General features: G+C 52.2%; 1 protein-coding gene across 2 annotated transcripts; it reads left to right on the plus strand.

Moving 5' to 3' along the window:
* The first annotated feature begins 16,906 nt into the window (after positions 1–16,906).
* Positions 16,907–59,889, plus strand: KY (kyphoscoliosis peptidase). 2 transcript variants are annotated; one of them, XM_058549114.1, is made up of 11 exons: positions 16,907–17,042; positions 20,294–20,356; positions 24,164–24,226; positions 35,867–35,941; positions 37,743–37,805; positions 40,759–40,841; positions 43,408–43,516; positions 45,056–45,173; positions 53,301–53,489; positions 54,863–55,053; positions 58,994–59,889. In XM_058549114.1, exons 1-11 carry the CDS (start codon positions 16,907–16,909, stop codon positions 59,887–59,889), a joined length of 1,986 nt encoding a protein of 661 aa, XP_058405097.1. The 2 variants fall into 2 exon arrangements, with proteins under 2 accessions (XP_058405097.1, XP_058405107.1); XM_058549124.1 differs by lacking the exon at positions 24,164–24,226.
* Positions 59,890–60,948: the final 1,059 nt, after the last annotated feature.

Genomic DNA, 60,948 nt, shown 5'->3' on the forward strand with positions numbered 1-60,948 from the left:
CCAGTCAGATGAGCGGTCCATTTCCCCACCGCAGAGCATGGCGTTGCAGACTTCGCTACTCTCTCACATGGAAGGTGGAAGCTCACTGCTGTTCTCAGCAGCACCATCTCTATTCCATGGCTGACTCTTTAGGGAACTTCCTTACGATGATGAAACTCTGCCTCATTTTCCACATTGATCCTCACTCTGTTCTCTTCGCACTGTAGGCTCAAATTGTGGCCATCTAAGCTCCTCCCAAGCATCTCCCCAACTACTCCTGCCAAACCAGAAACCCCATGTTAGCAGCCGATTTTTACCCAAATTTAAATTTTGTATGCTGAGGGGCTGTGTGTGGTTTGGGGAGGAGTGTGTTCATATTGCAGGCAAACAACTTGCAAAACTATCTGTGAAAATAGCTCAGAGAGACTCAAAACTCATATTTGATTTGGATTATCTAGTTGGTAATAACCTTTCCTTATGCTCAGAAATTATTTGCCCGTCCCCAAATTCCATCTTTTTAACATGCACTGACTCTTAAGATCTTTGATCCAATTACCCAGGAATTTTAGTCCTCCAGACACTAGGGAACAATGACTAAAGAGCTTTATCATGACCGAAATCACCATCAGCCTCATCAATAAGTAACAGGAACTGGAGTCACAGTCGGCCTGGGGCAGCATTGGTGTTACGCAAAATATTTAAGGATCTGATCAATGAGATCAGATAGCAGCTGTCAACAGTCTGGTGCAGCCATACCGTGCAAACCAGCTCAAGAGCAAGCTGGGGCCCAGAGCCCCCGGTCATTACCATGCTACCAGACCCTTGCATTATGTGGGCCAGAGATCCCAGGCTGGAGGAGTGGGTAGAAGGGAAAGCCAGGACATCACCCCAACACAGTGTCTGAGCAGAACTCCAAGAACTGGCTCACAAAAGGGAGAGAAAGGGCTACTGCTTTGCATCCATGCTCTGTGCTCCTCTGATTGCACCAGTCTGCCTCCCTTTCATTACCTGCTACTTGGAAGATTGAGGGTCTGAAATGTAGGACAAAGTTTTTGGTGGTGAGGGTGAGAGTGAAGTTGGTGGAGGTGGTGGACATAGTGATGGTGGTGGATGGGGTGGTGGACATAGTGATGGTGCTGGATGGGGTGGTGGAGGTAGAGGGGGAGGTGGAGGTGGTGGAGGTAGAGGGGGAGAGGGAGGTGGAGGTGGGGGAGGTGGTGGACATAGTGATGGTGCTGGATGGGGTGGTGGAGGTAGAGGGGGAGGGGGAGGTGGGGGAGGTGGTGAAGGGAGTGGTGGTGAAGGTGGAGATGGTGATAGGAGTGAAAGTGCTGGAGGCGGTAGAGGTAGAGAAGTGGAGGTGGTGATGGTGGTGATGATGGTGGAGGTAGAAATGGAAGTGCAGATTTGGTCTCTTGACAGAAATGTGGCAATAGGATGTGCTTTATTAAGAAGGAACTAGTCCAGGGGAAAGTATAGAATGCATTCACCTGCGTGGAAATCTACAAGATGTGAGTGGCATCCTACCTGAAGAGCCATTGAGTTCAGGTAAAAGAAGAAACAGAAATTATTTTATCATGAGAGTGAACTGGACACCACTCAGACAGAAAGCAATTCAGCAGATGTGGAAAGCCCACGCTGTTAAAAGCAGCTCTGGGGTGTGTTCTTGGCTTGTTTTGATGGTCAAGAAGGCAATGAACTCGTAATGCCAGCTCCTAGTTCTGTTCCCTGCTCTGGGCCGGTCCAGCTCCTGGGGGCCAAGGGCTCCTCAGCAGCTCCCCTCCTGGCTGCCTCACACCTGGGCATCCTTTCTCAATCCTCGACTTCATCCTCATGCCGAGATGGACAGCTGGGCAGACAGGGAGGCCCTTGGTTGTGGGCTTCACGGCTTCCTCTCTCCCCTGACCTGGCCAGGGCGGCACAACAAGCAGCAGGTCCGAGTGCCCCAGGAGTTCACAAAGTGCAGACTGAGATTTACACGTCTTTACAGGCCCCAAACTCCTCCTTCTAGGGCAGCTTCACAGTGCGGCCCCGGGCCCACTGGAGCCCCACACTTCCGGGTCCTGGTACTTCCATCAGGAGGGTCTGGGCACAGGCCTGTGGTCCGAGGCGGGCGGCTCCCTGCAAGTTCCTCCTCAGCAGCTGGAGCGTGAAGCATGCCGGCCACCACATTTGGAGCCAGGGAGCCCCCTCCCAGGATGTGTCACTAGGCAGATATGTCTGTGAAGCAGACCCATGGGTGTTACACTGGGTTTCTCTTATTGTCAAGTTGTGAAATAATAAAATCTATAAATATATAAACGTATAATATTTATATATTTTATATAAACATATATATTTTATATAAAAATATATAAATAAAATATATATTAGTCTGTGCCCCCCAGTGCCTGCTAATATTTGGTCTTTGAGCGTGGTTCCCAACACAGAGCTCCTAAACCCTTGTAATTTCCTGGGTGATAGGAGGGTAGGTGTTCTAATGAGGTGACTCTTAGTGGGCTCCTGGATGGGGGTTGGTCACCAGAAAGACCGAGCCATGATTAGAAGCTTAGAACTTTCAGCCCCATCTAGCATCTGGCAGAATGGGGAGAGGAGCTGGAAAATGAATTAATAATCAATCACAGCTTTGTGATGAAGCCTCCGCAAAAATCTCACAAGCATGGGGTTTGGAGAGCTTCCCGGTTGGTGAAGACATCTAGGTGCCAGGAGGGTGGTGCACCCCAATTCCACAGAAATAGAAGCTCCAGTGCTCAGGACCCTTCAAGACCTCACCTTATGTTTCTCTTCATCTGGTCATTCATTTGTATCCTTTATCATATCCTTTGTAATAAATTGGCAATATGAAGTAACCTGTTTTCTGGGTTCTGTGAACCACTCTAACAAAGTATCAAACCCGAGGAGGTTCAGGGGAACCTCCAATTTGCAGCCAAGTTGGACATAAGTTGTGGGTGACCTGGGGATCTACTACTTCGGATTGGTGTCTGAAGTGGCGGCAGTCTTGTGAGACCGAGCCCTTAACCTGCAGGGTCTACTCTACCTCCAGGCAGTTGGTGTCAGAATTGCTTGGCGTGTCGGAAGTGTTGCAGGTGTGGGAGTAGTGAGAGTGAAGAAACACAGCGAGCTGTTCCTAGACACGAGTCTACCTATTTCTAAATACAATGTGAACTTGACCATACTGATGTGTATTTCATTGTCTAATTTACTCCATATCATCTTACCCACCAGGATGGAGTGCCCTCCTGCACAGAGCCAGTCTAGGAGTCTCAGCAGATCCACCTGGCTCTCTGTCAGAGAGAGCTCAGAGGACAGCCCAGTCCCCAGAGCCCTCGCTTCACCTCCTCACGCTGCCAGCCATTTCTGCCTTCCAGGGGGTGAGGGCCAGGCTTGACACAGCCTCCCTCACACCCACCTCCCTCAGCTGCAACACCCAGGCAGGGTGTCCACGACTGTCCAGGAGGAGCCAGGTAACAACCCAGAAGTGCAGGCAAATTGATGCCTCATGGGGTGAACTTTCACCAGCGAGGGTAAGAGACAAGAAGGAGCGGATGGGTGAATTCCTTGCCCTTTCAACCACACACACGTAACTGTTTCAAGGAAAGACGTTCCATGAATTTTTTCTAGAAACAAGCTCTGCTTCTTGAGACTGTGGCCAGCTCAGTAACACACCCTCTGGAATTCACCTTCCCCTCAGACTGCCTAACTCTTGCCGCCCTGGGATCGCACCCCTGCCCTTCCTCTCAGAATGTGTTCGCATGTGAATTTGCCTCAGGCTCTGTTTTCTAGAGTACCCAGAAAGATACCTAAAATCTTTTCCCTCACTTCCAGTGCTTTAGGAAAAACTTCAGTTAGAAGATTACTGCCTAGGTCTGGGCAGGAGATATGAAGGTTGAATTTGGGAGGAGACATTACAATAGAAAAAGAAGGTGGTGAATGAGAGGACTATTGTGGGGCTGGCACTGGCAGGCCTTGGACACTCATTAGATGGGGACTGGGGGCAAGGAACCAAGATAGCTGAGTTTGGGACCTCAGCCTGAGAGGCAATAGAGACATTAATAGAAATAGAGGAGAAGTTGGGAGTGAGCATGGGATTTAGGGAAGACAGACCTGGATTCTGGTCCAGGCTCTGCCATTTACTAGCCATGTGACCTGGGGCATGTTACTTGCCATCTCTGGGCCTCATTTGGAGTCAATGATGATCCCTACCCTGTTTAAAAGGATGAAGTGAAATAATATTCAGCAGAGCGTGGGCCATAGCAGGAGCTTGAGAAAGGAAGATGTGGTGTTGTCATCGTTGCCTTGGCCCAGCCACTGGGTCTCCTCAACTGCACAGAGTGGCCAGGACTGAATCATGACCTCTAAGGTGCCTCCTAGTCTGCCTGTCCAGGGGTAGACAGAGCGTCCCCAGCTCTTCCTGGGGATCACTGGCTGATGAAACAGAAGATATAGAAAGCCCGCAAGTCTATGGAGAAAGTGCCCTCAGAGCCCTCCCAGACCTGGCCCCTGCCCACCAGGCCCCCACACTGTGGGGAAAGGAGGGAGGGAGAGAGGGGAACAGACTCCTGGCTCCTCCTGGTGCAGCTTCTCTGACTGTGGTTAGCATAACCCCACAATAGAACCTCTCGGGGACCCTGCTGGAAATGTAGATTCCTGACCTCCCCTTGACCAACAAATCAGACTCTGAACTTGAATGTTTCCCCTAGTGATTCCACTGCCTACTAACATCTGAGAACCATGGTCAAGGCGCTGGACCCAGGGGACCAGGGTCAAGTGTGGCTTCTTCCCTCTGAATGTGCTGAGGCTGAAAACATCTTGGTTTATGAAGGTTCTCCTTCCACCAGGAGCCTGACCAGAAGTATCTTTGTCTGTCTACCCCTACTCCAACCCGCACTCCCTCTCTTTATCTCCCTCTACGAATCTCTTTGCCTCTCTCTGACTGCCTCTGTCTCTCCATCTGCATCTTCCCAGCTCACTGATTCTGTTTTTCTCTAGTGTCTCCCTGTCTCTATCCTCCCTCTCTCCTCGGTGTCTGTATGTCTGTGTGTCTCTGTCTCTCTCTCTGTCCCTTGATTTCTCTCTTTGTTTCTCCGTTCCTGTGGTTCTCTCTCTCTGTCTCTATCTGTCCTTCTCTTTCTCTCCTTATGTCTCTGTCTCTTTCTCTTTCTGTCTCTCTGTCCCTCTACTTCTTTCATTCTCTGTCTCTTTTTCTCTGACTGTCTTTCCTCTCTATAGATCTCTTTCTGCCTTTCTGTGGCTCTTTCTTCCTCTCTCTGTTCCTATGTCCCTGTGTCTCCCTCTGTCTCTGTCTCTGTCTCTCTCTGTCCCTATATCCTTCTGTCTCTCTGGTTCTCTGTCTCTTTCTGTCTCTTGTTTCTCTCTCTCTTTCTCTCCCTGTCTTCTCCCTCCCCGGAGGCCTCCAGGCTGGTGGCCCAGAACAGATGGTTGTCAGGCCTTGGCCAGAGGCCCATGTCATCACAGAGGCTCCTCCCTCAGTAGAGGCTTTTTAGTGACCACCTGGGGAGTGCAAACTGTTCTGCCACAAACAGGTCACTGTCACCACTGTGATCCAGGGCCTGGCCCAGCCCTGGGCCCAGCCTGTCTTAAGTAACCCTGTAAGAGGCCACACTCCCTGCTTTGCTTGCGCAATAGCCACTCTGGGGGCCAGAGGCCTGGCCTCAAGGGAACTTGGTGGGGGGAAGCCTGGCACCCAGGAGGCTTTACCCAGGTCCAAGGGCAGCCCGGCAGTACAGAGCCTCCATGGACACAGGCCAGCCCTCACCTCTCTCACTGAGAGGCACAGTCAAGGCCTCCACCCCGGCCCCTCCTCTACCAGAAGACAGAGGAGAAGAAACCAGGTTGGTGGGAGTGCCCTAACGCTCCTACCCCATTGCTCCCAGACCTGCAGGGGTGCAGAAGTGCCCTGTGCACTGACCTGAGGCCGGCCCTGCCCACCTCAGTCTGTAGAGAGCGTCAGCATCTGGTGAGAAGCCCAGGCACCCCACGCCCCTATTGCCTGTCCTGTGCCCCAGCCATTCCCCTGCCTCTTACCTGGAGCAGACCCCAAGGCAACCTGAGGACAACTCTGCACTGGAGGGGAAAGGGACGCTCACCTACCGTGGGCCATGCAGGGGCAGCTGCTGGATTCAGAACGGCCGCGTCAGGCAAGGATAGACACACCCACTGTTCAGATGAGGAAACCAAGGCCCAGAGAAGGGACGTGAGTCCTCCAAGGTCCCACAGCGCCAGTGGGCGCCCCAAAGTGGCCTCATTATACACACGCATGCATGTGCACACACACGCACATGCACACACACAGAATTGCCTTAAAGGAACACCTGTCATGTGCAGAAAGCAGGCTGCTCTAGGGAAACACGGCTGAATGGCACAGGCCCAGCAGCAGAGCTCGCACACAAACACACTGCAGTGCACACGCCACCGCCCTGATGTTCCTGCGATCCACAGTGAGGGGCGTGTACGGCTGTTTCTGTCCTCGTTCCTCCTGTCTAATGTACAGAGACACCCCTAGAATGAGGTAAGTAGCCGTGGTTACACGTCTGTGGTTGTGTCCCAGGTTCAGAGACAAGCCTGGCACTGCTCCTGAGCAGTCACTCGCATGTGCTGGCCATGTGCCGAGGCCACACTCTGTGTCACCGCATTTTGCCTTCTCCCCTGGATAGTGGGCGTGATTGCTGCTGGGTTACAGATGAGAAGACTTGTCTGGCAATGCTGGAACTTGAACTCCCTGGTTCCCAGGTGGGCTTTTAAAGTGAAAAGGGGCTCTGCCAGAACTGGGGAAGCGAAAGGGGAGACCAAGCCCAGGGGAGGCAGGAGAGGCTCTGCTAGACTGAACAGGCCAGTGGGTGTCCAGACGCCAGAGGAGACCAGAGCCGTCCCTGCTGTGGGTCCAGATCCTTCAGAGGGAAGGCATGAGTCCTGTGGTTTTGGAGCTTCCAGGAGGCCCCCTGCAGCGCAGCAGCCCAGAGGCAGCTGAGCCTGGGAGCTCTCCCGGCCCTGAGCCTCCCTGTCCCCAGCCCCCTCCCTCCCTCCCTCCTGGCAGGATGCAGGGAGAGAAGGCCCTGCTCATGTTTCCCCCCTCTCTTCCTGGCAGGGATTACATGGTGAGCAAGGAGGACAGCTGAGCTGGCAGGTGGGTGGCCTGGCCACGTGGAGGGAAAGCTGGGGAGGGAGGACGGCTGAGGTAACTCTCCTCACCGCTCTGGGGTCCTGTGTGCGGGGCTGGGCCACTGGACCCAGCACCAATACCAGAGCACCGGCACTCCCATGCCCCCAAACTCTGCTCTCCAGGGTAGGCAAAGCCAAGCCAAAGAGGCTTCTCAACAGACAGAGAGATAGACTTCAGAGAACAGAAGACCCATAAGTCTGTAGGAAGCAGCAAGTGAACGAGAGCTACGCAATTCTGGAATGTCTAATTAACACTGCCACCCTCACCCAGCCCCCACCATTCCCCCCACCCCACAGTTCTGCAGCTGTTAGAAAGCATCTGTCTGGGAAACTGCAGGGCTATTTCATCCCAACCAAGCCCTTCACCCCAAGTTGTCACTGGAGCCCTTGTTGCATGAGCCACCTACCTACCCATTTGGAAATACTCCAGCGTTGGGACAGTTTGCCAGTCAATGGTCCTCAGAGATTATCAGAACAGTCAGGGAATAGTTTGGTGGCATCACACAGTGAGAACTGGATGTGAATCCAGAAAGTGCCAAGAAGAATGTGTCAGTTGAAAACTGCACATCCTGGGTACCAGGGGGACCTGGCGGGCTCATAGGGCCCTGCCTGAAGCCGTGACAGATGGGAGGTGAAGCTGGGCTCTCCTCCCTGGGGCTCTCCTGGGTCTTCACAAGCCCCTCACCCCCAGGAGGAGATCTTGAACCAGAAAAGTATAGCAAAGCTGGACATTGAACCGGCTATGTGGATGCCTGCAGATCTGGCCTGAGGCTGCTTGATGCATCCTAGCAGAGAGAGTCCAGAGCCAGGAATCTTCCAGGAGAAACCTGGATCTAGCGCAGCTACCAAAGGATGCTCCAATTCATGCCAGGATGACCTGGCATTAAATTCCAACAGCTGTGCGTGCCCCCACAACCTCCTTCTCACTATACACCATAGGAGTTGACAGACTTTATGTTTCTATCCACACACACCTTCAGGAAAGCAGTCCAGAAGTTAACTGTCAAATAGCATGCTTTTCAATTGTCCTGGGCCTGTTTGCTTCAAGCTCTCATTCTCATGCTCTGTGTTAGCAGCAATATTCAACCTAACCCTGCTCTTCACGTTTTATTCATGTTGGACAGGTGCCCTCTCTGAGCTGCATTCCTCATCTCTAAAATGCAGGTAACTACCTCAAAATGTTGTTGGGATGATTAAGTAAGACTAGCGAAAGCACCTAGCACGGGCTGCAGCACGCAGTGGGTACCCAATACTTATTTTTTTCCTGCTTCCCTCCCTCCCTTCCTCCTTTCTTCCTTTCTTTCTTTTTTCCTTTCTTTCTTCCTTCCCACCTTCCCACCTTCCTTCCTCCCTCCCTCCCTCCTTCCCTCCCTTCCTCTCTCTCTCTCTTCCTTCCTTCCTTCTTCTTTCTTTCCTTCCGTCCTTCCTTCGTTCCTTTCTTTCTTTCTATTGTATCTTCCCCAAAAGCAGAGTCTAAGCATCTTAGTTGACTCTCCTTCAGCTCCTCTCTTCTCCATCAGACATATTCTTTCTGTTGCTCCTCTCAAGACCCTCATCAATCTCACTGTTTCCTTCATAAGTAGATCTGCACACTGTTTTCTAGGTCGACTAGGAGAGAGAGAGACTCCTTTGTCTCTGAGTCCCCACAACACCAGACATAAGCCTAGAACACAGTGTCTGATTTCAGATGTCATGAGGGAATTGGTAATTGTATGGGGATGGGCGATGAATGAATGAATAAATGAATGAGTGGATGGATGGAATATGTTATATGGAAGGGATAAATGGATGGGGCTGGCAGATGGATTGAGGAGTGATGTCCAGTAAGAGATGGAGGGATGGGTGAACAAACGGGTAAGTGAGATGGATGGCTGAGAATGTAAATGGATGAGTGGATAGATGGATGGATAGAAAAGAGTATTGTGACAGGATGGATTGGTAGATGGATAAACAGATGGATAGAGGCACATGCCGTGGTTGGCTTTGGACGGGGACAGGAAGGTACAAGGAATTCACTTCCATGTTTTCATCCCAAATCAATGTTTTTACTCTGTCTCCCACTGCTCTCAAAACATAAAGATTGGGGGGGGGGGAGCGGTTGACAGCAGCAGGTGCCAGGTGCTGCCTTCGTTCCAGCTTTGCCAAGCCCTTGTTTAGTGAGTCCGTCACAATGTTCAGGGTCACAGAATTGGGGAAAGGGTTGAGAGCACGCTTGCCCTGCCTGGCCATCCCCCCAAGTCTCACTCTCGGAAGATGCTATATAGAAGAGAAACAGATTGTACTAGCAGAGCTTTGACTGTGCTCATGCTCAACATCAAAGGCCAGAAACCTGCCAATTTCACTCCCCAGTCTGCCTCTCCCACAGGGCAAGCTTGCACGCTGGCCACACCGAGGTCCAACTGGGGGTCGCTTCTGTGTTGCCCTCACTAAGTCAAAAGCTCTTGAGAGCAGCAACTGTGTTGTCCTCACTGCCTCGTTCTAGTGACAGAGTTCCTGACACAGAGTTGGCACAGAAAAAATGTCTGTGGGTTAAATAACACGGATAATGAGTCTTAGACACAACTGCCTATCATCTGAAGAAAAGTGGAAGGTATTGGAAACCAATGGTAGACCTTGATCCGGGACACTGGGTTTGAATCCCAGCTCCACCGCTTCCCAACTGGGGGGCCTTGCACAAGTACCTGCACCTCTCTAAACCTCCATTTCCTCATCTATGAGATCAGGATAACAGTTGATAACACTCAACTCTCTCCTGAGGCTACAGGGATTGGAATTGGCTTCCAATCTAGTCCTTTTGAGGAGTCTGGATAGCCAAGCCCCAAAGCTGAACATCTCTCTCGCCCAACCTCCTCACCCGGAGGGCAGAGTGTGACCTCCCACGGGGGGAGGGGACTGAAGACCGCAGGAGGTGAAGATGCTCCACTTTCACATTTCTATAACTGGGGCTGTGCATAATCACCCTGACCTCAATCTTTCTCTGTGAATAATGGAAAGAGAGTTCTCTGAAAATGAGGCATGTGCAAAAGTTTCACCAGGCTCGCTGCCCTCCCCTCACTTCATCCTTTCCGACTTAATAAGGACCATGGCTTATTAGCTGTTCCCGTCCAGCTCGCCTTGTCCTGTGCTCGCACACGTGAGACTAAAAATACCCATGGCTCCTGTTAGAGGCTCTGCCCCAGGGACGGGCAAGGCTGGAGTCTGCACTGACACTAAAAACTGGCTCCCCTGTGCCCCCTGGAATCCAGGCCACTGGGCCTGCCCCACTTGGGGAAGATGGGCACCACCCTCCCCCCGGAAGTCCCCAGGGGTCTATAACAATGATCAAAAGGCTATTCCGACTTCATTTGTGTTTTCATTCGGATACCCCAAAGTTGTTTTCTGTGGCCCTCCCACCACCTCATTAGAGAATCTCACACCACCCAGCAGAGAGTGCTCTCCCAGGGGACATGTGTCACCTGGAGCACTGGCCTGGACCCTGCAGGCAGCCAGCCCAAATCTCAGCCTGCTCCTGGAAAAGACCTCTGTGCACAAATTTTCACTAAAACATGCAGAACGGCAAGTGCATTAAGCTTGGTGCCAGCACGGGCCCATCTGGAAACCAATGTTGACTCACTGGGAAAACTGTGTGAACGGATTTCTTGATCCTCTGTTTCTTTGTCAATAAAATGGGCCTAAGGGCATCAGCACCATTTTGGGCTACTGCGAGGACTACACAAGTTCATGGAAGTAAAAATACAGAGTTCTGTACAGTAATCGGTGACTTGCCACAGAATGAACTCTGAAGCATGACGTGGGTGTAAGGAGTCCTTGTTTCCATCGCAGAGAGAGGCAGCTCGAGGAATACGCAGGGGCATTTCAATAGCTCGGCAATAAACACTTGGCGAAGCCGAAGAGGTAATCTCTTCATGGGCTTTCGGGTGCCACTGGATATCTCTCTTGGCATAGCCCAAGATATTTTGGAAGTGGTGGTGAGAGACAAATTGATTTTCATCATCTCCATCCACAGGAAAAGGCCAAGAATGCCACAGAGTATAGAGACTCCAAAATTCGAACTACTTGGAATTGGGAATGTAGTGCTTCCCACGTTTGCACACCATTATATGCAAGGAGACAGGGTTGTAATAAGCCACGGACAGAAAAATAGGGAAAGTCAATGCAGGTGTCATGGACAGAAATACTGAAACAGGGAACAGCTGACGGGCCCATCCCGGAGAGACATACCAGAAAGGTTGAGAATGGAAATTGTGTTTAACAGAAGGAGTCATGGCTCACAGCTCTGGATGGGGGCGGGGGTGGAGGTGGCTGCACAGGACTGAGCAGCACTGTCAGAATCAAGCTCTCCCCAGATTCGTGCTCCAGATGGTTCTGTCAGCAGCGGGGGAAGGTGCCTTCAGAGCCACTTGTCCTCATTTAACCTCCTTCTTCTCCATTCCCTGAAGGTCTGAGACAAAAACACAGAAGAGCAAACGCTAAATCTCTGGAAAGCTGTTATCCCTCCAGGCTAGTGCAAGAAGTGTTGACTGGCTGGGAGCACTCATTCTGTCCAATTTGATTTAAACACTTATTGAGCACCTTCAGTGTGCAACACGCGTAGGAGGCACAGTGTGTGGGGGGAGGAGGGGTATTCGGGACTGAGGAAGACCATGAACTAGCCCTCAAAGAGCTTAACGTGGTCTGAAGTACAGCAATGACTTCACCATAGACTGTGTTATAAGATAGAAGGATCTGAGGTAGATTGGGAGAGTACTCTTCTTTCAAACTAACATTTAAATGTATGTGCCATTCCAGTAGGAAAAAGGAACTAAGGATACGAACTCCCCAAAAATCACACACACACACACACACACACATACACACACACACAAATTTATGTAAAAACGATTGTTCAATCTCAGTGGTGATAAAAAATGAAAATTAAGAAGAGTTACCATGTATCAATTCTATAATGGCAAAGGTTCAGGTAATGATCCTATACAATGCTTGTGATAGTATATGGGGCAAGGGGGGGGTGACATACACGGCTAGTGAGATTGTAAATAGGCCCAGTCTTTCTGGAAAGTAATTTGACTATATATATCTCAAGCCTTAAAATAGTCATAACCCTTGACTCAGTAACTCCACTTCCAGGGATCTATTCTAAGGAAATAACCAGAATGTGGTCAAAGGTATAAGCACACAGATATTTATCGTCACATTATTTATAAAATTAGAAAATGCAAAACAAACTAAAAGTCCAACAACAAGAAAATAGAAAAATGGATTATGGCATGTCGATATAACGGGTGATGAAGCAGCCTTTTAAACTGGGTTTTGGAGAGTTTTTAGTAGAGTATTCAGTACGTGTTGAGTGGAAAAAAGAAAATCTTATGATACCAAACTGTATATGGTGTGATCTCAATCTTATTTTTTAAATATATATGTGCGTGTATACACACACACATTTATTATATATGTTGTAGCAATAATGGAAGAAAATGCTAAATAACAGAATGTTTAAAAGTGATTATCTGTAGATGACGGGATTTAAGTGGTTTTATTTTCTTCTCTATATAGCTTTTGCATTTTCTAGATTTTCAATAATGAGCATGAGTTTGGCAGAACAGCTTGTTTCACCAGCGGCCTATGGCGCTCCAAGGCCCCGCTCACCCAGAGTGGTCACCTGTGTCTAAGGACTGAACTGGGGTCTGCCATCCAGCTGGGGTGAAGGCCCTGTGTCTCACCAGCCTGCTCTGACCAGTGCCTGGCACCCGCCTGCCCTCTCGCTCTGAGCCCAGCTCCCTACCTCAACTAGACGCACTGCCCCACACTCCCAGATGCTCCTTTTCTCACACAGCACAGGTGTGGTGTCTGACTACCTTCTCATACCATCACCGTCCTTGCCTAGAACTCTCTTCAGAAGGCTGGGCTCTGGTGGCAGTGGTTTTGATCACGCCCATGGTAATCACCAGACCTGCCCTCATGACCACTCCTGGGTCTCCAGTTCCCACTAATAATGGCTGGCACTGCTGTTCAGTTTGGCAGCAGGAAGAGGTGATAGCAATAACAAAGACTCAGAGGTGGAAGTAAGTCAAGGCTGGTCGAGACACCACAAGAAGCCTACACCAGCTGTGGAAAAGGTTTCTGGGAAAGGTGTCTAGCCCCCCTGTCGTGGTTTGCCCATCTCAGGGGAAGCGAGGGAATTAAGGGACCAGGCCTTGGTCTGTTGCTCCTCACCACATGGCCTCATGGTCTGTGTGCCCCTTTCCTGCTGCCCCAATGGAGAAAAGCAAGTCATGTCTACCAATTGCCTGCTACAGGGAAGACAGAAACTTGCCTCTTGGGATCTCAAGAGAGGTGAAAGAGTTATGGCCGGTGGTCCCTGAGGAACAACTATTTCTGAGGAAATACAATAATGTGAGTCAGAACACACCCCTCTCTGGTGAGGGCCTTGACTGCCAAGAGCAAGCCTTCCTCTGTGGCCCATGCCCCATCTCCACGGCAGCAAAGTCAGCTCAGGGCTCAGAAACATTCAACAATTGATGAATCCCACCATCAAGCAAAGGGATGAGGCAGTGTGGGTGACAGCTGGACGTGTCTGAGCATTACATGTGATGGAGGATAAAGGCGACAACACAGCCATTTTGACTGCTATTTGTCTTTTGTGTCCCAAAATTTCCAGCTCATTGTGATTAAAATAATTAAAGTCCTGCCCAAGAATGGAGATATCTCCTAGTTTGTCAGATCCTAAGACAATGATGTAGATTAATTGGTTAAGTCAGAATAGAGGTCCTTGAATCCCATGTTGTTCAAGTTGGTGGCAGGATGGAGAGGCTACTATTCTGAGGAAAGTCTAGAAGCAGAAAGAACAGATGTGTTTGGGAAACAGTGGGCATGGCTGTGGCTGCAGCATGTGTGGGTTGGCAGAGAAGAGAAAGAGATGGGTCTGTAGAAGGAGGCTGGACCCCGGGTGTGAATCACAGGCTGAGGGTCTGTTCTTTGTCTCGTTGGTTGTGGGATCAACTGGAGGGGGATTTTGAGCACAAGGACCCTCTGAATGGTATCTCATAGCCTCAGTCTTCTCTCTTGCTCCCCCTCTCCTTTCTGGATACATCCAAATGCCCTCAGCCACATCACCTTCCCGCCTTCCCATGGTATCTCCAAAATAAGTAGTGAGGATGAAGGGATAAGTCAACAGAGGCCAGGGATGGGAGCAGGAGGGGAGTGAGGAAAGCATCTCATCTTTCTGCCCCTGCTCCTGGCAGGGAGCAGCACTGCAGCCCTCCAGAAGCAAGCTGCTGGGCTGAGGGCCATGTGGGAGCCTCTGGGGAGTGGGTCCAGGTTCTGGACAGCATCGAGATCCAGGAGCAACAGCATCTCCCAGAGCAGTCAAGACGACACGTCTCCTATTTCATGGGTTTGCTCCAAAGCAGTGTTCTCACCACAGTTTTGTCCCCCAGAGAACATATGTCAACGCCTGGAGACATTCTGGGTTGCCACAACTGGGAAGGGGGAGCTACTGGCATCTAGTAGGTAGGCCCCAGGGATGCTGCTAAATATCCTACAATGCACAGGACATCCCCCTACAGTGGAATTCTCTGGCCCAAATGTCCATAATCCCAGGGATGAGAAGCCCTGCTCCAAAGGATCTGTTTTCAGACATCCTGGAGAGGCAGGAGGCCCCCAGACTGTCTTCCTGGACCTCTGGCTGGCACGCCCCCCGGTCATTACCTCCTCCTCCAGAGACAGCTCTGGGAGGGGGTGCCATAGTGAGTGAGTTCCTCTCCAGCAGGGGACTAAGGGTGGGGGGATGGGAACGCAAATGTCAGGTGAGGGGGCTTCTGCTACCCCGCCCTCCCCACTCAGCCTCATTCAGGAATGAGAGGTGCTGCACGGGAGCTTCTGTTGGGATCTGCACCCTCAAAGGAGGTAGGCCCCACTGTCCAAGGTCAGGTGAGGGAACACTGGGACCAGACAGTTGCCTGGGCAATCTCCAAGACCCCAGGAGCTTCGAATAATCCATAGTTCTTACTTCCCCAGGCATCTAGAGAGCAGCAAGGCTTAGCCAGCCTCCCAGCCCTGTGTGTGTGTGTGTGTGTGTGTGTGTGTGTGTGTGTGCGCGCGCGCACACACACATATGCAGACAGGACAGGAAAGCCCAGGACTCACTGCATGAGGAAACCTCCCTCAGAAGGCACCCACCCCACCAGTGCCGAGGCTCAGCTCTCTGGGGACTCCAGGTCAACACCATTGGAAGCCAGGGGCCTCTCCTCTCATCAGATGCCCAGTGGGTGAGGGGGCGGTGGTGATGCAATGAGACAGTGGCCTTTACATGTGACCAAACTGTGAACCACAGTCAGCGGGGAAAACTCTCCAGAGTCTGAGGGCAGCTGTATGACCCCCAGTTGCATCACTGACCTGTCATTTCATCTGTCCCTTTCCTCATCCTTAAAATGAGGTAAGAATGACAGCTACCATTTGGAGACCACTTACTATGTACCAGGCACCTTGTGTGTGTGTCATTCTCACAACAGCCCTGGGAGAATTCATATGATGCTCATGATAAAGGTGAGACAGTGGAGGGGAAATGGCTTGTCCAAGGTCACACGGGCATCAAGTGGCAGAGCTGGGACTGGAACCCAGGCCATGCCACACAGTCTGCCTCCAAGGAGAAGGTGGGAGCACTCAGAGGCCATGCTGCAAAGTGAGGTCACTCCACTCCACAGTGAGGAGGGTTCCAGAGCAAAGGCCTCCATGTGCACGGTGTTTATTAATGGTGGAAACTCAAGTTAGGGGACTGGCCCCAGCCAGGTGCACTCACTGTGCCAAGAGCTACCAGGCAGATGCCTCTATAAACACTCCTGAGATCTAGAGCCAAAGGCCCTGCTGCTGCTGTAGCTAAAAATAGATGGGCTCTCAGGTCCAGCTCCCTGATGGCAGCAAGCAGGCTGCTCCCTGCACCCAGCTTCCTCCTCTGTCCCTCCCCCCTTCCCCATCAGGCAAGAGCCAGGCTTCTAGAAGGGATAGAGATGTTAAGACTTTCACTTCAGGCCAGAGAGGACCGTTAGGTTGATGCCCAGTAGCATGTTCCAGGTTCTGGTGGGGCCATAATGGGGTGTGGAGGTCTTGACCCCAACGCCCCACCTATGTCCCTCTTACAGAGGGAGCTGTCGACCTCGAAAATCCACCTGGGGAAGGAGCGGGACCAAGGCCAAAACCTGGCCAATTTCTCCATCCCTTGCAATTCAATCTGGAGCCGCGTGCTGTTTTTCCTTTTCCTGAACTGCCTCTTACTGTTGACAGTGCTGTGCGATTTCTGTATTTGCCGTGGCTTTCGCAGGAGGTCTGCTCCGGACCCTTTCAGGAACCGCTCAGAGATCGCAGGGATGAGGCAGCGCCCTGAGGGCCAGCCGGAGAGCAGCCTGGAGCCCGGGTGCTTCAAGCGCACGGGGCAGAAGGCCGGGGACGCAAGCAGGGAGGCTCTGGAGCCTCTGCCGGCTGCGGCCTGCGTGCAGGTCGGGGCTCGGCGGGGGATTTCCTTTCAAAGGTGACTTAGAGCCGCTTCATTAGGGTAGCGCCCTCCCGGGCGGGCCCTAATGGCGTGTTTGGCAGAGTCAGCGAAACGCGGCGCCCAGCGGCTCGGTGGCGGGGGAGCGCCCTCTCCCGCGCCCTCGCCGTCTCCCGCGCCGGGCAGCGGCGCGCACAGGGCCATTTGCAGCGCAGGCAGCCTCACGAGCGGCCGCGGCGCGCCGGCCTGGAGCGAGGCGGCACTATGGAGCTGAAGAAGGACAGCAACGCCGTGTCCATCGACATGCTGCTGATCGTGCACTCGGAGAAGCGGCGCGCCGCGCAGGGCGCGCACTCGGACCGGCAGGCGGACCCGGGCGCGCTGCTCCAGCGCAGAGGAGGTAAAGCGCGCCAGGCCTGGGCCCCCGGACCCCCGGGCACCTCGGCCTCCTCGCCCCAGGGCCTGCCCGCCGGGGGGCGCCCCACGCGCTCCCGAACGAGGTCAGCGAGACCGACCCTCTCCCCATGGCTGCCTCCGCCTCCGCGCTGTGGCTCTGGCGTCCCGTGGCAACGCGCAGCCCCGTGATTGCCCCGGGTTGACTCCCCGTGCAGGCCTGTGGGTGCTTCCGTCACCCCGGGGAGTCAGTTTCCTTACAGACTCTCTGAAAGGTGCAGATTAGGGTTGGAAGATACCCTGGAGGAAGGGAGCCAGAGCCTCAGGACTGAGCCCTGGGTGGCCGAGTCCTGCTCCCCACACTGCACAGTGCAGGGCACAGGGAACCCGGAGGAATCTGTGTGCTGAGTCAGACTTGGAGATGGGGAGCTCCCTTGGTGTCTTTGCACAGCTCATGGCCTCAGTTTCCCCGTTCTCGAGCCCTCTCCCAGCCTCCTCCAGTAGAAGGCATAAAAGGTGTAAAAGGCATACGGGCTTGGGCAGGTTGAAATCTGCTCTCCCCGCTTGCACTTATCTATTAATTTTACTTGTCCTGCGGAGTTTCTGGAGAAGGGTAGAAGGGTAAAATAAAGTGACTATTTATGGAGCGATTGTGGAAAGTAGGACCCAGGCCTCTGTATTCTCCTGAGAAGAGGGCACATGAAGAGAGCACAGATGGATGATATAGAGGGTAAATAAGCCCCTCCAACGTCTGGGATCCTCCTGGGTCTCTGAAGAAGCTCTCAGGAGCCCAGGCCAAGTTTGGTGTGGGAGTGCACCAGACTGTGCACTAGTTCTTTGGGGGTGATTATTGACAGGCCAGGTAGTAAAATGACTTCTGCCACCCACCTCCCCTCCAGCTCCTGAGGTCCTTGGAGTCTGCTCCAGGCTTTTCCGTCCCCAGAGCCCCCGTGCACATTGAACATCCCCCTTCCACCTGGCCCCCTGAAGCAGTGGTGCCGTGGATGTCTTTGCCCCCACCAGCCACACAGGCTAGAGCTGCGACATAGCTCCTGGTGACCTCTTGGGGGAGGCGGGCAGGGGAAAGAAATAGGTTCTGGAAAGCTGAGAGTGTGTGCGGTACACTAGTCTCTGGAGGGATTTGGGGGCCAGAAGTTGTTTGGGTTCGTTGGTTCTTTAGTTCTCAGGGCTACTGCTGGAAGAAGGGAAAATGGCCCGCCCGGGGTATTTTAGTGAGGAGATTGGCAGAGGCCATTGACTCCTTGAGAGAAACGAGGGTGCTCCTGCTGCACGCACGCAGTCCAGAAGGCCTTCCCCATATGTGGCCAGGCCAGAGGAGCCCCAGGAGGCCCAGCTCCGCGTCAGCCCCCAAGTCCCCACCTCCCTGTCCCCATCTGACCACGTCTCTCCTAAAGGCTCTGACACTAGAAAGAGAGGACAAAGAACACAGAGAAGCCCCGGAAATACCAGAGGTGGGGACTGCTCCGAGAAGTGTACAACACCTAGGATAAACCCTTCATGACTCCAGACCAAAGCACTTCACACTCGTGACCGTGATTCAGGGAAAGTTGCTGAGCTTTTTCTGTTGATATTTTTCTCCAAATATTTTCCTGATGGACATTTCTCCCAAACACTGTGGCAGTGGAGAGACCTGCGTCACTGATTCACAGACAGCTGTGCACTGGAGCAGAGAAGAGGGACGGTGCATGGCCTCCAAGGCCTTCTGGGCAGTGCTGACGTCCAGGGGACCCCTGGCTAAGCCAGCTTGCGGGCCCACTCCTTGGGACGCAGCCTAAGAGGGGGAAACACTGAACACGACCAGCTTGTTCCAAGGCTTCCTGTCAAGGCACAAAATCCAAAAGACACCCACAGCCACTTGCAGGCGTCTCCTCCTGTCTCCTTCCCGCTCCAGGTCCTCAATGGGGAGTGAATCTTCCTCGGCTCTACAAAGGAGGGCCTGAGCTCCACGTCAGAAGAGTGAAGCTCAGTTACTGTCATTATACAGAGGACTGAGTGAAGATGTGACCAACTGGCTCTTCTACTGTGTCCTTGTGGCGGAAAAGAGTCAGAGGAACAGGGAGGCAAGGAGTGTGTGCACAGAGATTTGGGCTGCAAGGCCAGCGATGCCCCCTCCCCTTTCCTCTAGGGCCCTAGCATTTCCCCAATCATTTCCTTAGGGCAGGGCTTCTCAAAAACGTGCCTGGAGGCCCTCCACTCCTATCATGTCTTCCCCTGGCCGTGGAGGAGGTAGCCTAAGCTGCCTACACCAAGTCTGAAGGAGCTTCAAGGTCTTAGGTTTTATCCCCCAAGTCGATGTGCATTCTACTCCATCAGTGTGTTGGTGAGGGTTTCAAGTGGGAAGCCCCAGACACTGACTGTGAAGGAGTCTGCAGAAAAGAAGGGTGCCAAGAAGGGATGGGGGCCTTGGAGTGGTTGAAAGGGCTGGAGAACCAGTCTCTAGGCTGAGCTTCCAGGAACAGTGCCATGAGCTGCACAGCAGAGCTGGTCTGGTGAGGAAACCCCCACTGCCACCAAGGAGCACTCGATGCTCCTTCCATGCCAGGAACTTGATTTTATTGCAGCTACTCACGCTGCCAGAACGTATGCCAGTTCTGTGCCAGGAACTCGACCTTGCAGCCACCACTTCCAGCCGCCACCAGAGAGAGAGAAAGAGAGAGAGAGTGCTTCTATTCCCTTCCCTGTTGCATCACCAAGGTCCCAAGACAGAATTGGATACAGGTGCTTCTGATTGGCCATGCATGGGCCACATATGTCCATGCTCTAGCTGCAAGGGAAGCTGGGAGAGCAGGCAGCTATCACTTTCAGTTCCCATAAAGATAGGCAGTCTTTGCCCACCCCCCATCCCACTTCAAGACTCTAAAAGTGGGAGATTCCCACATACAGAAATAGGCAGGTAAAGTGAATGGCAAATGTCTTCTACAATAATACTTCCATATTTATGCAGTGGAGATGTGGGAGTGAAAAACGGCCATCGATATTGTGGAAATTCTCCCTGAATGATCCTGATAACTGACCCCACCACCCTTGAAAACTACTGTTTTAATATTTTTAAAAAAGGTTTTAAATGTTGAGGGTTCATTCCCCCAAGCGCATCTCATTCACGGGCAGCCTCCCTCGGATCCCTAGAGAGCCAGGCTCCACCAGCCCCCCTTCCACCATTTACAACTGGCTCATCACTCGCTCGGACTGGGTCTCTTCCCCACAGAGAGCCTCACCCCGGGCCTTGTCGTTTCTCAGGGCTCCAAGGCATTGGAAACGGAATCCGGAGATGGCAGAAATTGGAAGAAATCGACCTGCACGGTAAATTCTCTCTTTTCATTGCATTTTCCTTTTGATCTCTGGAATTCAGCTCATTGGAAAATGACTGGAAGCATTGGCTTTCACTTGTCTGAAGACTAGCTCTAGACATCTAACCACCCAGAAAGTGGCTGCTTGTGACTCAGCCAGGCCTCTGGGGCCACTGTGACCCTGGAAAGTTTTCCCTGGCATCAGGTCCCGGAGGCTGTTGCGGGGGGAGCAATGCTGGAAGTTTGAGCACCCACTTGTTCGCTGGCCAAGCTGTAGGAAAGAACTTGCATCACTTGGGTGGGTGAGGTTTGGGTGTGTTCCCCCGGGGGGTGGGGCTGCTCACGTCATGCAGGCATCCATCTTTTGAAAATTTTTCCAAGCAGAGAGGAAGCGGCCTGCCTGGGAACCATATTACTCAAGGCCTGGGGAGATGCCAGTCGAGGGTTCTGTGGCTTCCTGCTGGCCCGGGACCGACAATACAATAAGATCTGAGAGAAGTCAGCTTCCAAAGCCTCCTCTTGCTGGTGCCAGGCGTCTTTTGCCCTGCAGGCCCAAGATCCCTCTGGGCATGCTGTGCATGGACCGACCATACTGGCCCGTATTCTGTGCCCTTCAGAGATTCACTAGCTCAGCCGCCGGGAACAAACATCAGGGACACCGCACTGTGGGCATGTGAGGGTTCTAATAAGAATCAGACCTCCCCTCCCAGGGCCCAGTAGGGGGCTCAGTCAGACCCCTGATCAGACGACTGACTCACTTAATGCCAGTGTGAAGGAACCACCCCCATGACCCTGATAAAAGGGGAAACAGGACGGCAATTGAACAAGACCAAACAGCTATGCTCTGCCATCCTTCTGACAGTAGTGAAAGGGAAGGATGATGTTCTAAAGTTAATTCATTCATTCATTCCCTCAGTAAAGGTCTACGGTGATTACTTTGTGTGGGCAGGGTTCTAATTGTTGGGGATGAAACAGTGAACAAGACAGTCAGGAATCCCTGCCCTTGTGGGTCCATTCACTGCACTCAAGTCTCGACACCTTGGAAGTGAAGAGCTTGCCCAAGTGTGTCCCGCCTTGTGCATGGGGACGAGTCATCCTCAAGACACCCCCTGGAGGACCACCCCTCTGAGTCCTGGCTGACAGGCGTGCGTGGGCAGGACAGCTTTGTTAACCCTGCTATCAGGACCCTCAGATGGTAGATGCCCCAGCCCCAGCTCTACTGAAGCAGATGCCAAAGTTAGTGAAACTCTGCTGCGGGCTGGTGAGAATTATAATAAGAATCAGGCCTCCAGAGACCTGTCAGCTGCAGAGATGCACAGCAGCCCATGCAGGCAGGCGTGCTCGGCCAGTGTGTGCGTGGGTGAGCTGGCGAGTGGGCCGAGACGGAAGGAGAGAGATGCAGCATCTTCGTTTGTGGCAGCTCTCCTACCCGCCTGAGTTATCTGACTTCCATCTTATGGCTTCTCAGGCGTGTTGTTACATCAGAAGAGGGTAGAAATACACTGAGTTCATCCTATTTTTACTATCTTTAGGGTTCTGGTTTGGGGGAAAGTTAGTAGAAAAATACAACAAAACACAAAGGGACAGAGTAACTATTACAAGACTTACAAGACTCTTCTAGAAGATATGAAGTGAGTCTTAGTGCAATGTGCAGGCGATAAAGAGGATGATTAAAGTAGTTCTTGTAAAACCACCCGAGAACTGCGAGTTTCGGGTAAATGCAGGGCTGGAGAGAGGCTCTACAGAGGCCTTGAGCCTGGAAAAGATGATGGTTCCACCACTCCACCAATATATGTAATTTAAAGTAAAATGTTATTTTTTTTTTCTAATGGCATGTTTGCATGCACACAGAAATTAAGATTACAGCTTCTTTCTGTGTTTCTGATGGTGAGATTCTGGGTACATGCTCACTTTGCTGGTGCCCAAGGCACCCAGCCCTGGTAACCCACAGGCCGCCCAGCCCTGGAAACTGCATGGCTCTCCTCTGAGAAGGAAGCAGCTGATGGCTTGTGCTAATGGAGTGTGCACAAATGTGGCTGAACATGGCATTGATCCAAAAGGGCACATGTCCCCCCTCTTGCTGCCTGCGCACTCCTTGGACTGGGGTGTTGGCAGGGAGGGGGAGCCTGGAGCGCTCCAGACTTTTCCAAGCAGCAGGTGTTTGGGCCCAGCCACCCCCACTAGCTTGCCCGGCAACAGGCTGCCCCTGCTGTGATTGGCTGCTTTCCGTGGTCCTGGCCGAAGTCTGCCTAGCAGCAAAGGGACTGACACCCCACAGCTACAGGGAAACCAATTGTGCAGCCCTGACTATAAATACCCCACAGCAGCTATGCCAGCCAATCACCCTCCTTGAGGATTCCCTTCCCAGATCCTGTTTCCTCCCTCGGCCAGCTGAGCAGAGTAGCAGCCAGCTGTGCCCGCAGGAGGCGGCCTCCTTGTCCTCGCCTGAGTCTGGCCTGGAGCTCCAACCCTGCATACCACATCACCCTGGCTTGGCGCACCCAGCTGAGTGCTCAGTGGACCTGGCCCCTGGCCGACCCACCAACGGTGGCTTGGGGGCTAAGGGGCCTGGCTGGGCCTGCTCAGAGGAGAAGGCTGGAGCAGGCGGGCTTCTCCAGGGCAGGACCCGGCCGGGTGGATTGCAAGTCCAGCCCAGCTCAGTGCCCTACCCACCCACCTTGACTGGTTTCTGAGTGGGTCCAGGCATGGGAAGCACTGAGTTACGGATCTGGCTGGGTGCACAGGGGACGTCATCTGAATGGAGCCTGGTCAGGCCCGCGCCCCAGAGGCGTGCTTGTTTCTAGGCCCAGGCATGGTCCCAGTGGTCACTTCCAGGGGCAGCCTTTCTGAAGACCAGCAGGAGGCCAGGGGCGAAGATGGCAGGCCAGAGTGGTAGTGATGTGGGAACCTCCTGCTGCCACAACCCTGGCCCTTCCCCAGCCCCTCCTCCCAGCCCTCTGAAGCAGAGGTTCAAGGGCAGCCTCAGCAAGGCCCAGCCCTGTAGCAGCTGTGAAGGGAGAGATGTAGAAAGGTGGTGCCTCCCGCAAGAGGGGCAGGTGAGCCTGCCGGTCCTTGGTGACCTATGGCAGGAGCTGGGCATCTCTCCACGGCAGCCTGACCCCACTAGGCTCTGAGGACGCTCTGTGTCCTGGGGACATAAATATCGCTAGTGTGTAGAGAGAGCTTTCACATGGGGGTGCCCTGCAAACGTTTGTGAAGCTGAACCAAACTGCAGGTCACCCCAACTCCTAGGCTGCAGGAGGAGGCAGGCTACCCATTCTTCTCAGCAGGAGGCAGGAGGCTGAGCTAGGAGTCAGAAGACTTGGAGTTCAAGTCCCAGGTCTGACCCTCCCTGGCAAAAAGGTGACCAGTCCAAGCTGCAGGCTCTTCAGCTGTATAATCGGGACAGGGACCTCCCAACCCGCTCCACAGAGACGTGGGAAGATCAGGGAGGCATCCCTGTGTGCTGTGGAAACTGCGCCTGGCGACACCAAAGTCGAGAGTTGCAGTTACTTAGCCCACAGGACGCTTCCTTGACTTCTTGGGAAGAAACCCAGCCTGTGCTGGCATCCGCTGAGAGGTGTGAGGATGTGTGCACACGGGCTCTCAGGCGTTTGCCTCTGCATTCAGATGTGTCACGGTGCTGATTCACGGCTATGCACGCTGTGGGTGTGTGCACGTGTTTGGGCTAGGCCTGGGATGAGCTCGGCCCCCACCAGCCTGCCTGTTTTGCAAACACACACAGTTCTCTGCTCTGCCCAGGGAAGAGTCCCCTGTGATCCCAGTGGTTATTGCAGGTCTCTCTGTCATCCTTAAATAGGCAACCTGGCAGAGAAGCAGCATCCTCAACAGACCCAGATCATCACTTCCTATGACAACCAAGGTAAGGGATTCGACACTGCCCGTGACCTCTCCTCCCGCCGCTGTGAGCCCGAGACAGCCGGTGCAGAGCGCCAACTGCAGGAGCAGGGTCCTCTCTGCCTGTGGATGTGGGAGTCCCCTTTCCCTCTCCCCCGTCCCATGGGAAACAGTGAGAGGCTGCACGGTGTTGTGGGATCGAGGAATAAAGTCCTTGGGCCACAGAACCCACTGGAGTCATCATCACCCTTGTTGTCATCACTATGGCTGACATTTGTTGAGTGCTAACCATGTGCCAGGCCCCCTGCCAGGCTGTTCACATGATTATTCTCATGTAAATTAAGCTTCACAACAATCGTATCATTGGTGCTCTTACTGTTCTCATTTTATACCTGAGTAAACTGAGGCTTGGAAAGGTTGTTCTGTGTCCAAGATCACATGGCCAGCAGGAGGCAGAGCTGGGGCAATCTGATCCCCTAACCGCCACCAAGGCCTCAGCTGTTAACCTTCGGCTCTGCTGCCACGGCCCCTGGACCCTGGCCTCCCCCTGCTGGCTCACCGTGTCCAGGCCTTCCCTACTCCTGAGTCATGGTGGTCCCCTGGCCTCTTCTCCCAACACTGAGCCTTCCAGGGCTTTCCACCCAGGGACGAGTTTAACTCAGCAAGGGGGAGTGAAAGGGCCCTTCCTGGGGAATCGTCACTTTGCCGGGACAGATTCTGGGGGCTCTGAGAGGGCAGGTGGGGGCATCACCATGGTGACTGTGCAGTTGACCGGATCTGAGAACACGGCGGGGTAGAGACAGGAGGGCTTCACACCTACAGCTGGAGGTGAGGCCAGGTTAGCGACCCCCGCCCCCCACTCCCCACTCCCCTCACCCTTGCCTTGGTTTCCTGCTCCGCACTACAGACTCAGGGCCCGGTGTCTGAGAGCTCTCAAAGTCTTGGCCCTAAGATTTCACCGCCATTGCCCTCAGCACTGATGTCCTAACTTGTTCAGAAATTGTCTGATCATGTCCAGGGAGCAGTGGTGGCTCCTAGAAATAGGAGGTCTCTGGAGGCCCTGGAGGGTTCGGAGCCTCACGGGGACTTGCTCTCTGAAACATGGGCTAGCCCAGCATCCCACGGAGAGGCACTGGCAGGTGGTGAGGAGGGGCCTGTCAGCGAGGGTTACCAGGGAGGCGGCTGCCTCTTCTTGCAATCTGGGTCCTTATCCCTTTAGGCCAGAATCCCTGGGAATGTGACTCCAGGACAGGCCCCAGAGCCCATTAGGTGGGCCCACCTGCCACCTGTCCTGAGCACCACAAGGACAAGCCCAGGCCCCACTGCTTCTCTGAAATGGACTAGCAGCACACAGCTCGTCACAAAACAAGAATAAGCGATATCTCACTGAAATGAGAGTGGATTAGCAACCACTTATCTCGCTTAGTTCTGGCCACACCCTGGATGGGGTCGTGGAGTTATCCCTGTTTATGCACGAGAAAGCTGAGACCAGGGATGCTGCGGTCCCCGAGCCGGGTGCTCCTGCCAGACCTCCACAGGTACTGCATCCCCTGCATTCCAGGCGGATGGGGGCAGGATGGGGCCTGCCAGTCACCAGAGCCTCGCCTGGCACACCACACCCCAGCCCACGTACACCACTCACAGACCACCTCCCGGCATTTGAGGCTTCCAGAGGGCAGGAAGGAGGGTGGCCTTGGCGTCCTACGAGCAGGCTGGTGCCCTTTGTAGGTTGGGATGGGACAGCCTGGCAGGTTCCTGTGGGAGCTGGGGCCACAGCGAGGGAGGGGCTGCCCCTCTTTGGAGGCCTAGCCAGAGTCCACACTGACACCCATCCATTCATTCCACAAAAAGCAGCTCCTAATGCAGGCACTGGGGATCCATCAGAGAACAAAACAGCAAAGGCTCCTGTGCCTGTGGAGCTGACACCCAGTGAGGGAGACGGACCACCCTAACAAGGAAAATACAGGGTGTCAGACAAGGCTGGAGGAGAAAATGAAGCAGGAAGGAGAATAGAGGGTGGGAGGGGGTGTGCACACACATGTGTATTAGTCTCCTACGGCTGCTGTAACAAATTGTCACAAACTTGGTGGCTTAACACAAATTTATTCTCTTGAATAGTTCCAGAGGCCGCAAGTCCCAAATCAGTTTCACTGGGCTAAAGTCAGAGTGTCAGCAGGGCCGGCTCCTTTTGGAGGATCTCAGGGAGAATCTTGCCTGAGAAGCTGGCCTCTTCCAGCTTCTAGAGGCTGCTGGCATTCCTTGACTTGTAGCTGCATCATTCTAGTCTCTGCTTCCATTGTCACATTGTCTCAATATAAGTAGTCGAATCTCCCTCTGCCTCTCTTTTGTAAGCATCCTTGTGATTACATTGGGCCACCCAGATAATCCAGGCTGATCTTCCTATCTGGAGATTCTTAATCGCCCCTGCAGATCCCCTTTGCTATATAAGGTAACAGTCACAGGTTCCTGGGATTAGGATGTGGATATCTCTAAGGGCCATTATTCAGCCTACCACAGGGGACAATTTAAAATAGAGTAGTTTAGAAAGGCCTCCTGAGAAGGTGACATTTGAGTAAGGGAGGAGATGAGGAGCAAGCCATGTGGCTGTCTAGGGAAGAGCTTCCAGCAGAGGGAGCACTGGGCGTGAGGGCCTGAGGCAGGAGCGTGCCTGGTGCGTTCAGGGAGCAGGTCACTGTGGCTGGAGGGGCGTGAGCGAGGTGGGGAGGGTAGAGATGAGTCAGAGAGGACACAGGGCAGATCTTGCAAGGTCTGTGATGCTACCCTCAGTATGCTGGCTTCTATCCTGAGCGTGATCGGAAACCGTTATGGTTTTAGACATGACAGTCTCCAGTGGGTGGAGAATAAACACAAGAAGGCGACAGGGGAAGCAAGAAGCCCCTTAGGAGTCATCATGATAATCCAGGCAAGAGAGGTTTTCCCATGTGTGGCTCTATGGTATAAGAGAAAGAGAGGAGTCAAGGTTTGAGAGCTGAGGATGGAGATGGGGAGATGCAGGAGGAGCAGTTTGGAGAAGGAGTGTGAAGAATTCAGATTTGGCCTTGTTGAGGTTGGGGCCAGCGCCAAGCAACCACATCCTACTATTTTAATAATAGTGACCAGGGACGTCGTTATTTCCTGTGCCACTCTCCTTCTCATCCAGTAAGCGTTGAAATTCATGAGTTCAGTTCTGTGAACCACACCAGCACCCAGAGAAGCTTTCCCAGAAACTCTTTATGTCACAATGATAACAGTGCCCCAAGGGGAACACTTGGTGTGGGCCAGTCATTGACCTAAGCCCCATTTGTGGTTCACCTCATTTAATCCCCACAATCACCTCTGTGGTTGGTTATCCCCGTTTTACAGATGAGGAAAAGGGGGCCCAGAGAGGTTTTAGTAACTCGCCTGAAGTTACACAGGTAGTACGTGCCAGGTCTGGAAGTTAAACCCAGGTCTGTGCATTTCCAAAGCCAGGGAGCTTAACTACTCCCCCATACCACCTCCTTCCATACAGGGCAGGGACCAATCTGGTGGGGCCATTTGGGTGCCGCACCTCCCACACCTCCCCCAACAAGAAATCCAAGATTTCAGAACTTGTCGCCCAGAATGGTTCAACTTTTTCCCTTCCTCCTCACTTTATCACAATGGTAGACTTACGCAATAGGTGACAAAAAGATCATTGGAATCTTGGATCCTCATGTGGAAGGGGGCTTTGGGAGATTAATCTGTAATGGTGTGTGAGTTGAAAGAGAGCAGAATGATCGCTGGAGCCCCTGTGACTTCAGACCCCGAAAATTATTCGTGAGGAGTCAGTTTTCTGTTGAGGCTTCCATCTTGCCAGGTCTTCCTCTGCTCTTACCCCCATGCAGACACTCTGCCTTCATTGATCATGCATGCACTAGACTCAAACCACCATGTTTCCAGAACTGGGACATCCCTGTGGAGCTCCATTCTGCAGAAGGAATCATGAATGGCCCTGTGTTTTCGAGAGCCCAGTGGAAGCTGGGGTCAGTCAGGGCTGCAAGAGACACCCTTCGTCACACATGCCGGCTGCTGCCCCAGTGGTCTCAGCCCCGAGCCCTGGCACACTCAGTTGTCATCTCATCACTAGAGCTGCTGAGTAGGGCTTTCACACTGTGTCTGGCAGTACCCGACGAGGGTTCTCCGGAGCTGGACTGTCCCTGTCACCATACAGCTTGCTGTTCCTGGGATGTCAGAGCTCACTACTTCCTGCACGAAAGCTGACTACTACGCCCTGGGCAGAAACCACAGCATGTCTCTGTTGAACACCTATCCAGGGGCTGTTTAAGGGGGTTTTTAAATTACAAACGCTTTAGCTGAAGTTTCCTACGCTCAGCTACGGCAGGAAAAAATTCCAAGGCAAAGAATCCAGGTTGTAAATGTGGCAGCCAGTTATGGAAAGAATTAATGAACCCCTTAAATCAATGATGGCAAATATCTGACATGAATCCCACAGCCCCTATACACATATATACACCCACGCTTGTGTGCACACTCACGCACACACTCACATTCATGCACACACACATACCTGACAGTCTTTGCTAATTGATCAACGCTCCAGGCAGCCACTTCCAATCAGTCAGGGTTAATGAACAACACGAAATGTATTTGCCGTCTCTGCATTAGGTATTCTGAGCAAATTAGCCCTTTAGACAAATCCTGATTCAAACCTGAAGAGGCCTGGAGAGAAGCTGTCAGCGGGAGAACTCTCCTGACTGGGTAATAGGCAGGCCCGAGGCAGTACACACATGGACTGCATCTCCATTTCTGAGAGGCAGGAAAAGGAAGCAGAGCTGATGGCATCTGGGAAAAGGGCCTGGGAGCCACTACTTAGGGGTAGCAGAAATCAATCACCAATACACTTTTACTAAGACAGCCAAAGCTGCAGCTTCAGAAGTGTTATTAGGGTGACAACCGGTAGAACTGAGGAGGGTGCGATGAGAGAGCCAGCCAGGTGACCGAAAGTCCTAGGAAGGGCCTCCTTTGGGTTTGGCCTCGACTGTTAAGATTAGTGTAATGGTGTCTGACTGTACTTAGGGTTTAGGTCTTAACTTTAAATTTTGCTCCAAATGATGTTCCACTCTTTATCATTGGAGAGTGGTCAAATTAAATTTTTTCCTTAAATTAAGAGTTTTATTGGATACAGGAATGTCATAGATGGCAAGCTCTTACCACCCCACGCCTTTAGGAAGCATGGAGTTATACTGTGAATGCCGCTCACCTGGAGACAGCGTTCCCAGGCCCAGTTCCTGGAGCAGAGAAGCCTCCCAGACGTGCCCTTACAGACCTGTTGAGGAGATCGGGAATCACACTCCCACACAGATCAGGGAGGCGGAGAGTTTTGCCGTTTTCCCCAAGGGAGTGCCGATCAGCAGCACTGCTCTGGGGAAGAGCCAGGAAGTGGGACTCAGGCGAACATTGAACATTGGCGCCTGTCGGAGAGGGGAGAGAGAAGAAGAAGTGCGGGAAGGAGAGGAGGGCTTAGAAACGGTGATGAGTGGAGCTTCCAGGCCAGGGCCACGTTCTGAGTGCGAGACTGCCTCAGCACCCACCCTTGAAGGGGCTTTGACAGCATTTCGTTTTTCAGCTCGCTCATTGACAAAGAGACGTGGCTGAATTGGGAGTGGTTGGAAGTACCTAGATGGTATGAGGAGTTTGGGGAAGAGATTTGTTGTTGAGCCCTAAACCAACAGGTTGTTCAGTTTTAAAGCTTCTCGAAGCTTATGGAGATTGTTCCAGTCCAACATTTTCCAAATTGTGTTTGACAAAATAGTACTGGGTCAAATAGACTTCTTAGCTGCAGGACTTCTCAGAGCATTGTGTATTACAGCCCACAAAAGTGGGAAGAATGAGTATGTTTCTCAACTACTTTTTGCAGAAGGTATCTTGCAGCCAAGTACCACTTGGCACCCACTTTGAAAAATGCCTCAGAGTGTGGCAGGGGGAGAAAGTGCAAAGGCAAAGGAGAACAGGCCCATGCCTCATGCATCATGGGAAGACACACAGGAAATATTTGCCAATGGTGATAGCACTCATCCTATGACCAGAACTGAATCATGCTTTGAACTCTGGAATGCTGAAAGTCTTAATTATAAAGTCACAAGCTGATTTTCTTTGACAGTTAATGTGCTGGAACTACACTCAAAAAGAATGTTAACCCCTTCAAAGTAATGCCTCGGGAGGCCATGTTGTATCTTTTAAAATTGAAGAATGTGAGACTTATCCTTTTTGGCATGCAGAGCAAGTTTATGAGCTACACAAGAAAGTCAGTATTGTTATTTTGTGAAAAATAATTGTAACACGTTTAGCGAGGAAAGGGTTAATAAAAAGAGCTCTTACAAAATCAGTAAGGAAAAAATAATACATCAATAAGAAAACAGGCAATTCCCAAAATAAGAATTTTAAATTGCAAATAAATATATGAAAAAATACTATACTAAAAATTGAAGAAATACACAAAAACAACGAGATGTCATTATTCATTGATAAAAATTTCAAGGACTGATACAAATTAAATGTCAATGAGTGTATCAGTGATCTATTTTTACATTACAAACCATCCCAAAACTCAACGGCTTAAAACAGTAAGCATTCACCAGCTCACAAGTCTACAACTTGGCTGGATGGTTCTTGTGTGAGCCACACCCAACTGATCTCCGGTCTTGGCTGGGCTTGCTGATGTGTTTGTGGTCAGCTGGTGGGTTGGCTGGAAACTAGCTGGTCTAGGGTGGCCTCACCTGAGGTGGCTCTACTCTGCTCCACGTGGTCTCTCATTCTCCAGTAGGCTAGCCTGGGCTCATTCACATGGCAGTTGTGGTTAGAATCCCAAGAATGGGAGCAGAAGCTGCAAAGTCTCTTGAGGCCTAGGCTCAGAGCTTGCTCAGCATCACTTCTGCCACGTGCTAATTGGCAAAACCAAGTAATAAGGCCAGCCCAAATTCAAGGGAAGGCACCAAAGACCTCTTGTTGGGAAGAAGTACAAAGTATTGTGGTCAATTTTGCAGTCAAACACAGCAAGAATGAGCAAAATGGGCATTCTCTTGCACTGTTGATGTGATCTAAACTTATAAAATCATTCATGAGAAAAATTTGCCAATATCTAACAAAAGCCTTCAAAATTTCCATACCCTTTGATCCACATTTAAGAATTTGATTCAAAGGAACTGATTTGAAAAGTGTGTAAAGAGGTGTGTATCAGAATGTTCATTGCATCACTGTTTATAATATTTTATAAACAGTGGTGGAATATATAATATTTAATTTATATTATATTATATTATAATATTATTATACATATATAATAATTATATTATATAATATAATTATATAATATAATATATAATATAATATATATAATATATTATATTATATAATTATATTATATTATAATATTATTATACATATATAATAATATTATAATATATATTATATTATTTAATTTATATTATAAAATTTTATAATATTTTATAAACAGTGGTGGAATATATAATATTTAATATTCCAAAACATTTCGGAAAAGTTAAATATCCAGCAAAAAGAGATTGCTTATGTGGATTATGAACCATCTATAGAATAGAGTACTATGCAGCCATTTAAAATGACAACATGACTATATTCGCTGATGTGTAAAGAAGTTAGTGAAGAAAGCAGGTTACAAAAAGGATGTTCACTTTTTATTTTATATCTTTCTGTATCATCCAAGTTTTTGTTTTGTTTTAATTCTGCTTGGGTTTTTATGTTCAGTTGGGTTTTTTTTAATTTTTATTTTATTTTAAATTAACATACAGTAAAATTGCATTTCCTGGTGTGCAATTCTGAGTTTTAACACCTGCATAGATTCATGTAACCACCACCACAATCAGAATACAGAGCAGTCTGTCACCCCAAAAGTCCTCTTGTGTGGACTCTGTAGTCACATCCTCCCATCATTCCTGAGAGTTTCTTTGTATTGTTGAGAAATATTCCTTGATATGGAAGTACCACAGGATATTTACCCATTCACCCATTGAAGGACATTTAGGTTGTTTCCAGTTTAGGTGACTATGAGTAGAGTTTCTATAAACATTTGTGTATAGGTTTTTGTATGAACATAAGTTTTCGTTTCTCTGGAATAAAAGTCCAAAAGTGTAATTATTGGGTTGTATGTTAAGTATATGTTTTGTTTTATAAGAAACTGCCAAACTATTTTTCAGAGTGGCTGAACCATTTTACAATCCTACCAGCAATGTATTAAAGAGCCAGTTTCTCCACCATTGTGTCAGCATATTATATCACTATTTTTTATTATTACTTTTCTAATAGATGCAATATCTCATTATGGTTTTTAATGTGCATTTTTCTAATGGCTAATAATGTTGAACATCTTTTCATGTGCTTATTTGCCATCTGTAATCTCTTCTTTAGTGAAATATCTGTTCTTTTACCCTTGTTCTAATTGGATTGTCTTTGCACTTTCGTAAAAGATCAATTTGCCATATTTATGTGGGTCTATTTCTTAACTCTTTATTACACTCCATTGATCTATGTAACTATCCCTTTGTCAATATCACATTGTTGTGATTACTGCAGCTTTATAATACATCTTAAAATCAGGTAGTTGGAGTCCTCTCTTTTTTTGTTGTTTTGTTTTGGCTCTTCTAGTTGCTGTATCTTTCCATCTAAATTTTAGAATCATCTTGCCTATGTCTACAATCTACAAAATTCCTCTAAGGAGTTTGATTGAAATTGCATTAAATGTATAGATCAATTTAGGGAGAATTGCCAACTTGATAACCTTGAGCCTTCCAATTCATAAACATGGTATGTCTCCCCACTTATTTAAGGCTTCTTTAATTTGTTTGATCATATGTTTTAGTTTTCAGCATACAGTTCCTGAAATTTTTTTAGATTTACGCTTAAGTATTTCATGTTTTAGAGCTATGGAAAATAGTAATTTTTAAATTCAATTTCCAATCATTTATTGCCAATATAAATACAATTGATTTTAGGGTGCTGACCTTCTGTCCTGTGACCATGCTAAATTTACTTATTAGTTCTCAGAACTTCTTATGTAAATTACTTGGGATTTTCTATATAGACAGACATGTCATCTGTGAATAGGAGAGTTTTATTTCTTCTTTTTTGATCTATATGACTTTTATTTCTTTCCCTTGTCTTAGTGCACTAGGTTGGACGTCCAGTACAATGTCGACGAGGAGCAGGGAGAGTAGACATCCATGCCTTGTTCCCAGTCCTAGAGGGAAAGCATTCTGCTTTTCACCATTAAATATGCTGTTAGGCTATAGGTTTCTGGTAGATGCCCCTTTTCAGATTAAGGTAGTTCCCTTCTATTTCTAGTTTCTTGAGAGATTTTATCATGAACAGATGTTAAATTTTGTCAAATGCTTTTTCTGCATCAGTTGACATGATCACCTGGTTTTTCTTCTTTAGCTTGCTAATATTGTGAATTACATTCATTGATTTTTCAAATATAGAACCAGACTTGAATTCTCAAAATAAACCACACTTGGTTGTGGTGTATTATTCTTTTACTATGTTGCTGGACTTAATTTTCTAACATCTTGTTGAGGATTTTTGTGTTTGTGGTCAGGAGGGCTATTGTTCTGTAGTGTTTTTTTCTTACACTGCCTTTCTCTGGTTTTGGTATCATATTAATGCTGGCCTCATAACATGGCGGCATGAAGTGTTCACTACTCTTCTGTTTCCTGAATAATCTTGTGAAAAATTGGTGTAACTTCTTTTTGAATGTTTGTTAGAAATTGCCAGTTAAACCGTCTGGGCCTGGCTTTTGTTTGCTTGTTTGTTTTGGGGCTATTTTGAACTACAGCTTTAGTTTTAAAAACAGAGATAGGAATATTCAGGTTACCTACTTTTTGAGTGAGTTCTTGTAGTTTGCAACTTTCAAGGAATTGATCTGTTTCATTTAAGTTGCAGAATTTATGTGCATAGAGTTGTTTGTATTATTCCTTCAATATGTACAGGGTCTGGTCTATAGTGATATCCCCCATTTCATTCCTGATATGGGTGTCTTGATTCCTGATTTGTGTCTTACCTCTTTTTTTTTGGTCACTTTGGTTAGAAGTTTATCAATTTTACTGATTTTTTTCAAAGAACCAGCTTTTGGTTTCATTGATTATTCTGTCATTATTTCTTCAAATATTTTTTCTGCACACTATTTCTCCTCTCCTTCTGGGATCTCAATGACATGAACATTAGATCTTTAGGTATTGTCCCACAGGTCCCTGAGGCTCTTTTCACTGTTTCTCACTGTTGTTCATATTGGATAATTTCTATTATTCTCTCTTCAAGTTCAGTGACTTTTTCCTTTGTTGTCTCTATTTTGCTATTGAGCATACCCAGAGAATTTTTTAAACTACTATATTTTTCAGTTCTAAAATTTCCATTTGTTTCTTCTTTATTCTCTAATTTTTGCTGATATTTTATATCTTTCCATTTATTGTAAGACTGTTTGCCCTCACTTTTTAGAGTGTGGTTATTATAGTTGTTTTAAAGGCTTTGTCTGATAATTCCAATTCTGTGTCTCCTGGAGTTAGCATCTGTTGATTATCTTTTCCTTTTCAAGTTGAGATTTTCCTGGGTCTTCCTATGCTGAGTAATTTTGGATTGTGGCCTTTGCAATGCTATACAGATCTGTTCTGTATAGAGTACAGATGTGCACAACTCAGTGGCCAGTGTGGGCATTGGTCTACCCCATAAGTTAGTTCTCAAAGACTGTGATATGATGTTTACAATGAGATCATGCATGCACAACATAGATGAGATCCATCCATGCAGAGGTGATCACAGGAGTTCATCCATACCTTTATGGAATTGCTTTCTTGAGCTCCCTCCTTTTTACAACCCACTTCCCGGTCCTCCAGCCCAAACGCTGGGGCTTTAGTTTGCCCACTCTGCCAGACACTTCTCAGAACTGTGTCTGCATCTGGAGCCAATCAGTGGAGGACAGAGAGAGAGAAGAAACAATGAGTGTTTGCCCCCACTCTGAGGAATCATAGCTTCTCTGGTACCCTCCCTCAGAGACTTAGGTGCCTGCCTGGCACCAAAATCATTGCTGCACTGCCAACAACAGAATTTCCTGGGGGCTGAGTCATACAGAAAAAAGGGGAGAAAAAACAACAGGGGATTTCTTCCACTATCTCTGACTCTTAAAGCTTCCCTTTCTCCACAGGCCAGAAGGAAGGGCTTCGCTTGGAGCACTATTTTTCTGCACTCATTGTGCACTTCTGGCTTTGGGGCTGCCTTGGAGTCCAGTTTAGCTAATATCCTAGGGAGAGGGGGAGGGTAAACTCACGGCCAATTTGATGATGTTTTCAATTCTAATCTTCTTCCCCAATTTCCCTTCCATCATTTGCTTTGCAGAGCCCTCAATTCATTGCCCCATGCATTCTTTCCAAGGTTTACAGTTGCATTCTGTGGGAGAGACAAGAGGGAATATGTTCACTCCATCTTGCCCAGATCTGGAAACTCTCTGCTTATTTTTTGTTTTTTTAAATAATAATTACTTGCATATTCGAAAGAAAGTTCTAAAACCAATTGGATTTTGTTGTTCAAACATCTGTCACGAGACATTGCACCCTTTCCTGGCGGCATCAGGCTGAGATTATCACATCCTATTCCTTTGCAGGGACACAGCTGACTGTGGAGGTCCACCCTCGAGATGCCATGCCCCAGCTGCTCAAGAAATTCTCCTTGGCTAAACGTACGTACGTACGTACAGGGCTGCTTGTGTGTGGAGGGCTGGCAGGGAGGACTGGGGGCAGCTGGAAGGGCCAGAGCCTAGCCTGGGCATCTTCGGGGAGAAGGAGAGGAGTGACCTGGGCCTACACACTGGAAAGAGGCAGAGGTATGACAGCTTCATCCTGAGAGACTCTCTTCTCCATACCCAACAACCACTGTTATTAAGTCTCTGCAATTAGGCGTGGGTAACACAAGGCATTTAGCTAAAAGTGAATTTCATCACAAGAGTGTTGTTGTTTTTAGATACCATTTATTGACTGCCTAAAATGTGGCATGCACTGTGCTAAGCATTTTATATTCATTAATTTTTTAACCCCCTTTGATACATACCAATATTATCCTCACTTTTTAGATCAGCAAAATGAGGCTCAGAGAGGTGAAATAACTAAGTCACCCAGCTAGGAAGAGGGTCAGAACCCAGATCCCACTGAAGCCTGTGCTCTTAACCACCGTACTTGGCCCAGACCCAGGCCCACGATGTCTCCTCCACTCCCTTCTTGGTCATTTCCCTGCATCTGTCCATCTTGTGGCTAAACAGGGCCTGGGGAAATGCCGGCCAAGGAGCAGAGGCTGCAGAACAGCCAAGGCTCAGGCTTTCTCTGTGTCCACTCAGTGGGCCAAGGCAGTTCCTCCAAGGCTGCCCAGTCCTGCAGCCCTCAGCTGTCAGGGTCTCAGGAGGGCAGTCAGTCCTCTCAGGAGGGCAGTGTAGAGAGGGTAGGCTCTGGGAGTCACCCAGCTAGGTTCAGAGCTCAGATCTGTGACTTTGGGCAAGTAGCTTAACCTCTCTTTTGGCCTCAATTTCCTCTTCTATAAAAGGAGGAAAACAATTCAATGTCCTTCATAAGACATTGAGATAGTCAGCATAAAGCACAAGCCAGGCATAGTAAGTACACAATAAATGCTAGCTACTATTTTGAGCCCCCATCACTCTACCAAAGAATGTAGATGGAATCAAAATGTAGGTGCAAGAAACAAAAGCTGTTGTTCCTCAGAATGGCCTATATACCTTTGCCACCTTCCATTATTGTATTTCCAGCCTGTAGTGGGCTTCAAGGGCATAAAACAACCTGCCTTAGCATCCCCACTCCCTAACTCCTCCTGGTTCCAACAGGGACCCACATCTTCCCAATCTGGTTTCAAATCAGCAGGAAAAATTCCTTTCCTGTTGCCCATGGAGTCTAATAACAATTGGTGACCATTCTGCCTTAAGGATGTTAACCGTCCTGGATTTATAGGGTTTGGTTGCCCTTGAACTTTCCCCAGGAATAATTTTATAATTACTTGACCTCTCTGAGTTTCAAGCTCCAGACAAGCTGCCTTCCCCTCTCCCCACTTTCATGTCTGCCCTCGGTCAGTTCTTGTCCGGGGTTATCTGGCGGGAAATTTGCTGGTGCTCTCAGCATCCCCCGCTGTGTTCCAAGATGGCAGGAGGATCAGATGAGGGGAGGAGCACCAGGCTCCGGGCGGGCCCGCTGAGTAATCCAGAGTGTTGATGTTGGAGCAAATTCCGCCTCTGCTTGACGACTGCAGGTCTCTCTCTTGTCATCCCCTCTTTGGGTCCCCGTCCTCCCTCTGCCTCGCCAGGAAGCCCAGGGCAGTTGCAGCAACAGTTCAGTGTGGGGTGGGGACGGGAGCAAGAAGGCAGTGAGAAGGAGAGTGAGGAGGAGGGGTCAGAAGCAAGGATCACCACATAGAGAATCATCTGTGCTTACATTTCTATTTCTTCTGAAGAGTCTCTACTTCTGACCTTTGGGATATTGTAGGTTTACAAGGTGATAAAAATGGAAACACAAGACCCCGGCAGCCTGGAGGGAAAGATGCCCATGGTAAGTCACAGAGCCTTCTCCAGAGCTGTTCTCTGAGATGGAGAATTGGTTTAGCCTCATGGGCCAATCTCTGGTCAATTGGAAATGGCTCCCTGGGGCACTGTGCTGAGATTCTGGGGCTGCCTTGGGGCTCAGCAGAGAGGAGTATCATGATTGATTAGCAATGTCTGCCATGGACACAGGTGGAGAAGTGAAAAGCTCACACACCAGATGGGATCCCAAAGCTAAAGCATAAACTCATAACAGTGCATCCCACTTCAGGAAACATATTGAGAACAGAATCCAGAATTGTGTTAACTTTAAATGCAATGCCAAACATCTGTAAGGTAGGAGGCTTGTCAATAAGCAGAGCAGGGCAGAGGAAGAAACCCTGAATGGGATGATAGACGGCCTCGGTTCAAATCCTGCCTTTGTCCCTCACTTGCCTTCCCTGGGCCCCAGTTTCCCCCTCAGTAGACCAGATAGCATCTAAGGCTTGGTGCAACTTGGCACTTCTTCCCTTTGTTTTGCTTTAAAATTAGAATAATTTTAGTTAATGCCACTAGTATATTAAATGTACTTACGCAAAATCATATTTGGATCTTACATAATCTGCTCAGAAGGTGAATTTAATGAGGCATAAATCATTATAGGTATTTTTAATGTTCAGATATTGTAACATGGAACCAAGAAAAGGCAAAACTACTTATCAGGTTTTCGGTCCCATTTTAGAAATGCCATCCTTCTTCTAAATGGGGTCAGGGGAGACCTGATTTGCAGAGCTGTACTGAGCGGAAACTTGTTAACTGTGTAGGTCCGCTTCGTATCCACTTAGGTCACCCTGATGGCCCTTGTCAGAGAAAGGCAGGCCCAGATTCTGCGGAGGGAGGGGCGCTGAGAAGAGTGAAGCTCAGCAGGACCTGCCGCCATGTCGCCTCTCCCTCTGAGGGGCTGGCGGGGCCAGGGCTGCACTGGGACCACACAGGATAGGGACTGATGGTGATGTACACGATAGGAGACAAGAAGTCCCAGCTCCGGCACCCGATGGGTGCGCCACAATGGCGCTGGGCTTCAAGGGGGCTCCAGTGTAAGACTGCACAGGACAAAAGGATTGGGGGAGTCCAGGAAAGGTCTTGGTTCTTGTAGAAGGAGCAGAAAAATGAAGAAAGAAAATGCTAGGTTGCCAGGTGAGGCCACAGCCTGCCTGTTCACCGCACACCCTGCCCCTTCTCAAGAGAGAACAGCCCTTAGATCCTGGATGTGTCAGAGCATGTGACGTGGCAAGAACCCAGTCAGGGGCTTCCAGTCAAAGGGACCAACCACCCCTGCCCCGGGTGTGTCAGCAGGGAGCGAGGGAGCAGAGTGAGGTGGCCGTGGGGAATGTGCCAAACCCAGTCTGAGGCTGAGAAGGAAGAAGGCCTGGTTCCTAACAGAAAGGGCCCTTGGACATTGGGGAAGTGCTTGACTGTGGGCAGGGAGCTCCTCAGTGGCCAGCGTGGGCCAGCTCCCTAACCAGCCAGCACTGCCCCTCATCCAACACTCCCAGAGGGTTGTGGAGCAGCTTGGGCCAGAGCTGGTGGTGACTCCTCCCCACCCTCTCACCACATCTCTAGAGTCTGCAGCATGGAGGTAAGAGACCCTCGGGGATGTGGACAAATACAGCTGTAGCCCCCCACTAGACACAGAGGCTTCATACCTCTGCTTCTGCACTTGCCTGCCGAGGACCCCCACCCTGTACCCCACACCCCCCCAAGAGCAGAGTGACGCCGACCTTACAACGTGATCCACCATCTCATTCACTCTCCCAGGAGCCCCATAGATGTGCACCTGAGGCCCAGTGTCTGGCTCCAGTGCCCCCCAGTGAGGTGGAGGTCTGGCCCCAACTAGAACCCGGGCCTCATGCAGCCCCACCAGGCGCTTGCCCACATCACCCTGCTCCTCCTAGGCTTGCTGCCCTACCCTGGGCCCCACCAGCACCCCTCACTCACCCAACACCCAGAGGCTCCTGACATGGCAGGCTGAGAGGTGGGTGAGTCCACGTGAGACGGGGGATCGTCCCCTTTGGCCCCATCCTCCTCTCACCCCCTCCCTGTCTCCCACCCAGCTTGCTTGATTTTGGTCAGCCTGGCTCAGGGGACCTTGAATAAGAAAGACCCTGGCAAAGCGCAGGCTCTCTTCTGGGCTACAGAGGTTGGCTGTCCATCCATCTGTTGGCCTGACCACTGGTCAGTTAGCCCTGCAGCAGCTGACTGGGGCTGTCCTGTGTCCAGGCTTCCTGTGAGAAAGGTTGAACTTGGATGAATGACTTTGAGGCCCAGCGTCCCTCAGGGGCCTCCCCACAGTACCTTGGGCACCTGTTGCCAGTACACACTTGGCTTTCTTGGGGTGTTCCATCCCCAGCTGACCGTGGGCAAGGGAGGAAGCCTGTCTGGGTGCCAAACCCACCTCCCCCAACGGGATCCCATATGGCGTGGCCCCACCGCACCCTCCACCTACCCCCAGGGTGCTCTGTGGCACCTCCACCCCAGGCACCATGGCCATAGCAGGACCGTCCTGCCTTGAGCCCCTCAGGGGCTAGCAGCATTGCCTTGACACTTCCTACAGAGCACTCATTCCTGAAAAGTTAACAGGGAATCTGCAGAAAACCCAATGGTAGAGAGAAGGGGATTCTGTCACCACCCGTCTAGGGGCTACGAGCTCATTGAAGTGAGACCAGTCTCTTTACTGCCTACCCCTGGGGCTGCAAATAGGTTCGTGTTCCCCATGAGTCTCCAAGAGGACTGGAGGAATTGCCATAGTTCCGAAACCAACGCAACCAAGGAACCCTCTAGGAGGTAGAGCTCTGAGAGCAGTGTTCCAGGCTTTGAGAATCATGTTGAAGGTCAAGCAGTCGTAGCTCCTCAAAAAGACAGCAAGGCCTGAGCCAGGCAGCCCTTGCCGGCAGGTCTCAGCAGTTGACAATTTGTGTTTCCAGCCTACCCCTGGGATCGGTCCAGCCTGAAATCCATGCCTCTGGACCTGCGGCAGTTTGAGAAACTGGACACCTATGCCTCACAGGTAGGAGAGCCGACCCTCTGCCCACGGGTCCTCCCAGGGTGGTTGGAATTCCCGAGCCAGGGTAGCAAAGCCTCTCCCCAGGTGCCCCCTGAATGTGTCCTGAGTCCCTGGGAGGGGTGGCTGGGAGTGTCTTTCACAGCGAGTGGGTGGGGGACAGAAGGCCCAAGGCAGAGGCCCCTGCCCAGGACCGAAGGCTACTCCATCCCCCTACCCCACCCATGATCCTGATGCTCCTACCCCGGGCTACACACCCTGCAGCTGCCCCATTGGCAGGCCCCTCTGACAAGCCCTATCCTGCCCTCCCCTGCCCATTTGGTCATTGCTGCTGCTGAGCCATGCCAGCCCCAGCCCATGAAAGAAGGGAGCATGAGGATGGGGGAGGGCCATGGACATAGATGGGCAGCCCCCACTGTGACCACAGCCGTGCTCACCACTGGAGCACGTGGGCTCCAAGCTCTCACTCCTCTGGGCCAGGGCACATCTTGTGGGGGAGGCAACTACAAGAGCTGAAGCACTAGGGACACACTGGCGTCCTGGGAGCCAGGCAGGAGCCTGCCCACACAGTCTGATAGGAGTGGCCGAGGGGCTAGAGCCATAGCTGACGTCAGAGTGAGCCATCCTAGGAGGGTAAGCAGGGAGATTATCTACTTTTAGAAAGACCACCCTGTGGTTGGCATGTAGTAGGTGCTCAGGAACCTTGTTTGTTGAATTGGTGAGTGGATGGATAGGAGCAGGAATCAAGAAAGTCAGATTAGAGGCAGGGACATCAGTGTAGGGGCATCCAGCTGTCTTGGCAGGAGGAGGCGTGACCTGGATAAGCCGGGACATTGAGAACAGAGAGGAGCGGAAAGGTCAACACTGAGCTGGAGGCAGAGGCGAAGGCCTCGGCCCCCAGTGTGTGTGGAGTGAGGTGGAAGGCAGGAGAGGGGCTCGCAGGTTGCTGGACTAAGTAACGGAGCGAGGGCAGGGCAGTTCCTCACCACGAGGAGCAAGGGAGAAGGAGCAAGTTGGGGAGGTGGGCGGTGAATTTGTTTAGGGGGCTCTAGGGCCTGTGGATATCCACTGGAAATGGCCGCTGGGCAGCTGGATATCCGAGCCTGGAGCTGTGTCCAGCCTAGAAAGGTCTGGGCCAGAAACACTGATTCAGGAGCCATCAGATTTAGCCAAGAGCTGAAGCCATAGTGTGGGTGTCATCTTGAGGAGGGCAGGACAGGGGGTCCGAAGGGCCTGGAGCCGCCAAAGAGGCTGGGCAAGGCCAGGAAGGATCGGTGTTCTGGAAGGTGCGGGGAGGGGCTCCCGGAGGGCAGGCGTGGTCAACAGCGTGCGCCGTGCAGTTGGGTCAAGCGAGGGTGGGACAGACTTGTTTTCACTCTGTCGGCACTGAAGCACTTCTTACTGCCAGAGAGCCGGTTCAGAGGAGGGTTGGAGGCCTCAGCCAGACTCCGGCGGGCTGAGATGCAAACAGGGAGTGAAGGAGGAGAGAGTGGGGAGAAGACCCCACAGCGGCCTGGCAAAGAAGAGGGGGTTAGATGTGGCCCGTCCTGAGAAAGAGACTGGAGGCGTTCTGAAGGACACAGCACACAGGCGGGGATGGGAAAGCCAGGACAGAAGGGCGGGGAGGACACAGGCAAGCGAGGGCACGGCCTGAGGAAGAGCAGGCCCTCCAGAGGCAGGGGGCCTGGACTCCAGGCCGACAGGAGCTGGCTGAGCAGGCGGGAGAGCAGAAGGATGGGGAGCAGGAAGTAAGGAAGTCCCGCTGGGGCCTCGTGGAGTCTGAGGCTGGGTCATGTGCGAGAGTGAGGGAGGGGCAGGGGTGTCCAGAGTCTGAGGAGGGTGGGGTGTGTTGTAATGGCCGCCGGAGGGGGTGGGACAGGCTGCTGGCCAGGCTCAGAAGGCAGTGCCAGGAGCCCAGCTGAGGCCAGAGACCCAGCCACAGAGCGGTGGATGGCCAGGGCAAGCTGCCACGTAGGGCCAAGAGGTGGGGACCAAAGGAGCAGAAGCCACAGGACCAAAGTCTGGTGTTAAGTCAGGAGTCAGCCAGGCCCTAGTGTGGGCCTGCCATGTGTCGGCGCTGTTCCAGGCCCTGGGAGAGGGGCAAAGACAGGACTGTGGAGTTGGTGCTGGAAGAAAAGGCGGCAGAGAGCAGCTGGGTGAGTGGGAGAGAGAGGAGGGGCCCTGGAGTTCAGACGTGAGCAGCGGCTCCAGGAGACACGAGGTCAGGGAGCACCCTCGGGTCAGGGCCGAGGGAGGCGGGGCCCCTACTGCAGGAACTAACTCCCAGTTGCCCCAACTTCTCAGGAAAGATTGAACATGGTCAGGCTGCCTTTCCAGCAACACCAACCCTGTTTCCTCCTGAGGGCCCCTGTGAGAAAACCTAATTTGTTCTTTTTTATTATTGCAGTAAAATATATATAACATAATATTGCCATTTTAATCATTTTTAACTGTACAACCCAGTGGCATTAATCACATTTACAATGTTGTACAACCATCGCCACTATCTACTTCCAAATGCTTTCCTCGCCCTAAACAGAAACTCTGTACCCATTAAGCAATAACTCCCCAGGTGACGGTCAAGAGTGGCCTGGACGAGCTGGTGAGCGACCTGCTCCAGGAGGCCCACAGTGACCTGGAGAAGGTCCGCGCCATCTGGATCTGGATCTGCCACCACATAGGTAGGCCCACCTGTGGCGCCACTGCTCTGGGATCCCTGGATGCCACTCCCTGCAGGCCCTCTCCCAGGGGAGCATCTCAGGGACTCAGTCGATCACCAGGGTATATAGAGTGAGATGGACATGGAGGAGTGGGGTTCCCAGATGGCTGGATTGAATAACCAAAGGCTGACCAAGGAGGGTACAGCTCGCCGTGTGCTAACAGTCTCCATGAAGGGTCGTTGGGTGGGGGATCCCATGTGGCCCTCTGCCCACAGCCAGTGGCCAGAGCTGAGGCCCTTGCCCAGCCACAGCCTTCCCTCCATCCTGGCCTCCTGGGAAAGCTGCTCCACAGAGATGAGAACTCAGGACAGAAAGTCATCTCCAAGAAGGATGACCATCGGTTGGGGAGGAGTCGCAGCTGTTGGAAAAGTTATTGCAACGCCAGAGGCCTCTTAAAGTACCAATGCCAAGAAGGGCGGGCTCTCCTCTCCCTGCTCCCTGTTCCCACATCAGCAACCTTGGCCGTGGTCTCAGCCCAGTCTCCAGATTCTCAGAGCCACCTCAGGGGTCTGGGTCTGGGCCTGTGCAGCTGCCCACAGCTCAGCACAGGACAGCCTTGGGAGTCTCACCAGGTCATGCCAAGCCCCATGGTGGTTGCTAGGGGATGCTGCCCCTTGCGATGGATGGAGGAGCCAGGTGATGGAGTGGACTCCTCGTGTTTTCCCTGTGACACAACGACCAGTGGCGCTCTCCTGACCTGCTGCCACTGGGCTTTTCCTTTGTCCTCCCGGAGCAGGAGTTAGGGGTGTGGCTCAGAGCATGAACTCACCTGACGCAGACCCTAGGGCCTGAGGGGCCGGCTCCTCCCACCCCAACTCCAGCAGCTCAGCCTGGGCCTTAAGGGGGCAGGATCAGAAACAGAGCATTTGGTAGGACATTGTTTACTGCCTCTACCCTGATACAAACACACAGACACACACACACACACACACACACACACATGCAGTCCCTTTGTGCCCTCAGTGGCCACAGCGATTCTTGCTTCAGGGCCTTACCGCAGGCCTGGGGCTCTCTTGTTCGCGGAGTGACAGGCTGTGTGACAGCAGTCTTCTCTATTTGGGCAAGCTTCAACAGTCGCCCAGTGCGCCCCCTGTGGGTCAGTGTGGGGCCTTGCCCTTGGGGCAGCACAGGGGCGGGCCAGCAGGGACTGAACTGCTCGCAGAGCTGCGTGGTGGTGGGGACAAGCAGGCAGAGCCCCCCACCCCCTTGCTGTCTTGATCCCTTCCCCTCCCAGCCGTTCCTCAGAGGCCTGGAGAGCCAGGTGGCCTGCCCTGCCAAGGCCTTGCTCTTCCTCTCTCCACCTGCACAAAGAGGTGACATTGCCCAGATCTCGCCCAGGCTGGGTCCCTGGTCCCATTCAGCCCACAGCGGCTTCTCCCGGTCCTGAGGGAGGCCGGCCTGAATGATGCAGAAAGCACAGCCGAGGGTGGACCCCACTCCTCTCCTCTGCACCAGACTCCCGGGACCTGGCTCTTCACAGCCTCCTCCTCTGCCCTCCAGAGTATGACATCGAGGCTGCCCAGGAGAAGGATCGCCAGGCCTTCAAACCCACTGACATCCTGCGGACCCAGAAGACCAACTGTGACGGCTACGCCGGGCTCTTTGAGAAAATGTGCAGGTACGAGAGTGCTCCAGGGAAAGGCAGGCAGTCCCAGGGCTGCCCACCCCGACCCACCCCCTTCCCCTTTCAGAGCGCCGTATGCCTTCACCCACATGCCAGGCCTGAAACCTGAGTTTGCAAACTCTGTTCTGGAATCCAAGTGAGTCCTGGAAAGGTCAATTTCTCCCTTTTTAACACCAGCATAATTGACTTTGTACCATCTGCCCGGCTTCGCGATGCATTAACATAATGGCAGATGAATGCACAGAGATAATTTGGTTATAAAAGGCCCTTTTTCCACCTTCTCCCATCTCTGTGCAGCTGAAGGTTAGAAGAATGGCAGATCTGAGAACGGGAGGACAGTGGCTGCTGTCACCAAGGGGACTGTGAAAGGCTGTCCTCCGGGCTGGCGCAGGGGCCTTCTCGGGGGAAACAAAAGCTCTCCTACCTGAAAAGATGTGTTAGTTGGAAAAGCTGAATAACGAGGAGGCAGCTTCTCTCTTAGAGCCTCTGGGCTCCATTTTCATTGCTCTGGGAGTGAGCACTGGCCAGGTTGCCAGGGCGGGTGACAGCAGGCAAGTGGCTGGTAAGGAAATCATTGCTGGTTCCAAGTGACCTCGAGACAGACTCAAGGCTGGGGGAGCCCCGCTGACACCCGTGGCTTCCTGGGCCCACTCTCTGAAGTCTGCTGGGTTCCCCGGGAAGTAGTCAACCAGCGCTGGGGGCCACCAAAAAACCCTCTCCGCAGGGGGATGGATGGACTGCTGCCCACTATCTCTGCAGGCCTCTGGGAGTGGGTCATCTCAGGCACCCGGATGTCAGCCCACCAGGACTGCAGGTGGCGATTCACCAAACCACGTGTAGCAACAAACACTTAGAATCCACAGGTGGCAGCTGTGATGTGTCAGTGTTGCATGGGTGGCCACAAGACGTCCTGCTCCTGGGGGACTCACAACCATTCCTGGCGTGACCCCCAATTGTACAGCCTCCCACCCCTGTCACCACTGCCAAGCATGAACAGGCGCCTGGCCCTGTGTTGCTCCAACCCTCCTGCTTGCTCTCCGTTCTTCTCTTGCCCCACCTCTAAGGCCCACCCCTGAGACCACAGCCCCAGAGAAAACCCAGACAGGTCAGGGTGCAGAGGACACCAGCCCCTCCGCTCCCCAGCCACTCCGCCAGAGCAGCCCTCTCCACCCCGCATATTCCCACTGCCACCCCCCGCCCCAGACCCAGATGCCCCCACGTGCCTTTGGGCCTCTCTAGGAACCAGGATCCTCACCAGCCCCCTGCCGGGGCTCCCCAGGCCTCCAAAATCTGACCACAACCGCCCTTCCAGCCCGGCCCCCTTGACACTGCCCGCACTTCACCTCCTCAGGCTCACTCTGCTCCCCTCTCCCCAGTGCTCCTTCCAGGCCCCACTCCAGGATGGCTCACCACCTCTCCCTCCCTCATCAGCACACCGTATACGCAAGCTCATGTCTTGCCTTATGCTTTTATTTAAGAAGTTTTCCAAATTTAAAAAAAAAAAATGCTTATTAATTGTAGTTGATTTATAAAATGCACAGAAGCAAAAGGAAGAAAATTGTTACTGTGAGTCCTACACTCAGAGATCACCCTTCCCAGGCTTTGTTCTATCCTGTAGGTGTGGCCTGTGCTCATTCCTTCCCATGTGTCTCATGGATCTTATACATCTTTGGCCCCTCTCTCTCTTTCTGCTTCCCCCTGGGATTCTGCATCTCTACACACAGGAGGCCCTCAATGACAGGAAATTCCTAGCAGACTCATCTGAAATAGGTCTTATTCTCTTTTTAAATAATGGAATAACCATCGATCTGTTTGCAGCTTTATTTGTGCCTCGCATATTTCAGAACATAATTTTTTTCATCTGAATTAGCAAGTTTGAAAACATTTGGGGTTTTTAAGTCACAGAATATATCCTTCTTTATCCAGGACAAACTTTCCAGCATGGGATAGAAGGAATGCTAGACTTTTCCAGTCCTCAGTTTACCTGTCCTTAACTTACAGTCCTCGATTTACCACTTACTAGTTTTGTTCCCTGGGGAGGGCACTTAACCTCTTGGAGCCTCAGTTTCCCCATCTGTACCCTGGGGACTATAGTGCCTGGTGGCAGGACTGCAGGACTAAATGAGAACATGCAGTTTGGGGGTTGCTAACCTGACTTTGGGGTTGTTTTTTTAACCTTTCTTGCCTGTCTTGAGTATTGGAGTGGTTTTGCTCTGTAGAACTTTCCTACAGACACACATAAACCCACATAGACTTAGAAAATTGACACTTGCCTTGAGTGAAACTGTCAGCTTTTTGGCCTGGTCCAGATGCTTAACAATAGCCATATTCTGGCCTGCAGCTGATCATTAAAACACATCCCAACATTTTGCATCATTTAAAGTTAGGTTTCAACCTGCCAGTTACCATGTGCAAGATTCTTCACGTTTCCCAGGACGTGTAACAATAACTCCCAGTTCCCTGAATTCCTTTAACTTTTGCTGTAAAAATTGGTAACTCACGCATGCATCACCTTCCTAAATTCCCCTTACCTTTAAAATAACTGCCGAAGGTTTGGTAAATTCGTTAGCTGATTCCTCAATAATCGAAGACATGTAATCCACACTTACTGATTTATTCCTGCTTAGTTGTCAGAGTTGCCTCTTAGCAAGAGTTGTACCCACATGGCCATCATTATTTCTGCCAGTCCATTCCGCCTCCCTGCAATGGCCTCATTAAAGACTGATTTAATAAAGTAATTTGGTGGGGAATTCAGATATTTTTGCAACATCATTTCTTTCCTCATCATCTTGCCCAAGTAACTGATGTGAGGTTTTTGTTGGTGTTATTGCTTGTAACTGCTGGTCCAGTTTCCTTCGGACTTTCTATCGTCCAGCATTAATGTCTCTCCTTTTGCCTCAATTCCCCACAGCCTTAATGTATTTTACTTAATTCCCAGGCAGGGGCCCAGATTAATTCCCCAGGTTCCTGCCACTGAGTCAGCCTCCAGTACATCCCTTCCCCCTGTTATCACAGCTCTAACACCACCAGTGAGCAGATTTTCCAGAAACTTTCGATAAAGCCAGGAGCTTATTACCAGTTTGAGGCTTTGATGCTGAGGGGACTGGTTGTCACCAATCAGATGTCAGCAGTTTTCCATCCCTCCTCCAGCTGTCACAGAGAGCAAGAGCAGTGGCAGGATTCTGCTCAGCATGATGTCCCCGATGATCCCAAAACAGCACTTGGTTCCAAAGGCCCCAAAGGCTGGGAAGTGACTGGCTCAGCCTCCTGGGAGAGGCAGATACACTGCACAACCTTAGATTATCCCCAAATCTGACTTTCTCATATAGGGCCTCGAAAAGGGAGATCTAGACTCCCCCCACCCTTACAGAGACACCAAAGGATAGTGCTCACAGAGGATGAATTACGTCACTAGAGCAAACCATCCTCTAATTTCGGTCTGCACATCACCCTTAACGTTATAGATTAAAACAAATCTTGGTGTATAAAATGACCAGTGCAATGCTAAGCCTCCAGAACTGTGAATCAGGACGACTGTGTCCTGCTACTGATTTGGCCACTGACTGGCTGTGTGTTCCCAGACAAGTCAGCCTCCCTCTCTGAACAGCTGACTCCTCACAGGCCTGAGATCACGCCTCAGGGGCTCTAAACAGGGCCCTGGAGTGAGAATTATTACTGTGATTACAGTTACTGACCTTGCCGTAAGGGTGGTATAAGAAAAGAGAAAGGGGAGCGTATAGCAGAAATCGACACTGTCAAATTTACAAGAAATCAACTACATAAATTATGTAACGTTAAGTCATGGTTATGCTTGTTCTGTGCAGTATAGAAAACACCATTTTTTGTCAGTTTAGAATTTACCTGTACTGCAATAATGTTAACTTCCTTGAGGACCAATGTTTCGGGAACAGCAAGACCCTAAAATTTCTAATTCACAAATGCTTGCCCAGTTAAAGTGACTATTGGGCTTGAAGTTAATGAAACCATATTTCCTAATTTCGCTATTAGAAATCACAATATTTTCAATAAGATACCAAAAAAAAACAGCAATCTTCGTTGCCCTCCTCCCTCCCTTTTTTCCCACATGGCTCAGACATCCTGGGAGAGGTGTCAGAGTTGGGGAAGTCTGCTCTGGTCAGAGCCTGATGTGGACAGGGCGCACTGCCTACCCCAGACAGGTCAGTGACCCTGCCTGCCAGTGGTGTGGCTACAGCAGCTTTACACGGTTCCTGCGGCAGGGCCTGGACCATCTCTGTATAAAATGATGGTTACAGTCCAGATCCGCCACCTCCACGTTTAATGTCATTGGCACTGGGATTTTCAAAACTGTCAAAAGTAAAAACCAAGATTCTGCAGCCTGAGGTTATTAGAGCTCCTTGGGTGATATTTTGGGCTCTAGGATGACTGGTCAGAGCTATTTCAGACGTGGAAACATTTCTCACCCTCAGCCCTTTCTTCAACGCTCTCCCAGCTCTTTCAAGCAAATTCCTCTTCCCTTGGGTTCCCCAGGGCTGTGCTTATCACCAGCATTTTAGTGACGCTCACATATCTGCCCCACTATGAGCACATCTGGGGCGGCCAGTGAGCTTTATTTTTGGAATATTATATTTTATTACGCTATAGTATTTATTATATTATTTATTATAGCATAGCATGGCATGATGGTACATTACTCCCTGGTGCCTGGTGCAGTGCTTTGCACATCGTGTGTATAGTCGGTGATCTTTTGATGACATGAAATGGTCTTGGGTCATCCTGACTAGCAACCAGCGGCTGGAATTACTAGTTCCACAATTTTGCATGAGAATTATGGATTATTAACAACAATGCTTTACAGTGTGACTTTTTTGTCCAATTCATCTTGCACATTGCTGCCAGGTAATAAAATGCCCTCACATCACGTCGAGCAGGGCATAAGCTTACAGCTGAGCCTGGTTTTTCATCTTTATTCTGCCCCAGGCATTCTGCACAGCCTCCAGCCTCTCCTCAGCCTGTCAGAGGAGAATCGACCCCCAGGGATCACTTAATGCCAACGTTTCTTTTTTTCCATGCCAAGGTCACACTGAAGGTGACCATTAGAGCGGGGAGTAGAGCCCTGATCTCCTGGCTCAGCCAAGGGACGCCCACTCCAGCCCGGAGCCTCCAGGAAGACGTCCTGCCGCTCACTTGTCCCTCCTTCAGCCCTTTCCAGGCTTGGGGCGGGGGCTCTCACTCCTGTTCCCCACTTGGTTCTCAAATCTTACCTCCACTTCACCCCCTCAGAGGGAGGATACCCCCTGGCACAGTGCACGGGGACACGGCTTCTCCTAGGAGGACGCTCAAGCAGAGTGTGAGCTGGCCACGCCGCCCGCATCAGATCCGGCTCCACTTTACCGCAACCCCTGGAGGCCGCGTGGACGGTCGGTGCTCTGCCTTCCTTCCTGACTCCAGGGGGCACTGAGCAGAGGACGATCATCAGTGGGCAGTGTGTCCAGAAGTCCACAGCTCCACTCAATCCATTCACCTTACTGCAAAGCAGGCCGTTCTCTAAACGTCACTGTTCCCAGGTCTCCCCTTATCCATACTCCACGTCATCCTGAAATTGGCATGCACAGGTGTTCTGGGCAAGAAAGAAAATAACTCACCAAAGAATGTAATTTCAAGTAGTATTTATGGATTTTTTCCAGTTCTAAAAGTAACGCATGATCATTATTGAAAATTTAGAAAATATAGAGAAGTCTAAAGAAGAAAATGAAAATCACCCATAATCCCATTACCAAGAGACCAGATGACTTCTGCGCTGTCTCTCTCACTCTGCCGTCCCCCTCTGTCTCTCGTCCTCAGTGCACACGCACGCGCGCGCACACACACACACGCACACACACAGGCATTGTGCTGATGGTAGAATTTTATAGGCTATTTGCAATTAGCATTGTGTCAGGAGCATTTCTTACCTCCCTAAACACTTTTCACATTTCTTCTCCTCACCTGCTCTCTGAGTATGTGGAGCCCACCTCCTATGGAAGGCCCACCTCACCCCTACCTCCATCCCACCTTCCTGGCCTTGCCTCGCCCCTCCCTGTCTGCTAGCTGTTTCCTCTAAGACTGTAAACAAGTTCAGACCTCCCATCCTGGGAACACCCTCTCGGCCTGCATCCCCTCACGGCCCTCCTCTGCAGCGGGGCAGCTGAATGAGGCAGGGGCTTCTCCAGGGGTGCCTCCTGCCGCTTCTCTCCTCCGCGGGCTCCTCGGCCCGCCGCCTCCTGAGGCCTCCTGCCTCTGGTCCGCCCTTCTGCCCCGGGAGTTGGTTTTGGTCTTTACCAGCAGACAGCCCCGGACATCAGGATCCAGTTTCTCTTGCTCTCTGCCCCCGCCCCCCAGTGCTCCCGGAATCCTTCCCACAGGCCCAGCTGGTCTGTTCTTGTGGGATCTCTTAGACAGCCTGGGAGGTCTGGACGTCCTTTTGTGAAGCTGCAGGCAGCAGCTCAGGGCTGCGAACATCCAAGCCCAGAAGTCACCTCAGCAGAGTGGCCTACGCCCTGCAGGGGAGGGACGGGGTCGTCGTGGGCACAGGAAGCAGCACCACAGCGGGGTGCAGTCTGGTAACCTGCAGGCTCCCCATTTTGCCTCATTGACTCAACAAATGATAAGTGGATAGAGATAAGTAATATTTAATCTAATATTCTACTAACTTAATTAAATATTGGTTTTTATAGGGAAAATTTTCCCCCATTCCTATAGTGAATGAGTAGCCGTTTCTCCCCATTACCTGAGAGGCTCCATGCCCTCAGGTTTAGAGCACCTGAGGCAGCCAACCTGCTCCATGGAAGGACCCCGACCACTAGAGGCCGCCTCCCTGAAGGAGGCCCGGCTGATCTCGGGTGCAGACTCGTGCTTGTACTTACAGGAAGGTGAATCTGGAGGTGGCGGAATCCACCAGGCCACTGCACCACCGGGTGCAGAGTCCTCTGAGCGGGGTGCATGGTCAGTGGGGCAGCGCGTGCAGCGCTCAAAGGAGCCGCATCTAGGGGCACCAGGCACACCCGGATCTCAGAGATTGTGTGTGTATTACACCCGTCTTCCACAACCGGAAGGAAAGTGTCTTGAAGATGAGGCGGCTTTTTCTAGTCCACACAGAGGCCCCAGCAGGGCCAGCACAGGGTGTCCCCCGGGTCAGGGTAGCAGCATCCCCTTGGCTGCCGTTGGGGTGCAGCTGTTGAAGAGAAAGCCGGGGCCGTGGCAGGACCCTCGGGGCTCTTGCCTTGGCCTCAGGGGGTGCCCACAGCCCGGGTCTGGGCCTCAGGGTGTCAGCTACAAACGCCCAGATTGCAGCTTGCTCATGATTTCTGTGGTCCCCAGAGGAGACCAGCCCACCCTCCACTGTCCAGGCCTCAGACAGTGGGGCCAGCTTGGTTGTGAGCAGTGGGGGAGCACACGGAAAGCTCCAGCTGACTGGTCAGCATTTCCCATAGGACAGCTACCAGGGACTCCAAAAGTGTGGCCAGGGCCATCAGTCAGCAGACGACAATGCACCGTGTGGCCCTGGCAGTCGGACTTGAGCAATCCTGGCCATGGGCCAGTGCTCCCGGGTCGGGGCGGGAGACCCTGGCTGCGCTGCCCCAGGGTCCCCACACAGATATCCTTGGGCAGGACGTAGTGGGGGAGTAGGGCTCAGCTTCCCTCTGTACCTTCATGTCTGGCACCCTTCCCTAACACCCCACCCATGTCACCTGCACCCAGCTTCTCAGCCACATGTTCAGAACCTCCCTGGTTCTTCAGGAACATCGCCATATCCCTGGTTTCCACGTTCTTGCAGTCCTCGCTGTTGCCCCCATCATCCTGAAGAGCTGCTGGTGGAGCATCAGGCAGGCTCTGCCGAGAGACGTTTCGGGAGTGATTTGCACAGTCTCGAGGGAGGAGCAGACAGCAGGGACTGCGGCCAGCCCTGTGCCCCCTTGTCCCCCGGGGTGGAGATAAAAGCTCTCAGGCTGTACATACATGACTGTGTGAGGGGAAGAAAAGAGGAGAGGCACAGAAGGACTGACAGACAGCAGAGCTGCCTGAGGCCTCGGGCCACAGACAGACAGACTTTCGGGGGGCCAGCCCACAGGAGCATACTCTCAGACCCCCTCCCGCCCCCAGGATCGCTGGAGTGCAGTGCATGACCGTGCCCGGCTACTCCAAGGGCTTCGGCTACCAGACGGGGCAGAGTTTCTCCGGGGAGTTTGACCATGCCTGGAATGCCGTGTACCTGGACGGGAGATGGCACCTGGTGGACAGCACCTGGGGCAGTGGCCTGGTGGATTCCGCCACCTCCAAATTCACCTTCCTGTAAGTACACGTCTCTGTTCTGCTGCATGTCTGGTCCGTGGAAATGGAAGAGGCGTGTGGTTGAGGGTGGAGAAGGCCGGGTGGGAGGGGAGCAGAGCTAGGGTGGCCTCGACCTGCTGCTGCCGCTGCCTCCCTTCCTCCCACGCTGCAGTGAGCTCGCTCCAGGCCAATTTTACAAGGGCCCAGACCTTTCTGTCACCTCACCTTCCCCCAACTAAATCCCTGCTCCGGCTCCCCGTGGCTCCCCCAGCCTAGTGCTGAGAGCCTCCAGCCTTTGCCCACAGCCACATGTGAGGAAAGCCAAGGCCCAGAAGCTTCTTTAACTGTCTGTAGGTTCCCTCCAGGCCTCTGGCCCATCAACTACTACTGTGCACAGATGCCAGCATCCTCTCCTCCTGCTTCCCCCAGACACCGGCCTCCTCCTCCTCTCTGGGCTGAATGAGGCCGATCACATGTCTGAGGAAGGGGTTATGGTTTGTGGGAAGGGTGCTGTCGGTGCGCAGAGCCGCTGTGAGCCACACTGGGGCAGGGAAGCTAGGGTGCAGGGGACAGGAGCATGTGTGTCCTCCAGGGCTCTGGCCAACTCTGGCCTTAAGCTGAGGCCGTGACATTCCTCCTGCATCATGATGTCCATCAGCAGCTCAGATTCCTTTTTATCTAGAAAATGAGAGTATTGTCTCTGATTTTTGCAGTTTAAATCTTGACAGTCCCGCACATGGGACAAACACAAGTGCACGCACACCCCCACACACACAGGGCTGTGCGCTCACACGCGTCCTCTGCCTCCGTCAGCTCTGGGCGCCACTCGCCTTGGGCTGAGTGAAGCCTCCCCCATCTCAGATGAGTCTCCCATTCTTCCCGTGATCCCCATCACTGACATCAGACAACCACGTCTAGGGGCCCCAGGGACCATGGAAGGGCCTCCCACTGCACAGCTGCTCAGGCACAAGACCAGCTGGGGGCGGAGCTAGCTGTTGCACCAGGCACCCTCGCTCTCTCCTTCCCTCCACTCACTGGCCTGCACCTGGTCCGCGGGTCACACCTCTGCTCCCTTCACATGTCTGTTTGGCTTTGAGAGCAGGAGGAGCCCATTCCCGCCTGAATACAGTCATGGGCTGTGGCCATCACTTAGCTGGGGCCTCAGACCTGCCTTGGCTCCCATTGCTAGAAGCAGACACTGAGGAGGAGTCTCCAGTGCCCACATTAGGATTGGACGTGGTGCCTCTTCCCCTTCAGGGTGACAGTGGGACCCCTTCTGTGGGTATTTTGGCCAAAAGAAGACCCCAAAGACGCCCTGAGAGCCCTGCCTCCCCTCGGCAGAGCTGGGGCCTGCTCCCCCTACATGGCTACTGACCTACTTTTTCCGGTTCTAGCTACAATGAATTCTACTTCCTTACCCATCCTGCACTGTTCATCGAGGACCACTTTCCAGACAACAAGAACTGGCAACTGCTAAAACCTCCTCAATCCCTGAGGCAGTTTGAGAGCAACATGTATCACAAGAGTGAATTCTACAACAAGGGGATGCTGAGTGCCCAGCCAGAGACTTCCACGATCAAAACAGGTAATCCGGGGGCAGGGGCCAGGCACCGGCACAGGGACAGGGCGGCCTGCTCGTGCCTCTAGGTCTGGCCCACGTGGGACTGCCCTAGCAGGGCCCCAGAAGGGCCTGTGAGCTCAGTGTAGGCTGTATGTGTGTGGGGAAGTGGGGGCTACTGAGGCCACCAAGGCCGTCAGGCCATCAGGGCAGGATGTGGCCATAGGTCACATTTGCAGGGACAGAAGCCCACACAGAAGCATAAACCAAGAAGGGGTACATAGGAAGTCTGCAGGTTTCCCTAGCCCCTGAGGGCTGCACTCACCGTCCATGTCAGGGAGCCGGGCTGGCCGGTCCCATGCTCGGTGAGTCTCTTTCAGCTCACACGGCAGAGATCCCACTGCCTCTGCCCTGGCTACACCGCCTCCCAGTTCAGGCGTCCACCAGGAGCTCACGATCCTGCTGTGATCTCCTCGCAATTCCTGGCAGAGAGCATGTGTCAGCCTAGCAGAGATGGGATCTGTGTGTTGGTAGTCTAACCAGCTAGTCGGGAGCCTCGGGGGTCTCCAGGACAGAGGTGGGAGGAGGCTTTCTTGGGGAGATGGCCCATAGCTGGGACTTGGGAGCTGGAGGAGAGCAGGCATCGTCGTGGTAGACGAGGACGGACATGTTCTGGAAAGGGCATAGCAAGCCCTCCACCCTCTGAGCCCAGGCCCCCTAGACCAGGGCCGGGCTCCAGGAGCAATGCCTGACCTCCTCAGTGCCCTTCCCTTGCCGGCCTCAATGCCCATTGGCTCTGCCAGCTGCTCTGCCTTTCTCCCTCCTGGAGGCCAGATCCAGCCTTTCGCAGCCAGCTTCCCTGGGGCTGGGCAGTGCAGGACCCCAAGCTGAGCTGTCCCCATGGCTAGCATGGACCTCCCCATGGGGCCCACGGGCAGCTAGCTGGGTGTGTTTGTGCACTATGAGACATATAAGGGGCCAGACCTGGGGTCCCAGAACTGTGGTCATGGGCCTCGCAGAGCTGTCTCCAGCGGACGGTGTCTTATGCATCTCCGAGGTCCTGGGGCCTGGTCCGGGGCTGGGCACACAGCCTGGACACGCTGAAGGGTCAGTGCACGCCCCGTGCTTCCGCCAAGGACTGCCTGTCTGCACCATCTCTGCCACCAGGGGGCCTGTGTCCTCCCAGGAGGAAAGGCCTGAGCTCACATGGGCTGTTAGCACAGGATGGCCTGTGGGTGGGTCCAGAGCCGGAGGGGTCTCACTCCACACTGTGGGGTGATGGGGACCCCAAGGAGTGTAGGGGTACCCACGTTAGTACCAGCCGACTTGTCCCTTCCACTTCACAATGGTTCCCTTAACCAGGCTGCTGAGCTCTGGAATACTTTTTAAAACGACAAACACCTGGCGGCTCCTGCTGCTAAAGGGACAGCGTGAGGTTGCTGTCTTTGGAATGCATTTCCTGCCTTCCGTCAGATGGGAGCCTGTTCTGTCTCTTGTGGCCACGGAACCACAGGGAAGAAGGGACCAGGTGGCACCAGCATCAGATCATGCCACTGAGCAGAGTTCGCCTTTTCAAGAGACATAGAAATGTAAACAGTGGGTTCTTGATACGTAGTAATGTACAATTTGATTCTGTATTCATGATGCATATGCAAAGAATATCTCTTTGTTGGAGCTAGTTAGGTTAAGAGTGGGGCTGGGGAGGAAGCAGAAGAGGGAAACTGAGGTGGGCAAGAGGCAGGGAAGGAGGACACAGGAGGGGAGGTGGGAAGCCAGGGAGAGCAGGAGCTAAGGAGGGCTAAGGGGAGCAGGGAGAGGGTGCAGAGGAGGTCACAGGCTCCTACAGAGTCCCAGGGTCACCAGCCCTTTATTTCAAGTCTTCCAGCCATTCAACTGGCCTTTGCCAAGAACCCTCCGGGCCGGGCACCCAGCCAGGCACTGAGACAAGGTGAGAAAGGAGGCAGGTGGGCCCTTCCCCATATTGCCCATGCCCAGCAGGGAGGACAGACATGGAACAAAACTAACTCATCACAATGGGGCCACGCTCCCTGAGGGAGATGCAGGGCTAGGAGAGAGGCTTCCGGGCCCCTCAGCCTCACCTGAGGAGTCGGGAAAGGCTTCTTTGCAGTCAGGACATTACATTGAGATCTTATCCAGGCTTGGGGGAAAGCGGTGGAGGGAAGAGCATGTGTGAGGGCCCTGGGGTGTGAAGGTGTGTGACCCTGGAGGATGCCCTGTGGCCCTGAGAAGGAGGCAGGAGGGGACAGGCCTCTCCACTGGTCTCTAGTTTGATGTGACCCACAGACATGAGTCCAGGAATGAGCAGGTGGATATTTTCACAGGAGCCCTTGGGCTGCCGTGTGGAAAGGTGCTTGGCAGCGAATTGCACAAGGTCCTCACAACCAACTCGGATGCGAGAAGGAACAGGACAGGGCCAGGAGCAGTTGAGGGCTGAGACAGCTTCTGCCCACTGAGCCACCTTCCAAGAGGAAATGAGGGGAGAGGGAGGTTTCAACCGAGAGGATAACAAGACTATTGTTCTTGGTCACTTTCCTTTGGGGGTGACCTTGGGACAGATGTCCCACGGCAGCTGAAGGCAGTGGAGAAAGAGTGTTGACAAAGAAAACAGCATAAAAGCACAAAGGACCCCACAATTAGTTTAATGGAAAGGGAAGGAATGGCAGCAGAGATCAGGCAGTGGTCAGAAGCGGGGAGGAGGGCCAGGCTGGAGAGGGTGAGGAGAGAAGAGGACTTCCAGGAAAGCATGGCCAGCAGCCTAGATGCTCCAAGGATGTCACCGAAGACTTTGGAAAGTGGGGACAGAGGCCAGATTTCAGAGAGCTAAATGGGTGGGGGGACCTGCAGTGGTGGGGTGGTGTCGGGGTCTCAGGGAGGTGAGGAGTTGGCCGTGTCTGAAGAGGCAGGGAAGGTTTTCCAGATGGAGGAGCCCCTGAAGGAGGCAGAGGGGAGGGGCTGGCTGAGCTCCCATCCCTGTCCTGCTGCCTGAGTGGGCATTCTCATTCCCAAGTTGGAAGCTGGCACTGAATGCAGTGGCTGAGCAGCCTGGGGTCGGGGTCTAGTGGCAGATCAGATGCGAAGTCCCCGGGCACTTGTCCTAGAGCCCAGGCACGGCTTTCTGCCTCCCCAGCAAGAGCACTGGGCCCCAGATAGGGGAAAGGTTACAGTGGGCATGGATCAGACAGCCTGTCTCCTGAGCTCATCCATGAACAGGGCTGGGGAGGTTGCAGGGATGAGGAGCAGGTGTCGCCTTCTGAGGGGAAGGCAAGGCTAGGCTCCCAGAAAAACCACTGCCCCTCCCTGTGGTCTTGCAAGGCAGGGAAGACCAGGTAGGAGAGTCCTCATGGGCTGCAAAGACCAGAGAACTGACCACCTGTCTCCAACAAGCAATCACCAGGACAGAGGAAGACAAAACCGCAGGGCAAGGGCAGTGGCAGAGGGAGGGTGGAGGCAGAAGACCCGCCCGTGCACTCACGGCCTCTTCATTCCAGAAACACGGCTGAGACAGCCTCTGCCAGAAGCATGGGGGTTGGGGGAGAGGAAGGAGCAGCCCCACCCCTTGAGCACAGCCTCCAGGAGGGGCCCTCCTTGCCCCTTGCCCTGCTCTGGAATCGGCTAAGCTTCCATGCAACCTTCATATAATGTGAATCCAATGGGTTGGGCTGGGGGGCAGATTTCTTCTTGAGACCCCCAGCTTTCAGCTCCCTCAAAGAGAACCACCTAAAGGGGATAGGGGGACCCTCCCAGTGGTGTGCTGCAGCCGGCCTATGTCGTGTTCAGTGACGTCACACGGGTTGCTTAAATGCTGGGGTGAAAGGATTTACACCACGGGAATAGGTAAAAACTACAAGTCCGGGCTTTTTCTCCCAGAGAGCCAGTTGTTCAGCATTTACCAGCACAGGAGCACATCCTGGACCCATCTCCCCTGACCTGGGCTTTCTCTCCACAGTGAACGGGAAGGCCATGGTGACCATTGAGAGCTGTGCCCCGACGCTGTTCATGTTCATGCTCAATGGCAAGCAGGAGCATGGGCTGCTGAGCCTCCGGAAGAATGGGATGAAGCTGGAGGTGTACCCTCCCACCGTGGGCACCCACAAGCTGCAGATCTTTGCCAAAGGCAACTCTGACGTCTACAGCTCGGTGCTGGAGTACACCCTCACGTGTAACCATGTGGACGTTGATGTCCAGCTGCCCGCTGAGCTGCACCAGCCTGTGGGCCCCAGCTGGTTCTCGGAGCAGATGGGCATCATGAAGCCCTCCCACCCGCACCCCATCATCCACACCAGCGACGGGCGCTGCTCCGTCAGCTTCGATGTGGAGGAGGGCGTCAGCGTCCTGGCTTCCCTGCATGGGGACGATGGCCTCATCACTGAGGAGACGCAGCGGCGCTACATCTTCCAGCTGCAACGGGAGAAGCGGACAGAGCTGAAGGTCCAGCTGCCCCACGCCGGCAAGTTTGCCCTCAAGATCTTCGTCAAGAAGAGGCAGGAACCCGGCAACTACCTCTTCGTCTTCAATTACCTTCTGTGCTGCACCAACACCAAGGTGAACTGGCCCGTGTTCCCCGAGAGCTTTGGCAACTGGGGGCAGGACAATGAGCTGCTGGAGCCTCTGACGGGTGTGCTTCCCGCCAACCGGAACGTCCCATTCAAACTGAAGCTGCACGGCATCGCCAAAGCCCTGGTGAAAGGGCAGGACACGTGGCCTCTGACCCTGAACAGCGAGGGCTACTGGGAGGGCAGCTGCAGCACAGCCGGCTGCCAGGAGGTCTACGTTATGGTGCTGGAGAACGCCAACCACAACTTCTACTCCTACATCCTCAAGTATAAGGTCAACGCCCAGTGAGGGCCCGGGGCCCCCTCACGCCTCCCAGAGGGCCACGGCCAGGCCTGCCCGGGAGGGCCCAAGGGAAGTGCAGAGATCCCTGGACACCACTGAGTCTGCATGAAATCACTTCTAGGCCTCTGCCTCAGTTTCCCCACTCTGCCGCAGGAGCTGTGATGTTTGTGTTCTGATGGCTTCTCTGATTGTGGCGATGGCCGTGGGGACAGAGGCAAAGGTCCTTTAGAAGAAACAGGTGCTATGTAAATCCAAGGTATTGTAAACTGCCCACACTGCCCAGGTGCCCTTTCTCGTGCTCATGCTGTTGTTCTTGTTGTAGACTTGATGTGGGGAAGCAGGGAGACTGGCCAGGCTGCAGGCTGTTCACGTGATGGAGAGACAATTCTCAGGATTTGCAAGGCTGAGTCATCTTGAATCCTGGAGCCCCTGTCAAGTAACATCTCAGTGTTTCTCACCACCTCCTGGGCCCCAGGGAAGGTGGGACCGTCATTTTTCCCCAGACCTGCCCATCTTCTGCATTCCTGCCATCTCTTCATTCGGCACTTCTTGCTCTTCAAGAGCCCTAGGAAAAAGAACGTGTAGAGAGGAAGCGAGCCGACCAACAACTGGCTGGCGGCCGGTGGCCCTCACAGTCCCTGTGTATACTGGGAACGTGGTAACAGAAAGTTCTGAGGAGACTCCAAAGCAAAGAGCAGCCAGTACCCACTCGTGGGTGACCTTGGTGGGGGACCAGGGGGTGGAGAGACACCATGGCCGTCCTGCAACCTGAGTCTAAGGGATAAGACCTCCAGCTTGCTCTCAGAGGAGCCTGGTGGGCAGTTGGTTCAGGCTAAGGCCTGGGGTGGCCTTCCAGGCCCTTTCAGAGCCTGGGCCTCTGGGCCCCGCCTGCACCCTTCACAAGGAGCCCCAAAACGCCTGCTAGCCCTTGGGGAGCCTTGCCGATAACCCGAAATACAGATCTGGGCAGGGCGGCCGGGGGGTGTAGTGCAAACTCTGCAGTGCAAGCAGACTCCCACAATAACAGGGCTCTGCCAGCCCCAAGGGTCTCTGCCAGCAACGCCA

The sequence above is a fragment of the Diceros bicornis genome, chromosome 2, assembly GCF_020826845.1.
Source record: "Diceros bicornis minor isolate mBicDic1 chromosome 2, mDicBic1.mat.cur, whole genome shotgun sequence".
NCBI classification, from domain to species: domain Eukaryota; kingdom Metazoa; phylum Chordata; class Mammalia; order Perissodactyla; family Rhinocerotidae; genus Diceros; species Diceros bicornis.

Bases quoted from the DNA above. Each gene is read 5' to 3' on its own strand.
- KY (XM_058549114.1), top strand. From the start codon at position 16,907: ATGGAGCTGAAGAAGGACAGCAACGCCGTGTCCATCGACATGCTGCTG. The intron at 35,942-37,742 runs GTACGTACGTAC...GGGATATTGTAG, and splicing joins GAAATTCTCCTTGGCTAAAC to GTTTACAAGGTGATAAAAAT. The intron at 37,806-40,758 runs GTAAGTCACAGA...TTGTGTTTCCAG, and splicing joins TGGAGGGAAAGATGCCCATG to CCTACCCCTGGGATCGGTCC.